The following is a 70,929-nucleotide window of genomic DNA, read 5'->3' as shown; positions in this document are numbered from 1 at the left end:
TGCTTGCTGTGGTTTCCAGAACTGGGTGAATCTACCCTTGTGCTGGCACAACTGCTTGCTGGGCTCTGCACTGGAAAGGTCTGTGCTTAAAGCAAAACAAAAACTGATCTTTACCTTTTTTTTTGGTTTTATTGCTTTTTAAGCTCTAGGTCTATTCTCCAGTTAGTGAAGCCCCATACAAATTTCTGTCACTGACAGCCAAAGAGGCAGCGTGGTGTTGAGTGAGACAGGAGCAGCCAGCCATGGCTGCTCAGGTGCGGTGAGCTGCACCTTGCTGCAGAATCAGGGGGTTTTCATTCTCTTGGCGACTGATCATCCCTAGATTAGGTGGAAATCACAGTGAGAGTTTACATGGTGGGCAGTTTGTGTTACTCATACATCTCATGCACTGAGAAATGAGCAACTTGTTGGAGAAGGAGGGATTTGAAAGTCACAAGCCAAGAGATAACTGTCTCCTAATGTTATGCAGTGCCTTCAGCCACCACCAGTCATGTGTCTATTGACACTTGGTGGGCTGGGATTCAGCCTGTTCTTCATCCATGGGCCTGTGTACATAGAGCGTGTGTGAACTGGAGTCTATGAGAATATTTCTCTCTAGTAAAATGTGACTTAAGGTAATTCAATGCCATGTTTTCTTTAGAAGCAAAACTTTCTGACAAAAAACAGAGTCATCTGACAAAACTATTTCTGTTCCGATGTCCTGGTCTTTCCCTCACACCACTTTACCGATAGATCTACCTGTGGGGCCGCAGCATAAATGGGATTATTAAAATAATCAGAGATTTTAAAAAAAAAATCCTCTTAAAAGGAGAAAGACTTGTTCTTGTACTGAACTCCTTCATCTGTGAACTCTATCATTCCTGGCATCTCTTAGTCTTGAAAAGCATTAGAGATTATCGCTGGCCTTGCAAGTGTGTTTGAGGAATCTGTCTCCACCCTGAAGCCAGGGAGAGGAGAGGACAGCGGGAGAGGCAGTGTGTGTTTGGCCAAAGTTCCATCACATATTTACATATTCTGCTAAGTCAAATTGCCTGCAATGGCCAAATCCAAGTGATACAGTTCCATTTTTCCCCCAGAGACTACAGAGTTGAAGCTCTGTAGTACTGAACAGGGAAACAGATGTGAGATTGTTAAAATATTGCTTTGTTTAGCAGCTGATCAAGATCCTTCCTGATCTTTCATCCTGCCAATGAAGCAATACTTAAATATCTGTCATGGAGCAAGTGTTTAACTTAACTGTTAGGGTTAATTTGTTGTTAATAGCTGAGGAGACCACCTCAGCATCCTCAGGTCAGTGGTGTCGATCCTACTGCTGTTGGGAATACTGCTGTGAAAGCCCAGCTCTGATAGCAGTCTGTTCTTGAGGCTGATGAATGGCAGGTAACAACCTTAGAAAAGCACCACAGAAGTTCATCAGGGCTGGAACTGAAGGTGAATGTTCTGGAGCCGTTGTTGAACTTTTTGTATTTGCATTGCAGTATTGTCTCACCACGCAGTGCTAGTTCTCCCTCTCTGAACACAGCAGCATGCATGGAGCTAGGGGAGCAATCACAGCAGCAGTTCTCATCCAGCTCTGCTGGCTTCTTCCACAGCCTTTATGTGTGGCTCAGTCAGTCCCAAAGGCTGCCCAAAATCAAATGCTTGGAACAAAGCATTTGATGCATGAAATGGAGAGGCACACTGTGCCAACAATTGATGTGCAGTGATGGGTTAAAATTGCATCTGTCCCTGGGGCTGTTTGAGGAAGGACAGTTCCAGGAAGAATTGTGCTAGAAACCTGGGCTGTGTTCCCACAAACCTCAGTGCTGTTCCAGGCAGATGTTCCAAGCAAGGTGGTGTGGATATCTGTTGGGAAACGGTGCCTGAGAAGACACCTGTTTGCAAGACTCAAGCTTACAGGACGAGGGGTGAAGCACATAGGTGCACATCATTGTAGACATCTGAAATCAGTGCTCATGATCCAGAAGGCATGTTGTTATCCCCAGTTGCAGTTCACTTCCAAGATCATAGAATCACAGAATCACCAAGGTTGGAAAAGACCTCCAAGATCAGCCAGTCCGGCCGTCCAAGATGTTACCCTGATCAGGATTTTATTTTTCTTTTTCAGTAGATGAACATCTCTCTCACATGAGAATGCACTCTATCTGTATTAGAGAGAAAGAAGTTACCTCTCTGGAATGATATGAATTTGGGCAGTGCCAGGCATTTCATTGTCACAGCAAATGGTCTTACATGGCATAAAAACAAGGTGAAATGTAATACATTCTCCACCATCAACTTCTGCAGCATCTAGCAAGGACCGTGAGTCCTGACATTCATTCTGCAGAAAGCAATGACACTAAAATGCCATACCGAATAGGTTAGGCACTGGTAATTTAACCCAGCAATAGCAAGGGGAAACTGGCTTGAAAATGAGAAGGTCAGGTTGAGTTGCTTCTCTGGTTTCCCAGGCTAAGGCCCGCTGTGTGTCCCTGAAAGACCTAGGTAAAGCTAAAATTAAGTCACTCCAATAACTTTTTTACAGTAGATATGTTTGGTAATTCTCAAGGGATCCACTTGCTTTCTCTGTGCACTGAAATGTACTACCGGGGGAAATAATAGCACTATAAATACAGCCTTGTTTAGCTAGGTCATTACCTTAGGGGTATTACTGATAGTTCTCTAGGGACTAGAGTTGCAGCAATGAAAAGTCTAGCGGGGAGGGGAAAAAGCAGTACAGGGTGATCCGTTTGGAAATGATACTTTGGTTATGAACCTTGAGTTATGCAGTGGCCCATCGTTACAGCAGCAGTCAGGTTTAAAGAGCTTGTATGTGCAGGCCATGGCAGTAATTAGCGCAGCATTCATGCAGGCTGATCAAATGCTTTGTTGCAGATTTCTTTTGACCAGCTTTTGCCATCAGTTCTTTGCTTGCTTCCCTGTATTTATTTTTCCCTGTGCTGGAAAACAGAACAGTGCACAAGACTTTGAGGATTCAGAAAAAAAAAACAGTTTTGTTATATTTCAACCAACAGATTTCCACGCCAATTTACTTAGACATCTTCCAAAGTATTTAATATATTTGATACTCTGTATTCAGACAAAAATGTCACTCCTTGTAGAAAATTAATCTCTTTGATTTGATTTCCTCTTACCCTTTGTAGGAGCAAAACTCAGTGAGCTGCTGACTCTGTTTCCCCTGGGAGAGGCTGCTCCAACTTCAGTAATAAAGTGGAGAGAGTTTGCAAGAATTGAGAACGGTTTATACAGAAAGTCCAGGGACCTAAGTATCACAAATCCAAGATCCCCAGTTTCTGTGGGAAAAACTTCAAGGTTCGTGTGCTGCTCCTTTGACCGAGAAGTTCTCGGTATGTGAAAGCCTTGACAAGGATTTTGAGCTTTGTGTTCGGTGTGATCACCTCTCCAGGAGGTCAGAAATGGAGATGCGTTCTGCCCTGGGCTGTGCGGGCCTTTCTGCTTGCGTGTTGGGAAGCTCTGTGTCCAAAGCAGTCAGGAGGGAGTCGTGCAAAAGGATGCGTGTTGTATTTTCCGAGGAGGAAGCCAGCTTACGCACAGGACTCTTTATCCATCCTCTTTCCTGTCTGGTAATTCGAGCCTGTGTTATCTCCTTCACGTCACTTCGTCTGTGCTGGTTAGACAGGAGCAACTTTGCCTCTCGAATTCCTCTTTCTTTGTAGTTAGCTCTGAAATGCGGTTTCTGCAGCAGAGCAGTCAGTGTGGCAGGGTTGAACAAGCACATATTGTTTATCCTCCACATACACCAGTGCTGACACAAACCTACCGAGCGGGTCCACGTGTAGTGTTTTACTCAGTGCAGACAGCACGTGGGGTGCATTTAGGGTCATTACCATCCTTAGCATGTGGTTCTGAAACATCTGACAGCCAGCAGGTCTGGACTGCGGCACCTTTGACTTCTGGTTATTTACAGCAATTGAAGCTGCGCTGCTGAAACTTCCTCCTGTGTAGTCAGTGTCTGGGCCCCATAAACAGCAAGGAATTGATTCTCTGTGAATTTGTCATCGTCCTGCTGTTGCTTCTCAGCTGTTACTGTGCTAGGACAATAGGGACTCAGGGAATGAAAATAGCTTTCCATTGCTGCAAGCAATGCAGTAATGCTGATGTGGAAGAAGTAAGTGGACAAAGCGTGCTGTGAGCAGTGTCTGAATATGCATAAGCTGTCAGCCACATAGAGAAGCACTCTAGCAGTGACAAATCTACCTGCTCTGACCCTCGAAAAGAGATCTTGTATCACGTTTTTCTGAGTATCCCTCATTTCTTTCCCAAGTGTCAGTACTTTTGACTTTCAGGCTGTTACCCAGCTGCTAGCAGTAGGTTGATTGGCCACAGTATGCAACTACAGACACCTGCAGGCTTTGTCCACAGCACGTGTCCTGCACAGGATTCAGGCCTCGACTTGCCAAGTTTGTTGTTGTCACCCTCGGCCTCTTGAGTGCTTCTTTCTAAGTTCTTCATTCGAGGAACTAACCAGGACAAAGAAGAGCAGAAATCGTTTCAGCACTGTACAAACACGAACCCAGCCTCTATGAGAAATGCGTTTAGAGGATGTTTACAATCCCAGCACACACAAAGTCATTTCTCTATGGTAAATCATATTTGGCACAAGCATTATCTAGCTTCATCGTTCACATCTGACCTCCTGCATTTTTTTCCTTTGGCCTCTGTCTCAGATCCCTTCTTGTGGCTGCCTGCTGTTGTTCCCAATGGGTGGCTGCACTCACTCCCAAACACCTGCTGAGCTCTGAATGTTTTATCACGGATCAGTCAGCATCATGTGGTGGGACTGGATTATACCCAAACAAAACCCACTTCGCTTCTCTATTTTTTCCAGGTGGATTGTTGAAAAAAGCCTTCCTCAAACAGGCCTCCCACAGCCATCTGTAAGAATCTAGCAGAGACCAGAGATTAAGTTCTTTATGCTTTGGTTTTAACTTAATAGTTTACATAAACCCCAACCACAACAACAGAAAAAACACTGCTCCTCTTCATTGAAGAGCTTTCAACTCTGTGCCTGAAGACTCCATTTATCTGATCATGTGCAATTAGGCTGACTTTCACGCGCTTTCCTTCTTGTGTCAAGCCATAAAACAGCTGAGTCTGATACCAGCAGACCTCACCCAGCAGTGTCTGCCAGCTGCAGCAAAATGCAGTTTCTTGCAAATAATTAAATCCCTGGGGAGAATCAATAGCCGTCTGCCTAATACTGCATTTAGATAAGAAGGAGGAACTGTAACATGATGCAGGAGAATTCCTTTGAAGAATCTGCTGTGGCTCTAAAGCATTTTCTACTGAGGGCAGATACTATCAAATCTGCCTCCTGCCAATTAAATTTAGGCTGAAGTTGCTGCTACTGTAGAGCTTCATGAGGTCCAGCCCTTCATAAGCACATCAGCTCATTGCCCCAGTCTTCCACTTGATTGTTCAGGTTGAGGCTGTGACCAGGTACATCCCAAAGTGACACAGACTTGGCATGCTCATCCCCCTGGCCAGACTTCTTACCTGTACAGGGACAACAGATGGAGGCAAAGCTTTCTTGGCAGGGTCCACCCATTGCCACCCTTGCTTGCAGAAGGTCCACTGGCACGGTGTGTAACCATCTCCTCTCAGCATATATTCACACTTTGCCCTCATATCAGAAGAAGATGCTTACTGGATGCACCCTGAGACTGGAGAAGAGCTGGGGGTGCTTAACCCCTCTCGGTACATCAAACTGCCCTATCTCAGGGGGGATGAACACTTGCAGCTTCTGGCACAGTTAATGGGAGCTGTGGTAAGAGCTTAGTAATCATGGAAATCAAGCCTTGATTTGTACTCTTGGGAAAGAAAGCAGATGTCTTACCCTGCTGCAAACCTTTAAAAGCCTCAGAGGAAGTGGTCTGTAATAGCAGGAATTTGTTAATAATTTTTCCCTTGCTTGTCCTGTCACTTAATTCAGCGTGATGCCAGTGCTGTAAGGTGGCCGGTGCTCAAGCTGGGGAAAAGCAGCTCAGTGTCTCAGGGAATTGGGTAGTATCACAGGTTCTTAAAAAAGCTTCCTAGCTCATTTCAGTAAAGATATGATAACAGATGTACCTGTTTATTAGCTTGACTAGCAGCTTGCTTCCTTTGGAGTATGTGCTATAAATAAAGAATAGCAGCTGAGATATTTTTAGGAGAGGAAGTTCAAAGAAAATATATAGGAAAGAGGGCTTAGCTATATAAAACAGCAGTAAGCAACAATTTTGCACTGGCAGGGAGAAGAAAAATGTTTTAATGGGTTTCCCAGGTTACCGAGGAAATGTAAAACTACGTCTTGCTATTCCATATATCCGGAAGGCAGAGGGCTCTGCTGTTCTTCAGCCTCACCTGGCTCCCAGTGGCAGCACTGGTAGCTCTGGTGCATGATGGCAGTGTCCAGTACATGTCCCTCTGCCTGCAGTGCCTGGCTTTCCTGCTGCAATTCTCAGTGCCTGATTGACCAGCCGTTGCTGGTCAATAATTAATCTGTAAGACAAGGCAGGCCACGTGTTGCAGGTGCAAGTGGCTGAGGCAAAAGGGTAAGAGACTCCAGTGTAACCATCACCTGCTCTGAAGCCCATTGCCAGAACACACGGTATGACTGCCGAGTACTTTGCACTTTTCATCTTCAAAGCACCTTGCAAGCATTAACTGCCTCATCAGTGTGACCTCCCACTGGGAGAGGTGAGATCAAGGAAAGAGTTTTAGAAGCAGAGTGAGTCCTTGAGGAGAGCTAAGCGGTAAGATGGGCGATGTTTTCTCACACTACCGTTTTAGCACAATGTCAGAGCCCAAATGAAGTGTGTGAGTTGGACACGTGCGTCCCTTGCACGTTACCTCACCAGGAGAGGTGGGAGGCCAGAGCACGGCAAGCTCGGCCAAGGCCTGGGCCCACCTGCAGCAGGGCCCTTTGGGGAGGAAATGTGCCAGTTATCTTGACAGCAGGAAAGTTTTGCAGAAGTCAGGTAATGAGGAGAGATGTACGAGCGAGAGAGCTTGGAGTTGCGCAGCACTCAGCTGGTTTTGGTGCTGCTAAGTTCCTGTTTCTGCACTAGTTTTACTGAGTATGCATCTTTAAACATGGAGGGGATGACTCCTACAGTCAGATCAGATTGATTTATGTGAAGGCCCTTACCATGCCCAACATTCTGCTGGCTCTTTGACCTAAGGCCTTTACGAAGAGAAATTACAGCAGCCACCCAAGTCCCCTGCGGTCACAGCTACGGTTTGAAGGAAATGCCAGTGTGATTTGTCCATGCTGTCATAGAAAGTTCAGAGCTCCTAATCCTGGAGCAGATCCAAAATCTCCCGTGCTTTGTGCACAAGCCCATCCTCGGAAGGGCTTGCTGTTTCCTGATGCTCCTGGAAAGTTGTCCCCTGCACTGATATAGCCAGCAGTCATTAGCCTTTGCTAGGTTTCATCCAGACTTCAATTTCCTATCAATACTCATGTGTGAGTTCTGGGAACAGATGATCTTGTAGATGTGCCATATTTTTCCATGGGTCTTCTCAAGCCAGAATTGGATCGGCATTCTCTGCTTAGCCAACATTATTCGAGGGAGGAGAGGAAGAATGGGAAGGCAGAATGCAGCAGTCTGTCTCATCTTCCTTTCCTTTGCATGTATTTTCTGGACAAATGTTCCTACTCTGACTCAGCATTAGTAAACTTCTGTCTCCGAGTGTGTGATTGTTCTCTGCTGATAGAGAAGGCTGTGGTAGGCAGTTGGTGAAATGGCCTCTGACATTTCTGTTAACTTGTTTAAACAAATACATCTTGAAACCAGTTCTGTTCAAGAGGGCAGTGTGCAGCAGTTAACTCTGTGAGTGCCAGTACGTAGCTGTGTGTTATGCTCTAGTTACTCGAGGAGGTGTAGGTACGTCTTCAAAGAGCTCAATCTCCAGGCAGCAGCTGATCTTTGCTTAGCAAGATGTAGCTCCACTGCAGTAAGTTAATGTGCAGGCATTGTGTGCTGCTCTTTAGATGAATATAATGCAAATATTCCATTCACCAATGCACATTTTCTGGTATTTTCATGAATGTGGTCTCCTTTGTGAAACTGGTAAGATTATTCCCCTGGTGTTCTTTTTTGTTTGAGAGGGCCATGATACAGAACTAATACGAGTAGGCAAAAATGACCAAGGAAACCTGTGACAGTGTTTAATAGTGATATCCTCATTTCCTTTATTACTGTAAGCACACTCTGCTTTCTCCCAGCAAATTCATGGCATCCTTTGGTTAATCCCTTGGACTATGCACATTCTAGTCTCATCTTCATGCATGTCTCAGAGGGTGAAAGAACTGTTGTTTGTGGAGAAGCAGCTGAAAGTCAGGAGGGATTTTATGAATTGTTTTCTGCTACTTCTGTTTCACTGACCTGTTCCAGCTTACCCGAGAGATCTGCTGCCGGTTCTCCATGACCACATACAGGTGGGACATGAGGAGCCGCGTCCTCCATTTGAAGTCCTCTGTTTTCCATGCTTCTGGAACAACGTGATGAGTTTCCAGATGACTGGCAGAAGATTTCAAAGTGAAGCAATGCCCAGGCTTGTTCTGTTCCTGACATCCAACCCACCAGCTCTCACTGGCATCTCAGACGTTCTGTGAAATTCAGAGGCCTGTGCTGTACCCTGTTTGCCGAGGGCTTTTGGAAAGTCCCTGACAAAAACCTTCCTTGGTGTACTGAGATACAGAAGTCTTTTAAGGATTGGAGTTAGCTAAGTTGTGATAAGCCACCGGAAAAGATTTTTGGGTTCTGTTGAGTTCAAGGGAAAAAACTTTAATCCACAAATCATATCCCACTGAAGGAGGTTTTTGTTCTGCTTAATTGGTGAAATGGCAGTTTGTCTGTGTTTTCATTTCTGTTCAGCGCTTAGGAAGAACACTGGCCTGTCTGAACCCTGGGAAGGGCTGCGGAGGGGCTGATTAAAGATCGGCCAAGATCCTGTTTGTGAATGCAGGATGGTAACTGCTATTCAGCGCACTGAGTAGGTCTTGGATGTGTTGTGGACAGCCTTTGGGCTTTCGAGAGCCCTAGCTTGCATTTTTGCAAACTCTTTGCAATGAGTAGCTCAGTTTGTGCCCACAGGATCAATTTACATGAGATACTCAACAGTTGGTATGCTTTGCTCCTGTAGGAATCTGTCTCTTTGATTCCTTTCCAATGCCCATCGGCATAACTGGAGAATGTCTCCGAGAATCTCTCCAAAAATCTCCTTGCTGCATTACCATTACTTTTAACACTAAATTGCACTTTCTTCTCTGCCAGTTCAGAAATCCTTCCCAGAATGCATCCTCATTCTTTTTGTTAAAATTTTTATTTCATGCAAACATGACCAGCAAGCTTTTTAGCTAACAGACGCAACTCCTGTGGCTTCAGATGACCTTGACATCAGAAAGAAGTTCTTGTGCTGCTGATGGTCTTGCATTACACAGTTTGTTATTCTGAAGTTTGAGATTAAAAGGAATCATGATAGAGCCTTCCTAAAGTCAATTTGGATTAGTTTTCTTTGGATGAATTGCCATGGAGGAGCGTTGGGTGCCTGGGTTACCGTTTGCAATCCAGGCAAATGCAGCTAAGCAGCCACCGCAGTGCCCCCCACTTTTAAGCTAACAGGAAACGCAGCTTTCTTAAAGTGCTTCCAACGTCCAGAGCTCAGCTGGTGTGAACTGGCCTCAGCCCCTCTCACATGGCTTTCCATTCCCAACGTGACCTCAGTGCTCAGATGGGAGAGCTGCCCTTGGAAAGCTGGCTGTCAGCTGACAGCCCACCCTGCACACTGCAGGCAAGGATCAGCCCCTCTCAGGCAATATAAGCCCCAGGGAGATCTAGGTGAGGAGCAGCTGGCCATCTGGAGCTGCTCCTCGCAAACGGCGTGAGGTGATGCGCTCCTGTCCAGGCTGTTCTGCGTCCATTGGGAACGGGAGCTGTGGCGGGCTACAGGAGCTCGAGAAGCCCTGGTTGCAGCTGGAAAGCTGTGGAAGTGTTCTGTGGCAACAAGTTTTGAAATTTGTGCTTGACTATCTCATTTCCTGTCACCGCACTGAGGTTTTGCACTCAGTGGAAACAATCGTGGCTTGTATTTGATCTGTGCTTCAAAGTGAGCATTGTGCTGCCACAAATAAAAGTCCTGTTTCTGCAGTAGGGCCCGTCCAGGCCTGGCACCCTGCGGGGACAAGCGCTGGCATTGACCTGGGTTGTTCTGCCTGGTGCAAGCAACATCTGCAGGGTAGGGGGGAGGCTTTGGGGCAAAACAGTATGGAGGGCAGGTGGCCTAGAACTGGTAGCGCTTGGCTGGTGAATGAGCTCACATCCCACCCACAATCCCTGAAAAGTTAGTAGCTAACACATTCTTCCCACCAAAGTGGCCACTGGTTTCAGTACGTGGCCTTGGGGAAGAGACCTCACGACTGCGCTGGTTTCCCTTTCAGTAAAGAAGCGCTAGCAATGCCTCCCTCACTGTCACACTGCATCTGCTCTGTAGATGATGACAAACAACGAGGTGGTAGTTTCTAAGTACAGAGACTGTCACTGTGGGATGAACTCACATGAGGCTCCTAAGAAAAGAGAAGAAAAGGAAATCAGTTAATCTCTGATTTCACCATTGTGAAGAGTCTTTCTGGATAATATGTCAAATCAGGAGGGTTGCACTGAGCCGAGAGCAGTCCTTACCAGACATTACGAAAGCTCTTTTTTTGCTGTTACAGCCCCATCTGAAGCTGCATGAAATACAGCAAGTCACTTCCAACGTGTCTGAGCAGGCAAAAGATGAAAAAGACCAGTGTTCTTGTAAGTCAGCAGCCGTCAACCTGGCAGCTATAAGTGCAGGCATAGCTCAGCTGCTCCGTGCTGCCTGTGCAGGTAGGATAGCACTCTAGTTCATGTGGACATCATGGTGTTCAGCACAGGTGATGGGAACTGGCCTCAGTAGCTGAGTAATTACACACACACCTGGTAAGATGTTAGGTTGCTGCAGTAAGTTTCTACTGTAACCCCAGCGGCTGTGCTTTAGTGAGAGGTGCCTGCAGTGTAAGTGAGCCCTAGTGCACCAGGCCCTGTAAAACAGTGCTATTTTGAGTTTACTGCTCTTGTAGTTGCCTTTGCATCCAGTTATGTTGGTGCTTGTGAATGTTCTTTAGCCCTCTGATCACTGCTATCTTCTGGTAGGTGTTTTGGCTCTTTGGAATTTTAACTCTTTTTAAGCAGAAAACTAAAATGAGTTGACATACAATTTGGAGGTAATTTTGAGACATAAAAGCACCAGATAAGGCAATTTATTCTTCCTGTCCTAACTAGCCAAGCATTATTCTACTCAGTCATCCTTCACAGCCGCCGCTGGATCTAGCCCAGCACTCCCACCCAGCCGCAGTTACTGTACAAACCCATTGTTCCCAGCTAATTGCTTCTGCCTGTAACAAAGTCGACTTTCACTGAACAGCAACACAACGTGACACCTAGCATCACGTTGCCTTCTGCCTCGTTCTTCCGTGGCATGTAGCAACCTGATACGGCTACGAGCAAGATAAATGCACGTGGCTGCTAAAGTCAGCACAACTTTCCATTAAACAGAAAAATGCTAACGTGATGTGGTATTGCCTGAGCCTTCGCTGCTGTTTGAATTAACAAGACCAAGCTCAGTGCACCTGGTCTTTTTCTCTGCCTTCAGACAAGCTGAGCAGTATTAATTGCTTTATAAAGAACTAGCACAGTGCAGTGGGGTAAGCTTTCTGTAGGGGCGGAAGCAGAGGAGAAAAAGCAGTTTAAATGGATATCTTGGGAAACCTTTGTCTTAGTTCAAATGGGACTGACCGAGCTCTGTTGCAGACAGCTTGTTTTGGCTTTCTACCTTACCTTGGTACTAGTAATTCCCAGGCTTTCTTGGTTTCTCCTCTGCTTCCCCATGACAACAACTGCTCAGCAGTGAGGCTCCCTTTGGACTTGAAAGTTTTAAAATCATCAAGTCATCCTTGAGCAGCTTTTCCCTCTGGTTGCTTTCACTGCCCTCCTAGGCTCTTGCTTGACGACTACAGCATGTCGGGATGTAAATTAATGTCCCATTGTCCAGTGCTTTCCTCAGGCTCTGGCAATGTATTTGCAATATGAGTGCGGCTGGAGCATTTAGAAAACCTCCCGGCACGCTCCTTCCCCCAGCACAGCACTGCCCTGGCTGTCCCAGCCTGCTCTGGCATGTGCAGGTGAAATTAAAGCATTTTCACTGGAATTCCCAGGTTGTCAGGTTTTGTGTGTTTTGTTCTGAAGGATTACAACACAGGATCAAGACGTGATTGCAACGTGATTTGTTCTCCACAGCAGAACAACCGCTGCTGTAAGTCACTTCCCTTGCAGGGAAAATAACTTGCAGATGGGCCCACAGTCTTTTGAGAGCCATTTGCATCTCACAGCTCATATGACATCCATCAGCAGTGGGTATTTGTTCAAGTGAAAGAGGGAGTGTACGTTTTGTGTGTCTGTATGCAAATCTCCAATAAAAGAAGTGCTGGGGAGTCCCTGGCACGTGACTCATTGTGACTCACAGCATATTTTTCATTTTGGTATTGTTTCCTTTTGGGCTGGGGCTGTAGATTTTTTTCCACTTCGTTTTTAAAAGCAGAAATTCATTTTCTCCATTTCTGTGAAATGACGGTGTGTGCAGTAGCAGTGGAAGTTTCTTACCCAAGAAACTTGTTCCTATTTCTTTGTAATTGAGTGAATTTGGATGCACAGAAGAATGATTCATCAAATGGGTAGGAAGCAATTGGACAAGGTTCCCAATATTCTCATATTGAATATGAGCAACAAATATCCTTAACCTTGCGAGCAAATTTGGAGGAAGAAACAAACCTGTGTGCCTGCCATGCTACCAGCTCCCCACAAACAGTCCTCGGCAGCATTTTTCTTTCCACTCTACAACACGACCTGAGTCCAAGGCTTCAGCTCTCAGCTGCACTGAGTCTGCTTGTACCCAAGTTTTTGGTCAGGCTGCTTGCTGTCTGCCCAGCTGGAAGTGTCTGATTTTAAGATGTGCTGAGCTGGGGTTTGGTGCTGCTGGTGCCTTCAAGTGAGGTTAATGTTGGCTTCCTCACTCTGTGTTCTACGCATATGCTACTACTCAGGATTTGGTCTGTAGTAGATTAATTTCATCTTGAATTATTCCCGAGTGCCTCAGAATTTCCCATGAATGTTGATTTCAAAAGTGAGTTCAGATTGTTAGCACAAGTAACTTGTTAAAGTATTTACCAAGGAACAAAGATAGGAGGGTGGTAATCCTGTTTGACGTCAGTTTGTTGTGTCATTTTATGTAAACTGAATTTACGAAATCTCTATTTCCTCCTGTTAAAACCGGAGCACTGCTACTGCTCTGCCTCAAGAGAAACATCATCATTGTCCATTGAGAAGGTTGTAGGGAACAGTTCAACTTTTGCATGACGCAGTAGTTGATCCCCTTATGCAACATGTGTCACCACATAAAAATCAGGACAGGTCGGTGGAAAGGATTTGCTGGGTGCTATGTGTGCATTCTGTATGCTTGAAAGAGAGAAATGAAGAAAAGTGGCAGAGAAAAAGAAGCAGAAAAGTAACCACACCTGTAGTAGGAGTTCAAAGGGTTATTCTGGAAGGACCATCCCACTGAAACTATTGCTGATTAACTTGTCTTATTGACATTTTCTAGGTTGAGTGGCTTTTGTTTCTGATTAGCCTCGAGCTTGTCCTCTAGGACAAGAGGGAATGGCTTTAATTTGTGCCAGGGGAGGTTCAGGTTGGATATTAGGAACAATTTCTTCTCAGAAAGAGTGGTGATGCATTGGCACAGGCTGCCCGGGGAGTGGTGGAGTCACCATCCCTGGAGGTGTTCAAGGAAAGGGTAAATGTGGCACTGAGGGACATGGTGGGCAGGGGTTGATGGCTGGACTAGATGATCTTAGTGGTCTTTCCAACCTTAATGATTCTATGTGTTTCCAGAGGTGTTTTCCCTTTAGAACAGCAGTCTCTTTACCATTAATCCAAAATAACAATTTCACTTTACAACTGTGGTATTCCTTAATTTCAGTCACCTTTCCCAAAGAAAGAGAAAGAATTTCTTGGGTTAATGGGTAACTTTCAGAAAGCGTATTGCAGCAAAGAATCTGGCTGCTGCTGCCAAGTTCCTTTTACATGCAAGGAAACACGACTTTGTATGTTTCTTAGAAATAAATTTTAGAAAGAAAAACGTTACAATTCTTTCTCTCTCTGTGCTGTGCTCTGCTTATTCTGGAAGTTGTAGTAGCTCCAGACTGGTTATGTTATGGCTGTTGACAGCTGCAGAGGATCCTTTTTCTGTGTCCCTACAGGGATGATCTTTAGACAGTGCTGAAAACAATCCACTGACAATGCTGATCTGTGTAACCTGAAACAAACAAAGGAGAACACAAATACAAAGCAGGCAGAAGTCCTGCTTCTTACAGAAATGCACTTGAGGTATGAACACCCTGTGCCTTTTCTCTCCACTGAAGAATGGCCAAATAGCCAATTAAGAAGATGTTTTCTAAAGGTGGATGTCTATGCTTTGGTGAGAAAACATCAATCCTATCCCATTAAGTTTGCTAGGTAGACCTGGTAGTGACCATATTTTTTTAATTCTGTTGGCCTGAGATTTTTTAAATAGCCCTTTGCAGAGCTGATCTACCTTGGCTAGAGCTATGTATCAAAGTGCCAGCTCAGCTTTGGTCCGTGATTGTGGATGGTCAGGGTTGAAGCTGGAATAAACTGGAGAGACTTTGTCTTCCCTCACTGCTGGTTCCCATGTGCTGCTGCGACTAACTCCTGTAAAGAGAGTTACCTTGGGGCAAATACTGCACTCAGTAGCTACAGTGGGCTTCATGTTCCCCTCAGCAAGGCCTTGGCCACAGGGCAACACAAGCTGCAGTGTGCAATATCACTGATTTGTGCATGCAAACTCCACAAATAGTCTGCACTATGATTTCCTGTTTCTTCCCTAATCTGGAAGCGTGATATATGAAATCGATGTGTTACTACTTCTGCTGCAGAGCTTTTGTGTTTAAGGGAGATGTGTCTCTTGCAGTGAGCTTCATGAGGCGTGCTTGGTGAAGAATAATGGAGCTGGAGCACAAGAGATGTAGCAATCAATGGCAAGTGCTGTAGTTGGACGAGGCCCTTGGATCTCCCTGCTGCTGCTTCTGGAGGTATGTAGGCTAAAATAGGAAAGAATGTGACTTCTGTGTGGTTTGTAGTGTAGCTGTTCTATCTGAGGCAAGGGAAGGCTATTTCGAGATGGACATTAATGATGGGTGGGGTCTGGGACAACGGCTGGCAGCAGAGGGGCTTCGTGTGCTTAGTGGGTGTGTGGGAGGACAGTGGAGTGGCATCAGATTTAAAGCCGCTTTTGATCTGTTATAATGAATTTCCATAATGTTAGATTAGTAGTGGTTTTCTTTTTTTAAACCCTTTTTTTTATTTTTACTTTGAAATGTCATAGTGTTTTTATATTCTGCTGTGTAACTCAGTAAATAAAACAGTGATTTGTTTGGGAGTTTCTTCAGATCTTTAGGGATGCCGCAGTTTTTTCCTTGACAACATAATAATACATAAGAGTCCATCTTGGATGCAGACTGCGGTAATTAGCTCGTTTGGGTATGAAGTTTTTCTAGAAGTTCTTTGAAGCTATGCCAGCTGACGGGGCCCTTCAACTCGGAGAGGGCAGTGCGAGATGTAGAGAACTGCAGGTTACTGTTGTGGATGTTTGTCTCTGAAATGATGTGTGGCAAATGTTGCAGGCAGCAGAGATCCAGCTGGATGCTGTGGGTTCAAAGACTATATCAAGAAGCCCTGTGTAAACACTGCAGTTTTGTCAAAATATTCCACTTCAATCCTCCTTCCTGAGGGCAATGCGGCGTGGATAAGCTGGGCAACCATGGTCTAAACAAAAGAAGTGATAAAACTTATTTTGTAGTGAATGTAAGGATGATTAATTTTCACCTAAATCAGAAACTGATGGGCTCTGTATTTTCTTTTGACTATATTGCTGCTCCTGCGGTGATCAGAAAAAGGGGATTATTTCCAAAAGCAAATTTTCCAAGAGCAAAAATTCCAAAAGAATCAGGTTCCTCAATTATCAGATGCAATTGTGAGCATGTTTCTAAGAATCTTTTAGAAAATGCTTCAAGATTTAGGTTTCTTTTCTTGTAGCAATGCAAGTCTTTTCTAACACTTCAGATATATTTCCTTTATTTATTATTACCAGCATATGGCTTTCCTTACTACGCATGCTTCCTCCCTGTAAGTAACACCTCATAAGCGTTCAAGATTATATCTTTAAATGAAAACATAATATGCCATGTTTGTCCTAAAGAACAAATGGCTACAGCACAACATATTATTTACTTCTCTGTTTGAGACAACAAAGCTGGGAAAGAGCTTTGATGTTCAGCAGTAACTACAACAGAATGAAAGTAGTTTTTAGAACTGCTTCTTTCTTGGCTTTTATAATCTGACTGTTTATCTTTATTTGCATTATGTTTCTTAAGACAATTCTGACTTTTATAGTCAGCATTCATCTCCTCAAAATGTTGCAGAACAACCTACCAGCTCCTTTTCACATTAGTGATTTTAAAAGCTGTGTTAGTTTTTAGCATCTCCACCAGCCACTAGCTGAGCTGGTATGGAGATCTTCACTCACATGCCAGTAAGATTACACTGGGAGGTTGCTGTAGCTATTCTTCATTATGTTTGACCACATCACAACCCCAGTGAGGCTACAACTTGGATGAAATCAGCTCATGGAGGAAGAAAAGCTGCAAAGGCAGACAAAGAGGACAGAAGAAAGTGTTCTGCAGACAAGGTGTGGTGTCTCTTGGTTGACAGTGCAAAGCCGTAATCGTCAAATTCTGTCTGTAATTTAGGAATACTGCCAGATCTCTGGGTGCTGCTAAATGTTCTCACAATAGTATCCACTCGTCACTCTTCCATGTATCTCAGGTTGCCTTGAAGTCTTGACCCATTTCACAGGATTCGTCCAAATGCTCCCACAAACACACCAAGGGCTATGACATCTTACTGTTCAATGTCTGCTGGGCATTTCCTGTCAGACCTAATAGCACCTACTGGAGACAGGCAGGGTGAAAATGGAGGATCTGACCAGCATCATGGATAGCGTACTTTGTGGACCTTCTTCTGTAGTCCAGTCTTTGTGAATGTTTCATCATTCTCCACGAGAATGATGAAACCCTTCACTGAGTTTCTCGTGCTTTCAGAAGGAGTATTAGTGTGCTCATCTTCCTCTCCTGCTCTTTCCTTGGCATCCTTGTACCAGCAAGTGTCAGAAAAGGGTTAGACTAGATTGATTGTCGGTCTGACTCAGCTGGACCCGCTGTGGCTGAGTGCTGTTATGGTCATACGCTTTCCTCTTGTGCTGGCAATCCTCACACACTAGCATTATCATACCTGAAACTGCGAAGGATTTGACTTTTTTCCTTAACATGAAGCTAACCCAGAAGATTAGGGGTGCACATGGCCACAGAGTAAGCAGAGCTTGTGAGGACTCCTGGGAGCAGAGAGCAGCAGGAACAAGTTTGCCTGATGTAGCAGCACCAGAGACAGCTTGGTTCTGGTATTCAGGTCTCAGAGCCTGCTGCTATAGGAAGAATTGTGCAGTACCCCAGGGCCTGCTCCTCTGCTCGGGTTCTGCACAGCTCTGCAGAGCGCCTTGCTGGCTCCTGACCCACCTCACAATGGAAAATTCTTCCATGAGCGTTAGTTACAGGAAGCGAATGAACATCTCCTTGAAATGGCACAGCCTCACGGGGAGGAAACAGCTCATTTTGTGAAGTATACTGTTTACCGGAAAGCGGGTGGATCATCTCCAAAATACACTTCACCGAAAGGAAGAAAAATACTTGAGGTGTTTCAGTTCTTATACCAACGTCCAAAAGTTATGTAGCTTGTAGCTAACAAAAATGCGCGTTTTACGTGGGCTAAAAGTGTCCTATCCTGCACCAGGAAACTGGTAAAGCTGAGTTTCAAATTTAAGTAAAAATATCCTGAGTGTGTGGGGCTTGCCAAGATTCATTTTACTGTGATACTCTATAGCCTCGCTATGGTCCCCTGCAAGCCCTGTGCTTTGTGGTGGGACTGTGAAACAAATGTGAGGTCTCCCAGTGGCGCTGATAAATTTTGTACTCCTTTTCCTCAATCATTATAATGCAGTGGGCGCTTACAGGCTGGAGATGGTCTGGTGCTTGCACAGGGCTGGTTTCGTGATGGCTTCGTCTCTAATTACACTCTCTGCTGGCGTCTCTTTGGTGTATCAGTCTTTTTGGTCAGACCTCAGGCTGAAGGGAAAGTGCCTCGTTCCTTAACTCGGGAGGTGTGAGTGGGAGTGTTTGCATGGATTCAGTGCAAGATTAGCACTGCTTTTGATTTAGATTATCTGCATCAGATGGTGTCCTGCAACATGAAACTGATTCGTTCAAACGCAAAGCATTGTGATTCGGCAAAAACAAAACACAGCCACACACGGCACTGAATGAGGAGCTTAGGCCAGTTCTTGCTGCAGCAAGGAAGCTACACAGCAAGGACAAGTGAACGTGTGCAAATGAGTGCATTGTGTGGCAGTGCACTGGGGAAGTTCTGTCTGGCCACGGCTGCAGCAAGCAGCACAGAAACACTTGTAACATTCATTACGTGGGTGCTCCTTGCTTTGTACTGTTTAACTATCTTCTTTTGATGTGTTAAATGTAATAGAAAACAGAAAAAAAAGGCAACAGAAACCTCTGGGTACTGAGTCCAAGCACCGTGAGAGCAAGCAGGAAAGTGTGTGCTTCTCTAAAGGTTGGTGAAGCACCCAAGGGACATCCAGTGCTTCATGGCCATCGTTTCACACTGTGCCAGAACACAGAGGATCCTGCGTGTGTCTGTGTCTGAATCAGCTCTTTAATCTCTATCAGATTTGGCAGTTATCCGACTCCAACATTTCCAACAAGTAGGTGTTCACACAGTGGATGAAAGCCTTCATTGTCAATCCAAAGACATCCATCTGTCTGCTCCAGAGGTCAAATCCTCAAACGGTGCGGTATTCTAGCACCATCATCTTCATGTGATTCCAGTGCAACGCGGTTAGCAGTTTCAGGTTATGACTTTCACTTGAAAGGGCATCCAGGGCTACAGCCAACTCCTCTGAGCTGTTTTGTTAAGCAAACTCTCATATCACTCGACTCTGCTTGACAATTGCAAAATGTTCAGCCAGTTAATATTTATCCCATTGTTACTAAAACTCACAATTCAGCGTGTCTTACTTCAGAGAACAGTATATATGTCAGTAGTAATTGCTGGCTATTTCTTGGAGCTAAATTAAAAGCAGCTGTGTCTTGATCTAAACAATTAACGGACATGTTTCCAAAGGCAGCCAATCACTTAAAGATGCAGCTAAATTCGGCTTATATCACCTATCTGTTTGGATGGTAATTCCAATCCTAATTTACTATGAGACTTTTGTGAGTCCCTGGGGACGTCCACCCACCTTATGTAAATGCATTATTTTGGGAAGCCCTGCTTGCAGTCTCCCAGCAGTGGTTTTCTAGAGAGAAACAGCTGTAGAGGTGTTCTACCAGCTGTAGGCTTTCCTAGGCTTTGAGAATGTTTTTGGTGCTCTGCGTTCAGGTGTCTCAAAGGGCAACGTTTGTGTCAAGCTGTCTGCAAGAGAGTGTGAGTAAGGACATGGTGCAAAGAAGGGAGAGATGGTTTTCATTTGTCTGCCCTGGCCCTGGAGCATAATGCAAGAGAAGACCTGCAGCCCGTGTCTGCCTCCTGAATGCTTCCAACCCCTCACTCCCCATCTCCTTGCTCAGACCTTCATCAGGTCAGGAGCCACAGACACACCCGTGCCTTGATGCCCATCTCCAGAGCTCACACGTGTTCCCATTGCAGATACCCCTCGGCACAGCCCCTGGGAGGAGGAGGCAGCACCCCTAGCACCCCCACCTGCCTCCAGCTAGGGGAGGTGTTGCAGCAAGGTCAGCTGTGTGCACGGCCATGCGATGCAGCTCCTGAGCTGAACAATTGGAAAAAAGGACTGCCATAATGGGATGCAGGCTTATGAGCTGAATCAACCTCAGCAGGCCTTTTGTTGTTTCAACTGTTTCTCGTATTGAAAACTCCATTCTGTGGCCATCTGTGAAGGCTGGCTGAGGACCAGCGGTGTGGAACCCGTGCTGACAGTCGGTGCTAACCGGGAGCGAGCCCTGCTGCCAGGCAGGGGGAGCGGGGCAGGCTGAGCCCTGCCCCTGCCCCGAGGTGCTGGGCACAGGTGAGGGGAGGTGGCAGCTTTGCCACTGCGCATCACCGCTGCCAGCCAGCTCTGCTCCAGCCATGCGTTACTGAGGGGAAAAGAGACGGCGAGAGGGTGGCAGCTGTCAGCCCACACTGCGTGCTTTGTCTGTTATGCTTTACGCCTATCAAATGCACGCAGGCTCTGCTGCCTCGGAGTATCACTTGCAGCCGCAGCCATCGCTGCCCTTTGTCTGGAGCGGCAACTGCGCTGGGCTGAGCTCTCCAGGAGCTTTTAGCAATGGGCAGCTCGCAAAGGGCTCATCCCCTCCCAACTGGGAAAACTGGCAGCGGGATCATGGAGCAGCCTGTGCACCTGCCTGTGGGAGTTCCCTGCTGCCTTCACCGCCATGCAGTGGAACTGGATATTCACCTGCTGCACGGAGCCCTGTGGTGCAACAGGGACAGCTGGTACAGGCTGACAGCAGCGGGGCCGGTCAGAATCAGACAAGTGATTCTGCCCTGTTCAGCCAAAGGAAATGAGTTATCCAGCCTCAACTATAAGGAATGACAGAGGGAGAGAACAGACTGAGTTTGCGGTTAGGGTCATACAGAAGGACTTGCTCTGCAAGTCTGTGGTGGGTGGCACGTGAAGCAGTGGGCAGAAGGGGCAGCAGGAGGGCTGACATGTGCAGGGAGGTTTTCTGCCTCCACTGCCACAGGAGTGGAGGTCTGTGCAAAGAGCTGGTTTCCTTCATGTGAGGAACGGGCACGGATGCTCCTCTCCGTGCGTGACTGTCTTTGCAGCACTCCGAGGCCCCGTGGGAAGGAGCGCTGCAAATGTCAGGTATTAAAGCTGCAGGAGGAGGCCCGCAGCAGAAGAAATAATGGCTGGTTGCTTTTATCCCAGCAATCTGCCTGTTTCTGAAACACTTGAGTGAAATAGAGGTGGAAGCTCAGCCAAGCATTGCACTCGAGCAGCAGCTTGTGTTTACGGTATAAGACTGTAGATGGGGAGTGTGTGCACATGAAGCGTGTGTGCGCGTGCGGAGCCGGCGGTGCTGGGTGCGCACACAGCAGATGCTCCCTGTGCGTGCAGCCGTGCTGCCTTGTGGCTGAGTGCTGGCGAGCAGCCGGTGCTTTGCCTTGGGACCGTATCGGCGTGGCTGCTGGCGTTGCCAGCAGGTTTTAAAGCATGGCAGGGGGGTAGTGATGTGCACAGGGAAGAATTTGATTTTGTTGTCTGCGGGTTCCTGTGCCGAGCTCCCTGGGGCCATGAGAATTTTTACAGCCGAGGTTGCGTCTTGTGCAGGTGTCACGGATGGTAGAAAGAAGGCACAGAGCAGGGAGGTGCCTTTGCCTTGAAGCAAATGGAGCCTCCGCAGCCACGTGCACAGGCAGTTTTAGCAGCTCTTGAGACTGCACTATGGGACTCAAGGTGCTTGGTGGCTTTGCAAAGAGACAGCTGCTCAATGAGCAGCTCAATGTCAGAGGAACTTCAGTACATTTCTTTAAAGTGAGAAGAGGCAGGAGGGATGTCCCAGGCCCTTGTGCTCGCTGAAAGAAACTTGAAAATGTGAAAGGATATAAGCAGAAAGCTGCGAGCCAAAGAAAAACTCACCATTGTTCTGTAGAACTGTCACCACTTCTGGGATGGGGTGGGTATGAGTAGAAAGACCCACAGCAAACCACAGAAAGGGTGACAATCCCTTTTTCATGTTGAGCACTAGTTTTGAGTTCTGATCGGCGCAAAGCTTTGTGCTGGTTCTGCTGCCTCTCAAAGAATCACCTGTTTCAGGGTATTCCACTCCCAGGCACTGTGCAGGGCTAAGGAACAGCATAGCATGGAGATGGCTGCTAAAGCAGCACCACCGTTGCCTTCTCCATTTAAGGCTGTCCATGATTTCTGGCCCTCAGAGCCTTGCCATGACCTGGCTGGAGTCAGGCTACTCCGATGGCTGCAGGGCACCTCAAAAGGTCGCTTCAGCACCACTCTGCTTCTGTGGAGGAGCTGAGAGCTCTGTGCAGCTTGCTCATTGAAATGCAAACCTCATCACAGCACAGCTCTGCCGGCATCCCCTTTGACAAACCGATAATCCATGATAATAGGGAATTTTATCTCCATCCATAACCATCGCCAGGCGCGATTATTAGTGTCCTCTTATTGCACATGGATACATGGAGCCCACAGCTTTTCTGAAAGCAGCAGGCATGCAGGTTACATCTGCACTGTGGGTGAGCCGTGCCTTCGCTGCTCCTGCAGTCAGCCAACAAACCCCTCCAGATTTCCGAGGCCAGAATGTTGCTGCTGGCAGCTTCTCTCTTTACTCAACACTGGAGCAGACTCTCGGGGTGAAAAGCTGGGCTTGCTGGAATCAGTGGACAAAGTCCTGCTCACTGCACTTCAGTCAGGATTTCGTGGTTGAGCTCTTCATTTCAGAGTGGGCAGATGAAAAGGTCCATTCTTCTCTGAGAGCCTTTTTTGGAGCACAGACCATATAGACATTCTGCTTTTGATTGCTCAAAGGGCAAGTGTGCTGCTGGCTGCTGCAGTCTCTTGGTAACTTTCTCTTGATGCCCTCATCTGATGAAGCAACCAGTGATGCAAGAACCAAACTGCTCATTCTCTGTGCCAAGCATGAACTTTCCTACAGACAGCCCTGGTTTGTTCGCAAGTGTGTGGGAAGAGGCTGCTCATGCATACAATAGCAATACAAAGGTATTGCATACCGTCAAAATACAGAGGTTTGTGTCCCCTTCCTGGTGGCTGCAGCAGGCTGTGACACGGCTGAGATCAACCATGACAGCCTCTTAAAACTACAGCAGTTGTAGCACGATGTGTATGGACAATTCTGAATCGGAAGAAGCCCTGGAACTAGCAACTCAAAGGAGATTTCTGACCAAGCGTAGATAGAACAGCTGCTATGCCTTATCTGATTTGGAAGAAAAACTTTTATCACTTTAAACACTGTTGCTCATCATGATGCAATCATGGCATGAGCATTGCAAGGCGCACTGAGGAGTACAGCTGTGCCTCCCGAGGATACGCTGCACTGCCCGTTGGCCTCTCCTGCTTCTGCGAACGGAGCAGAGTCGTCGGAGCCAACTGCTCCGGAGGGCAAAGACCCCGCACCTCGCCGGTGTCACTGCAGCGGGTTGGCTTTCCTTCCAGAGACCTGCCCTGATTTGCTCTCACTGTCTGAAGTGCAATTACACAACCCTTTATCTCATCTCTCTTTTCTGCTGAAGACCTCAGCTGTACCTGTCTGGGGGCGGGCTTGGGTTTCTTTGTTTGTTCTTGGGGTTTGGTGGTTTTTTGCTCTTAAGGATCCCTTTATTTCCTAGAGTCTGTGATGTGCCTGGCCGCTTGTTTGTACGAAAGACAACACCTTCATCACAGAGAACCCTACAGATAAGTCTGGTCGTGTTGTTTCAAGTGATTTCCTCTTTTTTCTTTTTGTGGTAAACATTGGTAGAGCCCCACTGAACCGCTGGCTGAACCTCAAGCCCAGTACGTGCTTTTGCCATTGGAGAAATCCTTCTAAAATGTCTTTCCTCGTGCTCCCAAAGTGCCAGCAATAAAACCCCAGGTGAGGAGGGGTGGCCGCAGCTCAGCTGTGTGCACTGGCAGTGCCGTGGGGTTGCTCGTTGGGACCTGAATGCCGCCCGGTGCTACATGCCCATGCTGCGCCTTGCGGGGCTGACGTGAGCTTGAGTCATTGCTCAGATCTGCTCCTGGCTCAGCCTGCGTCAGCCTCAATCAAACAGAGAGAAAATAGGAGCAGAGGACAGAGGCTGGCTTCTCTGCAGCCAAGGCGTCGTTACAGGCTCTAGACTGGAGTGGGGAACTTTCTAGCAGTGCCTGACGCAGGCAGAAGGCCGGTGCTGAGCCATGCTGGGGAGAGGCTCTGCCAGGGGCTGCGGTGGTCCGGAGGGGATGCTAGACTGGCAGTGCCCATGTCCCAGCAGGGCAGGCTGTGCCCCTCACTGCTCCTCTCCATTGGCATAGGGATGACCCCTGCCATCCTCTTTGTTTGGGGGCTGCTCTGCACAGCCCTATGGTGCTGTGCATGTCTTGTGCAAGCACTTCCCCCAAGTTTCCCGTTGCTGGATGGCTTCTGGATTGAACTCGGGCTCCATCAAAGGTTCTGTCACTGCTTCCCTGTTTTGGTAAACCAACCAGCATAGCCTGAGCCTTTCATTTTCTTCCCCAGTACGTTTCCCCTCTCTTCCTTTCTGCTGTTATATGGTGTTTGCAGGGCTCTGCTCAGCCACATGCTTCCATTTATTTTCCTGTGTACCTTCTGTTTTGATAGCAGTAATGCAAGGCCAGGAATTCCCATCCCTCTCTCTCCTGCCCTCATCCCACTCTGCAACCCTCTGTGCAAATGAAGGGCAATGCCCATGAGAAGTTCCCTGAACAGCCCTGCAAAGTGTGCCGGCCTGAACATCTGCTGGGAGCCACAGGAGGCCCACACCCTGCTCATCCCCACTGCCCTGGCCGTGTGCTGGTCAGCATGGCACTTGGCAGCATGGATGCAAGGCTCTGGCTCAAAGTTCCAATCTCACCATCACTTCTTCTGAATGGCATCAGCCCTGCTGTGAAAATGAGGTGAGGTGTGGTTTGAGAAGGTGGCAGGAGGGCTCCAGCCAGGCAAGGACTCTGGGTCCCCAGTCTTCATTGTCATAGGCTCATTGTCATGGGCTTTGTCTGTTCACCCCTCCTTAGCTACTGCTGGAGAAGCTAGGCTTGTGCTGGCAGAAGTCCAAATGAGCTCAGCTCATGAAACCTAGGGCTTTTTGTGCCTCCAATTGGGAATCTGCCCAGGTGCTGTCTTTGTGTTCAGGGACAGGCTCCCAATACAGACAAGACTTTGGCTACGAACCAGAGTGCAGGAAAGAGTGAATTCTATGCAAATGGTCAAGAGCTCCTCCATAGTACAGCTCATTCAGCAGGGGCTGGCAGGCTCTGATCCCATGGTGCTCTGGGTGGAAGGCACGCTGTGTTCCACTGTGATGGGCGGGCTGGGTGCTCCCCATGGCACAGCTGGCTGCTGGGGCGCAGGAAGCAGCTGCAGACCTCCATGGTCAGCAAGCAGGGGAAGTGAAGGCTCAGTGCTTGGGTTAGGGTTCAGGGCAGCAGCGCATGGGCAGGACAAGCATTTGCTGGAGCAGTGCTCAGCATGATGCCAGCTGCAGCAGGAGCTGCCTTTGCAGAGAAAAATGTGCATTCATGCATGCCTGTGTGCGCACTTGCATGACCAAGACATCAAATTGGATAATTTATATTTGGCTTGTGACCTGTTTTCTTGCATTTAAACATTGCCAGCTGTGTTAATTATGACTGCATCACACTGAATGCTTCTGTTTCTCCCTAACTTGTTATTTCTCCCACTGGTTGTTCTGTCTAGTTTACAAGAGTGTCAGAATGCAGTTTCTTTCACACAAGCAGTCTCAGGTAGGAAATTGTTCAGTAGAATATACATATTTTTAGCACTTTGTAATTTGGAATGGCAGTGTCCTGGGTTTGTTAGAGCAGAAAGAGACCTCCTGGCTGCCATCAGCTACTGGGGCTGAGATGGGCTGAAGAGCAGGAAAGTAAATAGATAAACAAATAAATGCATGTTATCATCTTTGGGAGCTTTAAAAAACATATGACTTCCCTTCAGTCCTCCAGACTATTGAGCTTTATCAGTTTTTACTGCACACTACAAATGCTTTTTGTGTAATGACAGCTCTTTAATTAGAACTTGGAAGCAATAGCATCTGCTGATGATAGCGTGGTCCAGCATGTTCGTATCCCTCAGTTTTATTTCCAGCTCTGCAACTAAATTGCTGCATGCCTCAAGGCAAGTGACTTCACTTCTCTGTGTCTTTACTTCCATGAATGGGTTTAAAACCTCCATCGGAGACTGAGGGACAGAATCTGCTACTATGGCACAGTCTTGGGTTACTTTTCCATCCTGGTACATGTTTGGGAACCCATATCTCAATGCAGCTGATGGGGGCCTGAGATTCATGTTGTCCATGCATACTCCTGTGAGGTAATCCAGGTTTGAACAATGGAAATTTTATAGGCTTTAATTAAATGTCTGGGCAAGAAACAACAGCTTCGCAGTCATGAGTCCTCACTTGCATGGAATGCCATTTAATGCACAATCTCTCCTTACCACAGAGATATTAAAATCTGTTGATCCAGAGTGCATTGCTGCAGTGACAAAGAAAGAAGCCTCCTCGTTCTGGAAGCGGTGCTGAGTTCTGTTGGTAGAAGGATTCATTTCCCCAGAGGGATATTATATACGAACGATTATGGAAAAAAACAAAGCCATACAGTTCAGAAAAAGACACCATGACTGATTCTGCAGTCTACATTCTCTGTCCTCACCTCAGTGGGGGTATATGGCTGTTGATGCAGGAAGATGACAGCGGTTGCTGTGATACCTTTCCTTAAACCCTTCATTTCAGAATTGCCAGCTTGAACAACAAGGGTATAGAGTATTTATCCCTACAGCCAAAGGTACCAGAGCACTGTGCGGTCTCTGACTAAGTCCCCGCAGTCCCTATCAGGAGGGATTTCAAATGAAGGCACAGGAAGGATTTTAAGCAGCTTCAGTCATTAGCTCCAACTGGAGCAGTGTCAGAAGTGAAGTGACCAAGAAAAGGAAGGTTGGATCAGTGCCAAAAAGTGGCAGAAAGAAGAGTAAATGGGTATTACGTATGCTTCCAGACAAGCGGTGGAGTAAATCATAACAAGCATGTTTCCATTTTTTTTATTCTTGCCTTAAAATGTTCTCAAAATCTGCGAGTACTGCGTAGCAGAATGCCTGATATTTTGTAATGCTGCAAAAGCTGACCTTAAACGACACCAGAAATCTCATTGGGAGTTTTATCCGTTTGCAGTGGAAACATAAGGTCTTTAATACTAAGAATGTTTCAACAACTTTCTGGGATTTTTTCCACTTTGGCACAGCTGCTCCCTGACAGATTGCAAAAGAGAGGAATGCAGTAGCAGCAGCGCGATGCTGCAGGACGTCAGAGCCTGTCCGTGCGCCCACCCCATGCTCGGGGTGCCAGCTCCTTGCAGGGTTCCTCAGCTGCCTGCAGCCTGCAGCCTCGCTTACCCCCTTGGCCTCACCGCTGCCTCTTCTATTTCTATTTCTGTGGAAGTGAGCCAAAACCCGTGCCATTCTCTGAGGGGGCTCCTTGTTGCTATATGGAAGCCAAAGAGAGATAACGCTACCAGAAAATTTATGCCTGGATTTTTCCCTCATAGAAAAGGAGCATCTAGGTGCCAGATTTAGTAACAGCAGCACTGTAACTAAATTGTTTATCACGGTGTATTAAGGTTATGTAGAGGAAATGTCAAGGGAGACGGCCTCTCCCCCTATCTGAAACTAAGAGTAGGCTCCAAAAGGGTATTTATTTAACAGAGCTTAACAGTTTGGGAAGGGATGATTTCTTAAATCAATTAAAGAGAAAGAAAAAAGTGCTATCTTGGCTGCAGCTGGCATGGCCAACATTGATGAATCTCCTTGTTCAGCCCTAAAACACCTCCTGTTGCACAAACAGTCCCCGGGTTTCCCCCTGGAGCAGGGTCACGGTGGCGTTCCAGCCAGCTGCAGTGGCCAGGAGAGAGCAAGCTGTTCCAGCCCTTCCTGGGACTTGGTACTCACTGTCTCGCAGAACAGCAGATTGCAGAATCAATCCCCTGTTATTCAAAAGGCAGAAAACATGTTTTTCCTCCTTTTACCCTTGCCTTTCCTTCATTCCCTGGTGATTCTTAACAAGTTTGTCAGTGACGGCTGCAAAGCCAGGTGGTAGAGCTGCTGTTCTGCAGGGTGCGATGCTGCTGCATCCCAAAAGGCAGCGTGCCTGCTGCCTGCTCTGCAGTGCAGGGATACAGATATTTACAGCATAAAGTGACTTGCAGCTTTGCTTCATAGAACCATGGAATGGTTTGGGTTGGAAGGGACCTACAAGATCACGTAGTTCCAACCCCCTGCTATAGGCAGGGACACCGCCCAGCTTGCTTAGAGCCCCATCCAGCCTGGCACTGAGAGCCTCCAGGGAGGGGGCATCCACAGCTGCTCTGGGCAACCTGTTCCAGCATCTCACCAGCCTCACAGTAAAGAATTTCTTCCTGGTATCTAGTCTAAATCTACCCTCTTCCAGTTTAAAGCCATTTCCCCACATCCTGTCACTACACACCCTTATAAGAAGTCCCTCCCCAGCTTTCCTGTAGGCTCCCTTCAGGTACTTTGTCCTTTACATCCCTAAGGCCTGGCCTACATTAAAAGCTCGTGACAATAAGGAAATGCTGGTTAAAGACAAGATTTCTTTTATGCCATTTCTGAATCACTCAAATCCCATTGTAGGTATATAATGAACTCAACACATTTTTATCCCTTTTAAGGTATTTTACTTCCTGAAACAGAAGATGCTCTCCAGGAAAAGTACCCTTACTAGGAGGTTTGTCATTTTTGCTGCACTGGGAAAACCTGGTGTTAGAGACAAGGCAGCTGCATCAAGGCTTTCTGTACCCTAAACCTTATCTTCAGGCTGGGGAAGCGAAAGTGTTTTGGAGAGTAGGTAGCTGCCAAACTGCCTGCAGTTGTTGGGAACTGAAGTCCCATCCTCTGCCAGTGTCACTTCTGACAGTGTGACCGCCTGCTCTTTGTCCCCCAGGCCAGCAGCCTCTGCCTTTCTGATAAAAATGAATTTGGTTGGAGACAGCATGCGCATTCTTTCCTACACAAATGGTAATGTGGGAAAAAAGATATCTTTCACTTACATGTACTGTTTAAGTGAATATCACAACCGAGGTATAAAAGCAAATTTTCAGTAGAGAATCTAAGTGCTTTTTTTATTCCAATTCAGCAAACTGTTCAAGTGTGTGCTTATCCATGCTATAGATCTGACTGGCTTAAAAATAAAAAAGTGAACTGAAGCATAGTAGCTCGTTCTCCAGTGATGATTTAAGGTTTTTCTTCCCTCTGTGATTTTCTTCTGTCCGTGGTTTGTAGGGAAAAAAAAAACAACAAAAACCAACAGATGAGTAGCTGCTGGCCTCTCTGGCAGCGCTGAGCTGCTCCTGGGTGGTGCCAAGCAGCCTTTCATCCAAGGAGCAGAGCAGCAGGCACAGAACACAGGAGGGGCTTGCAGTGGTGTTTGTTAAGCAAGGTTTTGACGTGGACCCTGCTGGCCACGTTTAGGCTACTGTGCTTTTGCAGTCAACATGTCCAGCCTGCAGACAGCTCTGAGAGGGGCTGTGAGAACTATTCTGACTCCCCACACTGGGTCCAAGTGCTGTTGTGTCCAACATTTCTGACATTGCTGAACTTGCAGCAGACAAGGAGAACAGGCTGCTAAAAAGAGTGAGCACAATAGGTGCCCAGCTTGGATTACAGCATTTCCAGGAAGGAAGGCACAAAGTGGTGGCGGAGAGCAGACAGATCACAGGGTGCTCAACCCAGAGCCCCCACCGAGGGCAGTGTATCAGAGAGCTGTACAAGCAATGGAAATGCTTATGGTTCTTACTCCTGTCAGGGAGCAAGCAGATGTGGTAATTAAGGCAAATAATGTCATCATCATGTATAAGGATTTACGTCTATCCCAAGCACAGACACAGGCTGGGTGGAGAATGGACTGAGAGGCCTTCAGAAAGCTGGGGAGGGATTTTTTCAAGGGAGTGTAGAGATAGGACAAGGAGTAATGGTTTTAAAATGAAAGAGATTGTATGTATATTAAATGTGAGGAAGAAGTTCTTCACTGTGAATGTGGTGAGGCCCGGGCACAGACTGCCCAGAGAGCCGTGGGTGCCCCATCCCTGGAGGTGCTCCAGGCCAGGCTGGATGGGGCCCTGGGCAGCTGAGCTGGTGGGAGGTGTCCCTGCCCCTGGTGGTGGGGTTGGAACCATGTACCTTTGAGGTCCCTTCCAACACAAAGCTCTCTATAATTCTACGGTTTTTCTACCGCTACCAGAAATTTTGACAGCTCAGAAATAGGTTGGGTTGTTAAAGCAATGGATGTCCAGCGTTTCTGTTCTGTGCTAAGTAGTTTCTGGTACTCTGAGAAGCAGGACGAGACTTGTGGCTTGCCCATTTTCTCCGTGTTTCAGCTTTTCCCACAGTGCTGACAGGCTCTGGGTTGGGAGAGGCACTGGGAGCCAGCAGCTGTTTTCCTCCCAGTCTGAACCTTGATGCCTTGCCCACAGAGATTTGAATTTTGAGCAAAACCTGGACTAAGGTAGTTATTTTGGGTGGAGATTCTGTAAAAGTCTGTGGTTTCAGCAGTTTTGCTTTGAGTTTTGGGTGAAAGCCTGCACTCCAAGCAAGGTTCATGTGCTGCCAAGGAACCTGCAAAGGCAGAAACATTCACATAAACTTCTGAAAATCATGCTTTCTTCTGCTCCTCACCATTTTTTCATCCAAGCACTGATGCTGATTCTCAGGTAGTTACAGGTCCTGCTGTGTGAGTGGAATCTGGTCTCTTATCAAGCCCAGATTTTGAGAGGGCCGTACATTACTGAGCTCCATCTTTATTTAAATGCTCATTTGTCATCAGTTCACAGATGTAGTTTTCTTTCCCTCCCCTCTCCCAGTACATGCCTTGCATGCTGTATTCCTGGCGGATTTTGCTGTGTCCTACGAGGGACAAGGCTGTTGGCTGAGCCTTCATTCCATGTTCAGAGTGTTTTGGAAGTGTCCAGGCTGAGGTTCATGCATAAGGAAAGGAGGGACCCAAATGTATGTGGTGCACTCCCTTCCCCAGAGGGAAACACAGCGTTGGTCTCAGTACTCTGTGCTCAATCATAGCTTTGTTCCATAATAGGTTAAATGAAGTACCAAATACCAGTACTACAAAGTACTGGGGGAGCCTGCTGATACAAGATCCAAATTTGAGGCATCTTATTATTGTCACTATCAGTATCCATCCCTAAAGCCTCCCCGCGTATACACCTAGAAGAAAAGAACTCTGTAACTGCCCAGGCTGAGGACAGAGACACTGCTCCATTTGTACTTTTCCAGCATGCTCTCCATGCTGGAGCTGGAAGTCATAAGCTGGCATGTGTCCATCTAGTTTGGACTCTGATCTAAGCTTATTACGGCAGTTTCCTCTGTAGCTCTGTACAGTGCTGATTTCACTCTGCCTTGATGAAAGAATAGCTGTTTGGCAGCTTAAACACTACCTCTTTGCTTCCAGTATGCCCTTGTGACCCGCTCAGAAGATACGGGCCAATAAGGCAGGACTATAGGTACTTGCTGTCCTCCACCTGTGCTGTGGGAAGGAAGCATGTGCTTGTTTCAATGGGAAGTCATCTGGGATGCAGGAAGCCTGCTCCGGAACAGGCATAGCTGGAAGGCCCTGGGAGCATATATGAGCCATATGTAACTCAGAGCACTACTGAGCGTGTTTCTTGACCCAAGAGAGAAAATGAGGAAATGAGCCCCATTCATCTTTGCAATCAGTGAGATTTTGTCTGGGTAAGTCAGGTAGGACTCATTGTGTTGACAAACCTCTTGGCAAAAGCAGGGATTAAAATGAAGCTTAATGCCATACTAACTCTGCTTATAGTGAACTCAGTAGACAAAGCGTTTTAAGAGTAGTATATCAAAAGCAAGTCTGTGACTAGGTGGTCCTGGAGAGATTTAACTGAGGGATATCTAAACTGTTTATTCTTTCCCTGGGGTAAGGAGAGTCATGAATGAACCAATGTGTGTTTTGATTGATAGTTAATGGCTTCATTCAGTTCTGTCCCTTATCTCTCCATGAGAAATCATTACTGAACAAAGCCCTGTCCAGACTGGGTGTATAAATGTATTAAACAGTTTCTGTTTGAACATGATATGCTGATCTGAAGTATTCTGTGAGCACACAGGTACATTCCAGTAATGATAGCATCTGGTTCAAAATGAAAGGAATACCATGCCATTTTGGCTGTTTGTAATAATCACTAAGGGTAGCCACAGTTTCCCCGAGAACAGCTGCTGTTTCATTTTACTGCGAGAGCATTTATACAAAGGAGTTGATAGCACTTTAAGCAGCCTGATCCTCAGATACAATACAATCTCTGTTGAATATTTTCCCTTCCCTCTTTCCTCTACTCCCCCTCCCACTAACAGTTGTTGAAGAGCTTGAGCTCCTGAGAGAGGTCTTGCTGCCTTCACCAGTCTTTGGCACATTTCATGCACAGAGTCAAGACAGAGCCAGCCAAGGTGAGGATGTCACAGGAGTATTTATGTGTTTGGGGAGGCATATATGTTGTGGCCATTATACTTCTAGACTCTGATCTAAACCTCTTGAATTAGACTGATAACCAAAAATCAAGACAATTGGCAGCAGGGTGTATTGCTCCTTATGGAATTGCGTCTGATGGTTGGGCATGTGCAGCAGGCACTTATCTTCACAAAACCTGTAGGTCTCTGTCAGGGTGGTTGCATCTGTGCTGCCAGGTGTCAGCTGCCTCGCAGCTGTGACCTTAAGGCCTCAATGTTTTACTGCCCGAGCTGCTGAGATGACTTTTGCTGAGCCAAGGAAGGGCTATAAGGGAGGCTGAGCAGGTAGAGCAGGTAAAGCAGGGAGGTGAGTTTCTCAAGCAGTATCTAAGCCTACTTTAGCATCTCTGTTGAAAGTATCAGAGCTGCCAGTACTGAAGAGAAAACAAGAGCCAGCCACGAGCTCTGGAGGGAGATGCCAGCCAAGAGAACATCCCACAGAGAACTTCTCTCACAGCTCCTGCGTGCTGAACTGGCAGAAGGCTGCAGGCTGCTGGGGGCCTGTGCCTGCAGGCAGGGCAGTCCTCGCATGTGGCAGCACCGAGGCCAGGTGCCAAGCTTCAGCATTATCAGCCAGGGCATTGGGTGCTGCAGGCTGAGGTGCCTGGCCTGCCTGCAGCTGCTCTTATAAGTAGAGGTGCTGTTTGTATACCAAGACTGCCGAGGGCCATGTGGCTTTTTAATTAATTTCTTCTGCTGAGTCTTGCAGACTGACCATGGGCACTTCTCGCTGACCATGCAAATGGACAGCCCAAAACCTGTGTCTCAAGTCCAGAAGCACAGGGCAGCTTAGGGCCCTTTGTTACCCCATGCCCAACAGAGCTTGGGCAGGACACGGTGTACTTTGTTCCCCAAGTCCCTCAGGAGCTGCCCTGGGAGCACAAGTACCCAAGAGAAGCTGGGCCACAAAGAGGAGAAAGGGACCGGGCTGTTCTGGCTTGGCTGGCCCTGGTGACAGCTTGGGGCCTCGCGGGAGCTGTGGGCTCTGCTGCGAGAGCTCGTTCCCGTAAACTGACCTAATCTCTCCTTGGCTGTTCTGGCTGCGCAGTGACTAATGTGTGCAGGTTGCAGTTAGAGGGCTGATGTCTGAGTAAGAGTGGGTTTTTTTTGTTTGTTTGGTTTGGCTTTTTTTTTTCTCCTAATGAGGCACTGTCAAGTCTGGGCCAGCTACTTGGGATGTGGCAGCCTTTCTTCAGGAGGCCATGCAGTCTACTTGCACTGAAGGCAAAAGGGTCTTTTTGTCATTGTTTCGCTTGTTTTTTTTTGTTTTGGTTTTTTTTTGTTTGTTTGTTTTTTAATGGAAACCTACACCTTTTGTCGTTGTTTTTTTTTTTCTGTATTAGTAGTCTTTGTTAGAACATTAAACTGGTTTATTTTTTCCATACCCAGCCCTTTCCACAAAATATTATACTTGTCTTTCTTAACAACTCCTCTTGGTTGGGTGAAGCATCCCTATTACAAAGCAGCTCTGGGCTGTGGGTAGAGGCTTGGCAACGTCACAAAGCCCCCTGGCATGGGCAACTGTGCAGGACAGTTCCACTGTGTGTAAACCTCCTCCAGAGAAGAGGCAGGAAGGGGGATCTGGTGCTCAGCTTGGTTTGTACCCCAAGAGCAGGCTCCTGAACAAGGCTGCCTTTTCTGGTCCTGCTGACAAGGGTGAGTAGTGTGGCGTGGGCTTGCCAGCACAGCCAGGCTGCATGTCATGACAGATGGAGGGAGAGAGAATCATAGGCGTGGAGAATTGTGGGTGTAGAGAAACTGTTCTTAGAGGGGTGAGGCTGGAAGGAGTGGATAGGGAAGAGCCAGAGGCATAGGTGTTGATTAGGATACTGGAGAGGCCACTCCTGCTGCCATGGCAAACCATATGACCTTCTGAGCAAACCCTCTCTGTTGGGACTTTTGAACTGAGGAAGGGTCTCCCGGAGCATCTCATCCTCTGAATCCCTCAGAAACTTACCACAGGGTCCTACAGCTCTGTGGAATGACAGCCCTGGTGTCTCTACTGTCACAGGTCCCAGCCAGTAGCAATAGGCAGGTATTTGTGCTAGCTGTAGCCACTAGCACAACCAAATGCAGAATGGCATTGTGCTATGTGCTGTCCATGTCACTCACTGATTCCCACAAAAAAAAAAAGATTTCAGACATTAAACTAGACTCCCCTGCTAATGGCAGCAGAGGGCATACGTGATTTATGCTTCCAGAGTGGAAATAATTGTAGAAGACCTCGGAGAGTAAGCATCCTTGGATGAGGAATGGTATTGTCTGTCCCCTTTCTCTGCAAATAAGTCTGGCAGAGAAGAGGAAGAAATGAAAGTTGCCTTTTCCTATCTGCTTCTTTAAGTGTAGATGCAGGGTAACTCGATATCGAACCTCAAGGAGTTGTGCTGAAAATGAGCTGGTCCGTAGCAAGGTCGCTCACAGGTCAGGAAGCAGCAAAACAGAGTCCATGCCTCCCTGGGCAAGGAAGGAAGTTATTGTTTCACGGTACAGTCAGCTGAGTGGAGTAGCTCTGTTAATGTTTCACTTGGTAGAAATTCTGTATTGACAAGGAGGATTTCCAGACCTTCCTAAGGAAAATTCCTTGGGATTCTGTTGGGGTTTCTTCCAGGTTAAGAAGAGCTGTTTGGATCATGAACTGAAAACTGACCCAGGGATGCACACTCCAGTTGATCACTTACATGTAGGAAAGAAAAGATTAAAAAACCCAGAGGCAGAGCCAAACACTTAAAAGTCAGAGCTCTTTGCATTGATTCCAGTGGTAAAAAATGCCAAGCCTTGTGCTTTAATGGACTAATTGCAGAGAAATGGTGAATATGAAAAGGCCAAATACTGAGATCTTCATTACAGAAAAGAGCCACCTGAGAGTGCCTGAGGTCTGGCCTTTCATCAGGAGGATACAATTATTGAGGAAGCTCTCATGGCAGTCCCTAGCCATAGCTTTGTGCTCAGCATCCTCAGCAGCCTTCTTTTTCCTCATATGTCATCTTTCTTTTTGTTTCAGTGCCAAAAAAAAGGGAAAAAAAGGAAAAAAAAAGAGAGACGAAACTACCTGCTCTATTTTTAATCCTATTTGTCTGTAGATAAACAGCAGGTTAGATGATTCATAGATTTTTATCACTTCATAAAGTTTAGACTATAAAAAGCCTTCCCCTCTTCTTTGACTGGTAAACAACTATGTAAGCCTTGCTGCTGTTACTCAAAGTCTGAGCTACACACAGCACTGCTCAGATCATTTGTTAAATCCCTGTTTCCCATTGTGAACTCTGTGGCTGTTGCAGAGCCAGCTTCATGTATGTCCTCTTGCGTGGCCTTCAGGAAGAACAGCTGCCTGGTTTCATCCAAAACCCAAGCCATGGAGCCCATCTAGTTTGGGAAATGTTGGGCATGGGCATACTGTGTTCAACTCTGTCAGTGGCTGGGCCCACTGTCTTCATCTGATCGTTCTAACTGTAAATCCTAGTGCTGCTAATTAATGAACAACTTGCATGTGACGAGGGCTAGGTGGTCTTGTGCCAGTAGGGCTCTTCACACCGATCTCTCTGTTCTTAGGACAAGTGTGGTGGCCAGCCTTGCAGTGAACACTTTTATTCCTGTCATTTGCTCAGCGACTGTGGCAGAGACTTGATGTTTGGCTGTGAGAGGAATGAAGGAGTAATACGATGTCTCTTGAGTGAGGAGTTAAACTACTTCTTTTGAGATGAGACTCACCAGTGGAGCTAATTGCCACTGACCAGTGTTTCAATTTCTCTCTTTATTTGGCGTATCTTCTCCAAGGTGAATGGAGACTACCCCAAATCCCCAGGAGAGAAGTTTCGGTGCAAAAGTACACACAACAGCATTTGAGAAATTAGTGGTATCCTCCTTGGGCAGGATTTCCCTTATCAATATTGGGTTTTAGAAACAAAAGAATTGGGTGAATTTGTTTGTCTGTTTCCCTTCTATTTAACTAAGAGCATGAGCAGGAATGGGGTGGAATTTGAGTATACCTTGGACAAAGCCTGAAAAAGTTTTGCCCTCAAGAGTACTTCTCAACAGAGGCTCTTCTGAATTTATATTAAACTAGCAACTTCTTTTGTGGGTGGAAGAAGAGCAAATCTGAGCGTGGCCTTCTGGACCTCCTCAAACTTTGTACACAAATCTAGTTGCCACATAGCCCAGTTGGAAGCTGGTGGTTGCCCTTACAGACAGTATAATGTTGCAATGCAGTATTTTATGGAACCTATTAAATCCATCAGCTGACCCAATCTGTACCTGAAGGTGTTTATCTTCTATCACACTTTCACCTTCAATTAGCAATTCAGCAGTTGCAGTCTGCTTAACCTTTGTCTGCAATTTTTCTTCTGTCTTAAAATCATACATTAGTCTTCTCTCCTTGTTAATGTGTATTAATATGTTTTGTGCACTTGGTTTTTAAAATGCAGACTAAAAGGGAGGAGTAGCAGCGAGCCTTCTCTGCCTTGCTAACCTTTTCAGCCTACTGAATATCAATGGAAAAACTGGAGGCTGCTCTGTAGATTATTTTAACAATTGTATGTGAATGCTTTGAAATCTGGGCAACAGCTTGCACAAGGAAGATTTTGGTTCCGAAATAGTATGTGTATGTATATAGCATGGAGGAGGCTGAAGAAGGAGGAGCAAATTTGACTTCTCCTATAACATGTTTGGTACTACTAACAGAAAGCAGAAAATATTTTACATTCTTGTTTAACCCCAGGAGACTAGGCCCAATCTCATCACAGAGAAAGAGAGGTTTGATGCTTCTTTTCTTCTTCCAGCATTTTCCCCCAACTCTTTTGTGACCAGTGACACAACATCCAAGCTGGCTGAAGACTGAACCCTCCAGTGGCTGAGATACTAGTGAGGGTGCATCAGTGGGAGCGCAAATGGTTTTCAACCTCACAGATGCCAGATGATGCCTGTTAGGGCTGGAGCTGTCACCAGAGGGTGACACAGAAGCTAAAGGAACTGGAGGATGGCTTCTGCCTCTCGATGTGGTTGGGAACGTGTGGGCCACAACTGAGAGCACTAATGGGGTAGGTGGCTAATTCTAGCCTTGCACATTGGCATCCACACTGCTTGGAGCTCCTGTTCATGAGGCAGCAGTGTTGGTGGAGCTGGAAAGAGGACTCTGTTAGTAATTAAGGCTAGGCTGGGCAGGAGGAGCCCAACTTCTCCAGCCTTAGTGTAGTTACTAACAGAGAGAAGGTTATCCTCTTGGAGACCCCCACTGTCTACTCTTGTTAGCAGTTCAGGTACTCTCTGTTCCTCCAGCATGACCAGGGACTTGATCCTCCTTTAAGCACAAATCCTTGTGGCAATTTATGGAGACCAGTTATATATGGTCACTCAATGGGGATACTAACAATGGATATGGAGAAGCTCTGAAGAACCGTTTCCTGTGATGTGTTAATAACACAAATCCTGTTGTGCAGGATGAAGCAAATAAAATCTCTGTATTGATCAGCTAAAATTAATATCAGCACTAACTCAGATGGTTTGCAAAGTTGATCTCACAGGATCACGCTAATGAAAAGAAAGGGAGAAATGTCTCTGCTTGGACAGAAGAAAATAGAAAACTTCTGATGAAGAACTTATCTCAGAGTGCTGGGAACTGACATTACTGCATTAGTTTGGAATCTCTTAGTGATTTTACTTTGCGTATCTTGTATTTTCTCAGTGAGCAGAGCTGAATCTCTCTCTGTGGATTTATTCTAAGCTATTTGTTACTTAGCACCACAGTAATTTTTGGAGTTTGTGTCTGTATTCCTGGTTAAATGGTTGCTTATTACCTTTATACATTTGTATAGCCAACAATGCAGTGCTCAGCCAGGGGTGTCATAGTAACACATTTTCTGCTGACAAGGAGGAGTTACTCGGAATTTAAAAAGAAACCCAACACCTCAAAGACTAGCATGTGAGAGGTGGTGTTTATACTGAAGTTGTGCAACCCTATACCCAACCAAGCGTGGCCAGGTTGCCTCTCCTGCCAGGGATGCCACCCACATCTGTCTGGGTTGTGCCTGCATCAGCTGTTTCCTGCAGCCCCGTGCTGTTGCTGGGTGTTGCTCTGCCGCCCGCAGCTTGCTGCAGCTCTCAGCACCCTCTCCTGCAGGCAGGAGCTCCTGCTCAGCCCCAGGTGCCAACGGTTTCCTGAGCCTGCTTGTGTGAGAGACCCTGCTGGGCTGGTGGTAGAAGCCTGGAGGTAAGTGAGCGCTGATTGGAGAAAGGGTTTTTATCACCGTGTCTGTAGAAAAACGGCAAAGCACAGCATCGGTTCTGCAGTTCCCTGTGTCAGGCAAGGCTCCTATGGGCAGCAATTTGCAGGAAGCGAAGCTCTCTGGAAATAGACTGAAATCCCAGAAACAACGTGTGCAGACCTAGAGCACTAACTCCCTGATCTATTTGGTCCTTAGGCAGGACCAAATTTCATTCTTCTGACAGCAGAAACAGAATTTAGCTTTCGGTAGTAAAAGCAGTGTAGTTTGCAGACTGATTGAGGGACCAGTTTGCCCGCTTTCATTCAAGAGGAAATAAAAACAAACCTTCCCACTCCGTAGCTCCTAATGCTCTGTCCGTATTGGTGGCCTATTTTTCTGCTTAAGGACAGGGAGGGACTGTTGAGTCACACACAATCTCGTGCCCTCCTCCTCCTCTCATTTAAATATTAATATGATGAATTATTACTAGAGTAACAGCTGTGCACTGCTCGTATCACAGAAACATAACCTTCTCCTCCTCATCAGATCGCAGCTATTCCTGACTAGCCTTTTCTGGTCGACCTTCTCACTTGTTCTGTATGACTTTTTAAAAATCATTTTGTTAGTTCTGGTGTGGTGTCATTAGGATAATTGTTTTGCTCTGTTCTTTCTGCTTAAATATTAATGATACTGTGGAAGTCAAAAGATAGCTTCAATAATGGTAAGTTAAATGTCTGTGTGTGTTCTCCTATGAGATCTGTGTGTTTAGAGAGAATAGTATAAAGGATTAAGATTGAGCTTGCTACCTAACACTTAAAAACCTCTCTCTTGAGAATTACCAAAATAACAATAGATGGTCTTTTATACAAATGAAAGCATTTTACTTTAGTCAACTAGTGCCTCTAGATAATTAAAAGGAATAACTAACATTGTACCAAGAAATACTAACACATTGCATTCTCTGTAGATAACGTGTTCTAAGACAGACTGCTAATTAACAGGGAGACGATCTGTAAAGACTGCTGAAAATAAATAGTTAGCATCAAAGAAGGGGAGGGGATATGAAAGAAATACAACACTACAAGTTATCTCAGCAGGATCAGAAACACCAAGGTAAAGTATTCACAGGGAGATCGGAAAATACTCAGTTCTGTGAGGAAAGGTCCTCCTCTGCTAAACACCTTTAGAACGTTTCTTGTGTTTGTGTGTGTGTGTATGAGTGGTTTAACAAACCCACGCGCTCTTTCTCATTTCAAGTGTCACTTGTAGTGCCTTCATGCTGCAGAAAGGGTGGCTGGTTTTGTTGGTGCCTGGACTGCTGCTGGGGAGGGCTTAGTGCCAACAGGAGTGTGTAGAAAGCGCGTTTCCTGGATTTTCCCAAGTGCTGATACTTAGAATTGTATGAAAACTTTCCCAAACTTCCTTGAATTTTAACTCACTGCTTTTGTCACTTAGGGAGAAAAATCTGAAATACTCTTATAAAGATTTTTAAATGAAATGTCCCTATTCTGATCTGAAAATCCTCGCTTTAAATTTTTCCCTTAAGTAATCAGTGTTCAAAAATCAAACAAAAAGCTTTCAATTTGAATAAAACATTGTTTAATTTTTTTGTTGTTTTTATTTTTAAAGCTGCTCCAAAATTGAATGGGGAACCTAAAAAAAAATGGGAGTGTGACCCAATTTATAAATCATGCCCTTCTTTTCCCACTCCTGAAGAAATTGTTAGAAACTCAGTGCCCTGGTCAGCCTGAACAGTGGCTGGAGGAAGGAAGGAGGGAGACTGAACTGCCTGTGACCCTTTCCCATTCCAAATTTTCTGATTAGGAGAGGTGCTGAGAAGGAAGAGTAGGAACAGAGTACTGAAAAATATCTTTCTTCAGTCACAGAGCCTTCTAATGCAGTGCTAAAAGTAGTGCTTTTACTTCTTGAATAACTTTTCTACTCTGTGCTTTTTTTCTGAGCAAGTACTTAACTAGATGCAAAGCGCCCAATCCTCACCGCTCTCAATTCCCACTGTAGCCAGCAAGGGTAAGCTCAGGGGCTGGGACACACTTGGTGCCGGGTAGCACTCACTGGCAGGGAGCTGTGAGCTCTCTCTCTGCTTATATAGGTAAACAGATATCTTTTCCCATCTGTGTTCTGTTCCTCCTAAAGTTTATGAGAGTCAGAAATGATTTTTTTTTCTTAACTTACCATTCACATCAGTAGTGTTTGGTTTTTTTTTTAATTTGTGTGAAGGTTACTGTATTGCAAATTATTTGTCAAATATGCTGCTTTTTTAGAAGCTTTTATACGCTATTAAACTTATCGTGTATCCCTAGGTAAGATCCCATTCCAAACAGTGCCTTCAGATGATTATTCGCTGTGATTGCAAATGAACCTTGTAGCAATCTCCTAACAGCCATTCGTCCTTGTGGACGGAAGAGAAACCTGCTGTCAGAACTACAAATAATTTACGTAACCCAATTTAAAGCTCTAACAAAATGTTCCCTTGTTAAGAGGATTGCTATACTTAATGTGTGAGATGGAAATACTTTCTGAAGGTCAGGAATGCACAGAAGATAGATTAGATCTCTGGAAAAGACAAAAAAATGATTTTTAACAGAAGATTTTCCTCTGTCAGACAGTCAGCTTGGCATTGTCTGAAGCTTTATGCAAACACAGCTCCGTTCCTGTAAATGTAAACGCTGTGTTCTCTCTGCAGAGGGAGAGAAGTGTCAAAGCTTCATCTCGGCACATGGGAAAACATAAGTGAGTGCGGGTAGACTGGGGGCTGCCACCACCCGCAGCACAAATAAACATTGGTTTTAAAGAACAGAAGGGCGAATTCGGGGATGTATTTCCTAGGTGTCTGCTTGCCGTAACTGTGAGCATTTTGCTGAAGGATCACAAGCAGCTTGTGTGCCTTCTTCAGATGATGCTGGCAGCACCAAGCAAGGCCCTGTGGGGTGCCAGTGGGTGGCTCACATGAGCAGGGGCAGCAGGAGGGAGGGGTGTCATTTTAGGACCTTCTGGTCATGTCCCTCACTCAGTAAAGATCTCAGGGGGAGACCTACCACTGAATGACAGACAGGTGGAACAGCCTCCATGACAGCCAGAGGGCAGGGCTCTGGGAAGGGCCGGTAGGCCAGGCCAGGCCCTGGCTTGTGCTCCTGGGCTGTGACCTGTCTTGGTGAAAATGTCAGGGGAAGCCACAAAACCTGGGTATGACATGTTGGAAAACAGCTTTGTGAAATCTAGCTTTTCATAATAGGATTGGTGTGGGGGTGTCTTGGAGTGCTTGTCATGTGGAGATAATAACAAGTTACAGCCTCTGTCACCACCTGAAATCCAAGCTAACACTTCCTTGTTGCTATCGCTTCCTATCCCCTGAGCACAGTCCCTCCAACCAGCCAAAAGATGAGGTTATGGAGAAGCTGCTGATGATTATTTCATAGAATCATGGAGTATTTTTATGGAACAGGGAATCATAGCATGTATTGAACAGAGCCCCCCACACCTCCAGCAGCAGCATGCAGCCTCCCCGTGCCCCCACACCTCTCTCCAGCCCTGAGCACACTGCCAGTGCTCCTTTGGTCTCAGAAACACCGATCCTCTCATTTTCAGCTCGAATGTGTTCTCATTTAGGAAGGCCCTCATACACACCACCTTCCTCACACGCCTTGTGGCTTTCCAGCTCCCAGGGCATGACAGGAGAAGGCTGCCTAGAAGTACAGTGCACCCTGATAGGAATCTGGGTATGGAGAAGCAGCTGTCCCCCTGTTCCTTTGCCCACGAGGAGAAGTGATGCAGAGCAGCTTTAGGACAGTGGTAAGGCAAAGCACAGCGTGGCTTTGGTGAGGCCGGGGAGCTCCTGCATTGCCACAGTCTGGGGGAGTGCTTGCCTCTTTCTGGGTAGATGCAACTTGCCTGACTGCTAACTAAGTCTTTGGATAGAAAGGTTTTTTTGCCAGGTACACTTCCAAATCTGAACTTTGCTGGAAAATTTAGCTCAACTGCTTTGTCATTTTACAAGAACTGGGCTGGAGGAAAGCATTGATTTTGCCCTACTTTTAAAACAGGTGAACAAAGAGAGTCTTTAGAAGTCCCTTGCCTGTTCCAGAACAGGAGGACATTCTTGAAATCTGGAATCAAAGCTGTGTTTTATCCTTGTGGAAAATCTTTTAATGTATATGAACTGGAGACCTCAGGTTTTGTAGGCTGGATAGATGTGGCAGCAGACAAATTCCCCAAGCAGTCTGTCAGTACTGGGTGTGTTCCAGCCGTGAAAACTTCTGAACAGGAATTCTCCCGTGACTGTATCTGTGGGCTGCTGCAGGCTTTGTTGGGTTCGGGCACCTTAATAGGATGTAAGTGGACCGTTCCTCCCATGTGTTGCTTTCAATGGCTCCTGCAGGTAAGAAGCTGGAAGGAGCTGCTTGGCTAAAATGCAGAAGTGAGGACTGAATGAGTTGGGAATCTTTAAGGAATAGGTTGGGGGGGAAACTTTGTAAAAAATGCTGTTTGAATTTGAAAGGAGAAAAGCAAATAGCAACTGGGAATTGAATGGGAAATGGTAGGGGAGTTGGAGAAATCGGTGGAGCAGCTGAAAGGGAGTGGAGAGGCTGGTGTGGGGGCTGTGCAAACACAGCTACATGGGGATGTTCTGGTGCTGGGGGAAATCCAACCTGGACAAAGCCTAGAATAATTGCGAAACTCTAGATTCATAACTTTGAGGATCTGCAGATGGTGAAAGAATTACCAATCACTTTGAAAACGATGAATGGTAGAATGAAGTACCAATCACTTCGAAAGTTCTGGGAATTTCAAATTGGCTGCTATTAACGGTTACTGTGACCTTGATCTTTGTGACTCAGTTCAGGAAAGTGGAAATGATAATATCCTGGTAGCTTTGCAGATTGTAGAAATAAAATTAATGGATATTTGCAGAACCCTTAAGCCCTGTAAAGTAAAAAATTCCCCTGTGATTCTGTCCTCAAACCAGGGCAGGACATGATGAATAAGACATAGGGCAGTACATGGATTTTATTTTTCCTGGTATCCAATTACTGCTAATCAGGTGAGCACTGTCTGTCTTGTACAATGAATGAAGCAAAGCGCTGAGCACTTGTGGAGAGAAAAAGAGGTATCTGCTCATGCAGCCAACCTATGTCAGATCAGATAGAGCTTGTTCTGATTACTGTGATCGTCATGGCAGATATAGCTCCCTTGAAAGGTCACAGAAGTTTACTCGCTGACATTAAGGCCATATTCCCACGTTATCCTGCTATCTGAAACATTAGAGCAATCAGGAAGATAAATTTTCTTGCTCCTCTGTGTAAAAAGGTTCAAAAGTTTCAATTACTGCTTTGCTTTTTCATTTGATTTCAGCAGTTACTGCAGGTTCTTGGCTGAAGTTTTCCAACTTGACAATGGCCTGTTTGAGCCTTGCCACTGATTTACTATTACTCCTAGCAATGATTACATCTGTCTTGTTTACTAACAAGTATCATTGGACCAAGGATGATAAACACTGGGTGCAGGGTAGTACTTTGAACGCAAATTGTACATATAGTCCTTGAATCATTTTTTCTACAGGTAAATGAATTGCCTTAATTATTTAAACAGGGATATTGTCACCAACCATAATAATCTCATTTTTCTCAAGTATTTAGACAGTCCATGCAGCGGTGGAAATACCAGCCTGGGTAGTCTGTCAGGAAAAAATAAATACCTGACATCTTGAAACCTTTGCTGGGTTGGGGAAGAAAACAGCAGTTTCATTTCAGTGAACACTGCACTGCATTTTGAAGACTGTGTGTGTGTAGCAGGCCAACCTGAGGGTCAAGTCTTCCTTGGAGTTGCCCTTGAAGAAGGATGTTGTAGCAGCACAAAGGGAACTCTTTGTCCAGCCCTGTCAGGATGGTTGGACTCTGATGGCAAGGGGTGAGACTTGCACCAATCTTTGGCTTAAAGGGTATGTCTTCTCCAAGACAATTTGTAGCTTAGAGAGGCTATCTGTTTTGGAGAATTTAATAACAAGGAAAATACGAGAGGTTTGTAGGCTGCAGTCTGTCCCTCTGGGCTGCTCTTTCGAGACAGACTGCCAGTAAGAGTCTTCCCACTGTTTAGTGTCTGAAGCCTAATACTTCATTGCTTTGGGTGACCAAGTGCAATCTCACATTGAGTAGCCTGGCCTTGTCACAAATATTCTCCCACTGCTGAACAGGAAGGAATGGACTTGTGCACCTATCTTCTGTGATAATGGGTGCAAGAGAACAGAGACTGGGCTTTCACCTGGCTTGTGGCACTGTGAGCTGCCAGGGAGATTAGACATAGTGTCCGTATGTGCTCAGTTACATTGCCCTGGATGACAGCAAGAGCAACCATGTAATTTCTATTATGACATCAAGGTCTGTTAAATTGCAGCAATCATGAGAATGAAGCATTGCAATTAGAGCTGATCCAAAGGTTGAAACTCTCCTTCCTCGATTGATCTCAGATGCCTTTGTTTTGGGAGTGTCCAGATTAAACAATAAGAAGAAATTTGAGATAAGGATTAGCAACATTTCTGTTTATTAAAATAGCCTTATCAGTAATTGATTTTGGCTGAGGCTTAAATGCTTCTCTAATGTTTCATAAAACAGAAAGAATGAGGGCAGAATATCTTCCCCCTGCCACAAAACACAGCTTTACATGCATGTGGTATCTCATAATTTTTGGTTCTAACAGCTTTGTACCAAACGTGATTGTATGTGATGTAATTGGGCTGCTTCTCAGTGATTTCTCAACACTGGAATGTCCTGTGGAGATATTTCTGTGAAGCAGCCTGCCTTAGCTCTGGACAAGAAGAGCATGTCTTTGTGCAGCAGGCTGTTCAATGAATAGGCCTGTAGGTACCTTTTCTTGTAGGTCAAGGAGCAAATAACTTACACAGGTTTTCTTTCCAAGTGCAGAAAAGAATGAAGTCCAGGTTTAGAGTTCTAGGTTTTTTTTATGCTGGTGATCATTAAGGACAGTTGGATCTCAGGCCCTGGCATTCTCATTGAGCACCACAGAGGCTGACAGCCTTGCCCACCCTCTCCTGTACCCTCTCAGTGTTTTTTTCTCTCTTGCACGCATACCATGTGTGAATACCACTAACAAGTGGATTTGCTTTAATTCCTGGAATTTATACGTAGGCAAATGGATTGTGTTTCTGTTTGCACAGCCTTTAATGGAGAAGGTTTGGGATGGTTCCGTTTCAACACTGCCTGATAGAGGTAATAACTTTATATCTCTGAAATAACAAAAATTCAGTCAGATTTAATGCTTTCAGTGCAAAAAAATCAAGTTCTATAGAGTTTTATAAATTCAGAGTATTGGTAAAGTCAGTTACTCGGTAGAGAAGCTTAAGAAATGTGTTGTGTATTATGTATTCCGGTCATAGGTAGGAAGTGCTTCTAGGCTGTTTTGTCTGTCATGGGAACGGATAAGTAACAAAGGATGAGCAGAAACTATCCACTTCTGAAAGCAGGGCCACCAGAAGGATCAAATGTTAACTCTTTGTTAAACACCAGCAGAAGCTTCATGCTAGCGTGCCTGGGGCTGACTCTGCGTGAGATGGCACTGCAGGTGGTTGCAGGGATGCCGCTGCGCAGAGCTGTGTGCAAACACACCTGAGCTCATGGTGCCCCTCCAAAGAAGCTCTTCTGCACGCCACAGCCATGCTGCTCTCTGTGCTGAGTGACTCAGCAGGCATGTCTGCTGGGTAGGTCACTGTGCCTCACTAACACTTGTAGCCTGCTGTATGTAGAACAGTCGGTCAGCGGTGGTGTGAAAGCATGGTGAGGAATGGGCTGAGCGGAGCTTGCTGGTGTTTGGAAGAGCTGCGCCTTGGAAGGGAGCACTGGGGGAGGGCTGCAGTTCATGTTCTGAAGTTCAGCCCACTGAGAATTCTACCGTAGACTTTCCCCTTGTTCCAATTAAAGCATTTATTTCGGGATAAGTGGTTGAGTTTTACCTTCGTGGAGGCTGATAGAAACAAAATGAGACAGCGGATTGCTTCTCCATTCTGTAGTAATATTGCAAAGAGGAACAGATAGTTATTGGGATCAAATGAATAGATAAAGATTAACTTCTAAGCAGCTATTACTGGAGCCCGTTTAAAGCAGTTTGAGTTGGAAGCGACTTTGCTGAAGCTGATGGTAAATGCCAGGGTAAGAAGATGATCCCAGTGTTTGGCACCGGTCACAGTCTGGAGAATCTCCAATGCCTGCTGGCATTTAGAGCATGTCAGGAGCAGAAAGTTCCTCCTCGTTGGTAAAAGACAAAGCGAGTTTAGACAATTCTGCTCATTTTTTCCTCTTCAAAGGAAAATTTAATCGTCCTGGTTTTCACTGTAGTGTAGTTTCGAGCAAATACTTTTTTTTTTTTTGGCTTGAGCTGTAGTATGGAGGCTAGAGATCTTGTGCTTCATAAGGCTGAAACCCCCCTCAGTAAGTGATGTTTCTCTGCAGTTGTTTTTTTTTTCTGTGTAGTAGTCAGTGGTGCAAGTCCCTCTTTCCTGGGCACTACAGACAGGTGCCCTCTGTGGAGTGGACTGATATCTTGCATCATTTCCTGTCATCTCTCCAAACCTATTTATAAACCGTCTGCTAATCCTGGCATCCAGGCAAAACTCAGTTTTCATGAGAAAACAAATAGTTTGGAAATGCATTCCCTCCCAGCAAGTGTCTCAAAACTGTTGACAAAGACTTGAAGTATCTTTCAAAATCATAACGAAAGCTGAGATTTTATGGGGTTGGTGAATGTAGGGAAATGAATAATCTCATATAGTTATACTGAAAACGTTTAGAAATAGATAGTGGAATGTGTACTGAGAAAAAGTTATGGATTAAAAGGGAGAGGAGCTCGTTCCAGAGCTCTCTTTTATTAAAGTAAAATCTTTCAGTTTTGATGTCTGAAGGTACATTAAAAGCAACTTAGGCTAGCTTTTACAGTGCTGAATACTTGCCGTACAATTGGATGGTAGAAATTCTATAAAAAGTTTCTATTTCTCTGATATCTGCTGAAGGAAAAAAAAAAAAAAAAAAAAAAAAAAGGAAGAAGAAAAAGACAAGAGAATGTAATTTGCACCATTAATGACACTTGAGCTCTCTCCAGCTTCAGGAGGCTGGTGGGGGTAGGAGGCTGACGGCGGCCGTAGGAGGCACTTGGAGAAGCAGTGTGCTTCCAAGCAGGCCTGCTCTGCTATTTCGGGAATCCTGAATAAGAGTGTTGGCTGTGGCTGACACACACCCCGAGCAGTGGCACTCCCACCTGCTGCCCTCCTGCCCCGGCCCTGCCGCACGGTGCTTCTCACCTGCTGGCCTTTCACCATCCTGTGTTGCATCCCTGAGCCCTGGGCGCAGGCACCACGGTATGCAGGGCAAAGTGAACAGAGAATGCTCCTTGTCTGATGGGCTGTGAATTAGTTCCAAAGGTACTCAGTGTGTCTCGAAGTCCAACTGGTTTCACCCTATTGCACTGCTCTGTAAGGCACCCCAGTGACACAGGTGACCTAGGCTGGATCCAGGCCTATGGCCCATCCACGCAGGGCTCTGCAGGGGCTGTATCTGAGCAGCAGCAGTGGTCTGAGACTCCTTCAGCACAATCGGTTAGCATTGCTTTTCCGGTCCCAAATGTCTCGTGGCAGCACCACATCTCCTCCTGATTGCTCACAAAGATTTCCTCCTGGCTGTGCGCCAGCCCATGTGCAGTTTATTGCAAAGTAATCTCTGAAAGTGTTTGAAATGCCTCAGCTTGCTCACTGCTCCTCCCGTTATGAGCCTGTAGATAACATTTGTTGCTATTTGATATGTAAAAGTTGCATAGCCTCAGGCTGAAAGAAGTGTATCAGCTGCTGCACGTGTATTTGCATTGAGCTTTGCCCCCTGTAAATGTATTTCAAGAGGATTCTGGTGCTGGGGAACATGTTAGCAAATGTTAGAGATTTTTTTCTCTGTCAATGACAAGCACTGCAGCACCAGCTGTATTTACAATCATACAGCAGACGCTTCATCTCTGTAATGCAACAGCAATTAAAATGCTGCAAAAAGCTGCAAGTAGGAAGGATTACTGTTCTATAGGAATGAACAGGAGTAGTGCTGCATGAAAACATGTATAGTTCTCCAGTGAAATGCAGTAGCTCTGCAATGAAATATAACTGTTCTACAAAAATCCATCACCGGGTCCTTATAGCTTCTGCTGAAGAGCTGACATGTTTTCAGGTAACTATACAAAAACAAAGGCAGTTTTTGCTGATACTACCCCACCTTATTTCCAGGGCATCTCTCCACTTTGGAGTGATCAAGGTATTGTAGATATTTAAATAACATCTGTACAGTGATATGCTTCCTTACCACACTAGCAGCACTGCGGCTGCTGCAAGAACCAGTACAGAGTTGTGCTAGGATAATAGTACAGAGATGCCCTTGACAATTGCCTTGGTGCCACTTCTGCAGGCTGATGTTCTCTAAACTGCTTCGCTTGAGGCTTTGGATGTGGGGACCAGAGCAGCACCATAGTGCAGTCAGAAGTAGCAGGATTGAATGGGGGAGGACTATCACACACAGAATTCCCTTGTTCCTAAGTGCTGAAAATAGACCCCAACATTTGGTGCTTCTTGTTTCCACTTCATCCTATGCCTTGCATTGCCACAGCAGTCCCGTTCTTCTTTCTGAGAGTATTTTTCAGCTGTAGATTCATCCACTGACAGGATCTACACATCGCATCGCTACTGCACACCTCCTGTGTCCTGCGCTGGGAAGTTAGAAGAAACTCAGGTCACTTGGAGCATCCAGGCATGAACACGTTGGTACTAGTAGAATGTGCTTAAACCTAACACGTGCCTGTGTCTCCTGCCTTCATCGCCTACCTTGGTAAATTTTTCTATGTGTTTCCTATTCTGTGCATGAAATAGTAATATCTAACCTCTAGGCAAGATTAGATAACAAGGAATTAAAAAAAAAGGTTCCAAAATCTGGAAGAGCTCCTGCCTTGCAGTGAATCTCACCCACTGAGGCTGCTTTCAGTGATGACCCAGCTACAAGGCAAATGTTCTATCTATGATTTCCTCTTCTCCCAGTATTGCCATGGCTTTGCCAGCTTCTGCTTTAGGCAGCTGCTGTGTCCATGTGCTAAGTGTTGGTGAAGACACAGAAAAAGTAGGCAATGGAACTGTCTGTCTTAAAATAAATGCGAGCTATTAAGAGGGGAGTTTGCATGCAGTTAAGCTGTACTGTAGTGTCCTAGATTGCTGATCATCTACCAAGGGGGAAGAATGACTCGTTCAGTTTTAAGTTTTTAATGACTTTTTTTTCCTGTAGAATCACAGAATTTCCAAAGTATGTCACAGGACCATTTATTTCTAACCTCAAAGTTAAACATTTTCTGCAAGTGACTTTCTTTTTCCACCTTCATTTGCCCTTTGTTCAGTGCAGCCTTCAGTGTGAATTGGTCTCTTCATCAATAGTCTGTTCTTTTCCATTTTTCCGTTGTTTCACACAGGGATGAAGATCTTAGGGTTTGCCTTTTTCCTTTCTTCTCACTCCTCTAATGTTCTCGTATCTTTTTTCTGGATCATACTGTAGATGCGTACAAAGTTTGCTCCAGCAAACTCAGTTCTACCCAGCAAGTGCACGAGGTGATGGTGTGCTGTCTGTGCCACAGCAGCTTTGGCTGTTGTCTAGCAGAGTGGATTCAGAAAGGATTCTGACACCAAATTTTGGTAAAAAAAAAAAAAAAAAAGTAAGATGGTGACTTGTGTGTGATTACCTGCTAATAATGTTGGTGTGAAAAGAATGGTGTCAATGAAGCCAGTGAGTTTTCATTAGAAAATTGTGTTTGTGTAAAATAAAAAAGAAAGGAAAAGGAAAAAAAAAGAAAAAAAAAACACCTACATCCAGTATGGAAAGGTGCAGTCTAACTTTTCAGGGAAACTCAAGTGTACCTGGACTTCTGTGCTGAATGCTAGCACCATAAGCTGTACGCTGGGGTACAGCTGTACAATGGGATTTGCAACCCCATTGGGCTGCAGGACCCATGACATGCCATTGTCACCAAGACGCCTTCGTCTTCACTGGGGACAGAGGCTGCTTGGTGTGAGGGAGCTGAGATCATGAGAGGGAGCTGTACAGGCCCAGGAAGCAGTGATTTCCCACAGAAAAACTGAGACAAAAGCTTGGAGCTGCCAAGTCACCTTGGGCAACCTTTTCATGCCTTCTCATAATCTTTCTTCCATTGCCAGTCGTAATGGGTGTGGCTGCTCAAAAAAAATGCTTTATTCTCTTTTATGCCACAAGTCGTGATTCACACTTGGACTGAAATAGTACACCGGAATTTACTGTTCAATCTTTTTGAACTTGGATCTAATAAAAGACTCATTGTTTCAGTTCTAATTATTTTTTAATTGCTGGGCTTTATGGCCTTCTAAGACCAATTCTTTTCTTACTCCGCAGTTAATATCTGCAAATGTTTTTGAATTGAATGGTATCATATAGCATATCATCTACAAGCAATGTAATTGTGTTCTTAGGGGAGTGGGGAAACAATTCAAAGCAGGAATTTATAGCTAATTAACAGGCTATCAAAAATCCAGGTATGGATTAGCAATTTGGCTGATTAGATAGCTAAAAATTGCAGAGTGACATTTCCCCTAGATGGAAGGATTCATTCACTACATTTACGCACAGACTGTGCTCTTAGAATGGCAGAGAATAATTGTGGGGGGCGGGGGGAAGATCTTGATTTATTAATTAGGAACCCGGAAAAATAGCGGTACATCTGGGCTACGCGAGATCTGTGAGTGAGCCTGTAGCTCACTGTTTGCTACAGTGCTTCTCAAGTGTCCTGGGCTGCTGTGCAGCAAACTCCACAGATGTGTGACTTTTCCACCTGAATGTCACGACAGCGTGGGTGTTGGCAAGCAGTGCAGGGGACGTAGTACAATACAGGGTCTCCAGCTGCTGTTGCAGGGCTGTAGTATACTTCTATTCCTGCTGCAGTGCCCTGGGATCAGCTTGACTTTTTTGTCTCCCATAATGAGAATACTTTGTATGGGTGGAAGAATTCTTTAATTAAGTAAATAGCTCTGGCTTTCAGACACTTAAGCCACTGCTGCTCCTGCTTTTTTTGTGTCCCAAATCTCTCCTTTCAATGCAAATAAATTTTCCTTTGTGGCTTGGCTGTGAGTGCTGTCCTAACATCACCTCTTCCAAGTATGCACTCTTGCAGTTTTTTATAGACTGTATTTAAATACAGGCCTCTGTAGCAGCCAGTGCTGCAGTCCTCCAGCACTGTTCTGCTGGGTGGCTAGATGCCACTGTGTTTCTGACTTTTGTCCACCATTGGCAGCGTAGCCGGGTGCCTATAAATTACCAAATATCGTAATGAACAGCGACAGTTTGGCTGCTGACTTCTGTGTGTATGTTATTTGTACCGCACCAAGTTAGCAAATACCCCAATCACTTCTTCTTGGCTCCCAGTAAGAGGGGAGCAGCTGGCTGGGGAGCAGGCATGCTCGTGCACGTGAGCAGCACTGGGCAGTGCCAGTGGGGCTGTGCCAGTTCCCCTCCTGCGGTCCCAGTGCCATGGAACTGGCCTTTTCCTCTCTTCCCTTTCTCACTTACTCCTTAGAGCAATGCTGGTTCTTCCTGCACCCGTTACTGCCAGGACCTTTATTTTATGAGTTGGTGGGATATGGTGGCACGTTTAACAAAAAATCAAGTTCCATGATTTAACAGCTGCCAGGGTCAATAGGACGCTGCTGTCTGGGTGGCAGCGGAGGGAGACACAGAGCCCTATGCACTGTGAGTAACTTCTGCACTATCTCTAGCCAGAAATAATCAGTTGAATCAGTAAAAATGAGCGTTAATTGTTCTATCTTCTTTTGAGTCATCGTGCACTGACAGGGCTGTGTGGGACCCGGGGAACGCCCCGGAGACATGCTGAAACTCCTTCAGCGGAACCTCAGCTTTCTTTCTGCTGCATGCAGCACTGCGATTTTCCTGCATCCTTCTAAATCCGAGAACATCTCACCTCACGCTGAGATGTCCACATAGAAGTCTCATGGGGAAAACATTTAAGGTTTGAATCATTTCGCTTTATTTTGTTGTATTCGTTGTGATTTACAGGAAAAAAAAAAAAAGAGTTTTACTGTCTCTGCCTATGTCCGTTAATGGGGATATAATTGCAGGCGAGGAGAGTAGAGAGCAAGAGCCTGCGGGAGTGAGAGCCGTGGGAAGCAGCATGCAGGTATTTGTGGGGAAAACATTCATGGCCACAGTAACACAGGGACCGCAGAAAATGTGAGTGCAAACGTTCTCTTCAGGGCAGGAGTGCCCGCTCTGCCCTCCTTCCTGCGCGGTCTCCTCCACCACGCAGACCCTGAGCACAAGGACGACGGTGCGGGGCCTGTGGCCACCTGCCCAGGTAACCGCCGCTGGCTGGAGCTGGGCCTGCTGGCTCTGCTCCCTGCGCCGGCTGCACGGAGCCCGTGCTGGAGGCCGGCATCCTCTGCAGAGAGCCGCGTGCCTGCGCGGATCCGTGCTCGGGCTTCGGGTCTGTGGCGTCTCTGCACCGATCCCTAGGCCCTGCCCGGCGACGTGCTCCCGGGTCAAACGCACGAAACCGGCGGTGTGAGGGCAGGGCAGCGTTAGGATGGAGCAGAGACCGCACTGGAGGAGGAAGGGGCAATTGTTAACTGGAGCTCAGAGCATTAACAGTATCATCAGGACGCCGACGACGTCCGCGAGCCTCTCTGATGGGAGCGGAGCGGCACCGCTCGGCCCTGTGCCGGCGCTTCTGCGCGACCATCCCTGAGGGACCGGCCGCCGACTCCCGGACCGCGGGGAAGAGCCACTCGAGGGGCTCTGGGGGCCGGGCACGCCCCGCTCCGGGACCCCGCAGGCCTGGCCCCGCCCGGCCGAGGCGGAGCCGCCGCCGTCCCCGCCCCCGCCTGCCCTCCGCGCCGGGTTACATGGCGGCGGCTGCGGCGGCGGCGACTGCGGCGAGGCGGGCGGGCGCCGGGCGGGAGCCGGTGGTGGGGCCGCGGGGCCCGGCCGTGTGAGCAGCGCAGCGCCCGATGAGCCTGGGGAGGCCCGTGAGTGCCGCGGGGGGCTCAGGGGAAGGCGGGGCAGGGCGCGGGGCTCACGGCGGCCCGGCCCTCCGCACAAAGGCGCTTTGTTCCCTCCCGCCGCGGCGCCCCCTGCCCGGCTCGGCCCGGCCCGCTCCGCTCGCCCGGCGCGGCCCTGCGCACTGCGGCGGCGGAGCGGGGGCGGCGCGGCGGCGGGCTGCGCTCGCCCCGGGAACGGCCGCCGCGGCGCCTCCCGGAGAGGTGCGGGGCTCCCCTCTGCCGGGCCGGGCAGGGGGCAGCGCGGCGCGGCCTGAAGGGCGTTTGAAGGTAGGGCCGGGCCGGGCCTCGCGCGGAACTCCCCTCGGTTCGTTGGGGGGTGCGCGGCGTGCGCTCGGCCCCGGGGAAGGATGTGCCGGGCGGGAGGCGGCCGGACGTCCGAGCGGGGCGGCCGGGCGGGCCCGGCCTCGTGGAGTCGGCGGAAGTTTGGCAGCGCTGCCCGGGGCGCCGCGTCGGCGGCCGCTGCGGTACGGCCGGGCGGCTCCGCGGCCGGAGCTGAGGGCGGCACAACGCCCCGGGGCAGCGCCGCGCTGAGCGGAGCGGAGCGGAACGGAACGCGCGTCTGCTGCGTGCTCGTTCTGTAGGGAACTCGGTGCCGTTTGGGCCGGCGTGACGCTGAGGTCATTGTGTCCCGGAGGAAGGAGCGGTCATTGTCTGTCTGTCGTCATGTGCCCGGTACGCGTTGTTGTAAGCACCATTGTCACCGAGTTTGTATCTATGCGTGCCTATCAAAACATCGTGACAGCGCGGGGTGTTTATAAACCACTCGTGCGTTCCAGAAAGCAGCGGCTTAAAGTTGAGGCAAGTTCTGTCTTGGTAGGGGATCAGTGAGCGTGTTACACGGCCGGCACGGGGACTGGCAGCTCTGCATCTCGCCCAACCCCGCGCTGAGGCTGTAGCCCGGCGTTACGTTTCTTCAGTAGCGGTAAGGAGCCGTGGCAGCTTCCACCCAGAGGGAGGGCCGAGCTGCTATCCCAGCATAGCACGCCCAGCCCCGTGTGCTCCTACATCTCCGGCAGACTTGCGACCCAGCAGCAATCGCTGGCGCTCTGGGAGCGGTGGGAGGCAGCGAGCAGCGGTTCTGAGCTGGCGATGACTCACTGCCTACTGACTGCAACGTGGCTGCTCCGAAACAACGCTGCTGCCCTGTATTTTTGTAGTCAGAGGATAGCACTTAGCAGGTTGTATAATGCGCCGTTAGTCATTCCTCGGCTTTCTGTTGTGAGTAATGATTTGATCGTTACGCGGTCTGTGTGATTAAATTAACTCGTATCTTTCCATCCTGTTTGGATTTCAGAAAAAGTAAATGTCTCGTACTTGCCCGTGTTGTAGTGCACATCCTGTTTCCTGAAAGCGGCAGGAGAGCCCCGCGCAGAAGTTGAGCACGGAGTTGGGCGGCCGCTTGCGTAGCGCGTGGGGCTGCTGCGTGCAGGGCGAGGGCACCCTCTGCCAGGAGCAGTCTGTTGGGAGGGCACAGCCAGACCGCTCACAGAGCTGTGTCCGTGTGTCCAAAACTTTTGGAAGAAAGAACAAAAACACCATTTAAAAGTAGAAATAATAATAATAGAAGTACTCTTGGAAAGGTGACAGATGATCTAAGCAGAGCCATTGGTGCCCAAGTGAACAGCCTGTTCGGCACAAATCAGGGTTAATCACCCCTGTCTGTAATACGCTGCCATGTGTGACAGACCTTTTGGATTTAGATTTGTTACACGACTGAGGAAGGGGTGATCAGGTTCTTTATTCACTGCTTATTTTCCAGACAGGTGCTTGGGCTGGTGGTGATGGCTGACAGCAAAACTGAAAATGCATCAAGTGTGCTGGTGTTGTTCTTAAGTATGAGTGTCTGGAAAAACAAACCATAATTTTTCTGAAGTTAAAATCGGCTCTGGAATGCAAAGAAGAAAAGTTGTTACTTTGACCTTATTTTGGTTAAAAAGTCATGATTTATTCTTGATTATCCTTTACGTAATTATTATTTTGGTTTGAGTGGAAGAAAGTTTAGGGTTAACTTTTTACTTTCTGTCCCTCCTACCCACATCTGGTCACAGAACTGCTGGTGAGGTGTCTGTTTGCCATTAACTAGATGGGGAACCGTGAGCAGCATTTCAACCCCAGGCGGAGCCCCAGGGCTGTGTGGGGCAGCAGGAAGGGCAGAGTACGGCTGTAGTGCTGTTTTTGAGAGGAGGTGGGCTGAAGTAGTGGGCGTAGTGCAGAAACATGTTTTTTGGTTCAGACACAGGCCTGCATGAACCTGCTGCACACCTGTTATTTGTGAAGTTATGATAAAAGATCACTCTCAAATTACTGAATCTTAATTTGAGTTGCTTTAAAACAGGCTGCTTCCGCAAGGATGGCCTCTGCTTGTCCTCATCCTTGCCCATGAGGAGCTGTCTCTGGTTGGGGGTCCAATTCCCAGCACTTTCTCCTGGTCCGGGTGCTGGCTGGGGCTTTGGGAGCAGGCTGCTTGCTCAGAGCAACGCAGGGAGCCGGTAGCAGGATGGGGTCAGGCTGAAGGCTGCAGCAGGTTGCTTGCGTTATCAGCAGTTGTTTCCTTGGCTGAGTCACTCTGATTCTGAAAGTGATGATAATCCTTCTGAAAATGTCTTAATTAGTGGTTATCTAGTGGAAGGGTACAGTAGAAGCTGATGACTAAAAGTGCCTCATTTGGGAGTTTCAGAGTGAAAGCATTAGGACCCCCTGCTGAGTGAGCGAGTGGGTTGTCGCTCTGCTCTCCTGGAGGTAAGCAGCAATGTCATCGTCTTCTGGCTTTCGTGGCATTTGGGGGTAGCAGCTGGTAGCCTGTGGTGGTACTCCCTGCTGCTGGTGGGTCAGCTGGACCTTGTTTCAATCTGTTCCTGTGTTCTTGAATGGAACTGGCTAAAGGAGAGGTTCCGGATACATTGCACAACTGCTGCAAACCAACAGGGTGTTGCTGAATGTTGAAGCCATCAGCAGTGTGAAACAGTAGGCTTAATTAGAGGGGGAGAGTAAAACTGTATGAGATGGCCCTAAGGGTGTAAAATACAATGTAGTTGAGGGTGTTGGGACAAGGGCTTGGAGCTGGGGTAAGCGTGAGATGTGACGAGTGGGAGCTCCAGCAAGGGATTTCTGTGATGGTTTGGGGGATATGAGGATTGGAAGGGAAAATGATTGGAGTGAAGTGAACTAGTTTACCAGCAGGCAGCAGCTCAACGTGAGTGAGCCTGAAAGTGGTGCATGTGAAGGAGAAAATATTTTTAGGCTTTTATTGAAAAAAAAAACAAGAGTCAAGAGGCTGGGCAGCAAAGCAAAACTTAACGCTTTCAGTGTAGAAGTACTACAGTCGGCTGTCTCGATTTAAATAAAAAACCAGCAGAGGGTGACGTGTTTCCTTCCCTTCCTGCTTGCTGCGTGCTGCCCTGGGTGTGCGCACCTGGGAGCGGGGACGGGGCTTGGTGTCCTGCTGCGGGGCAGCCCTGTGCTGCAGGAGTGAGTGGTGGTCCGCGGTGCGTTGCAGCACTCCTTTCTGTTTGCCTGTCTGCCTTTCTGTATTATTTCTGCGTGCAATTCTGCCTGCGAATTAAGAGGCTGTTGTTTAGAATACATGAATAATTTGTCAGCTGCTGTGCTGCTAGGAGTATGGAAACTTGTTCTGGTTGTTTCACTGAAATGTTAACTGTAGGAATGCTCTCCCTTAAAACTGCTAATTCTAAATGGCTGGGGTAGTTTGGAGAACCTCTACATTTGTGTAGAGGGCCGGCTGAAGAGCTCAAATGCATTCAGTGATTAAATACGTTTAAGATTGAAGCTAGGACATCCTGTGGCTTGCTGCCACTCCAGTTGTTGGGGAAGAGCATCCAAGTGGAACTGGCCAGAGCTTTGCTCGCTGTGCAGGGTGCTCCTTCTCGCTCTTCCATTTGTGGCATCTTTGAGCTCTCAAAAGAAATGGTGAGGATATTCTGCAAAAATATACTGCGGTCTTCCTGACAGCGTTCCGCTGCTGCAGACTGGGAGACCTACTGAGAAAATTGCTACTTTTGTTTTCATAACTAGTAATTGCATTTATTAGGCTATTAGAAAAATTAATGATGTCTGAAAGTGCCTGTGCATTAGAGGAAACAGAGACATATTGGTTGTTATGTGAAATGTTGTCCTTGTGATTTATTTCTTTCTATAATCTAGCTTGACTAAATGTGGAGGTAGTTGGTGAATCGTAATTTATGTAATGTCTAGGAGGTGTCCTTGTGATTCTTGTGGCAGTCAATCTGTAGAGGTCAAAAGGTGCTTTGAGTAAGCTTCGTGCAAAGTCACAAGGATTTAAGGCGATGGATGTGTGCGACATATTCTGGAAATTCAGCCAGTCTTGGAAGCGCGCTCCACTTATCCTCTTCTGTGAACTGTTCTTGGTTACGTCTTATGGCAAAATAGCAAAAACAGAGTGGAAAGAATGACTCCAAAGCTCGGTGACTGAGGTGCAGGATATTATTGTTGCTGACTTGTGCCTAGCAGCTGTCACAGAGAATTCCAAGTTCTCTATGGTGTTTCCTTTCTTAAAACCCTGTAAGATTTTTATTTAATGTGCCTTACATTCTGAGTAGGTTATATATAAAACTTTCCCAATGCATGTTTAGAAAGGGGCGGTCTGGTGATTATTGTCAATTTCTTTCTGCGAGAAGTATGAAAAGAATACGTCACTTCTCTAGTTTGGCTTTTGTGGTGACCTGCTGTTTTGCAAGTGAACACCTAAGTTGTGTATTAGGACAACTTTAGGAGCTGGGAGAGGAGAAGGACTTCTGTACGTGCAGAATTCTGATCTCTTTTGTCTTCTTTTCAGGTTGCCACGGAGTAAGATGGATGGTAGCTTTGATTGTGATTGTGGTGAGCTGGAGCCACCTGATCATTAACAGAAGGCATCTTTTGTAAATCAAGAGCTGCCAGTTTCCTGTTTAACCAGACTGTAAACAAAGGAGAGGAAAAAGGAGGAAGAAGAAAAAAAATAGTGCTTACCAGCACCATAGAATGACGCTGCTCAGGACCAGTCCAACACTGAATGTATCTGCACTGTGAGGAGGAGGATGTTAATAGAAGCCTATTATGTGCATATTTATTCACATTTTTGTTAAATGTTAACCAGTTTAGCACAGTAGAGCTGAGTGCATAGTATGTCATTTCATTCCGTTTGAGTTTCTTGTGAGTATTTTCTTTAATGTCTGCAGAAATGCTGCACCTTTCTTGAACTATGAATGCTGCAATCTTTCTATCTTATGCTCGGTTTGAGTTCTAGAGCTGACAGGCTCTAAATTCAAGGGGACACAACAGGCCTGGCTGGCTCATAATGAAATGAGAGTGTCAAGAAACCATCTTGCAGTCGAAGCCAAGTGTTTCTTCTCCCTTTCCGTAAGACCTTTCCTTCAGATACCAGTGGAAGCGTCTCCGTGTGTTTACAGAAGCTTAGTAGTTTGAGGAAAAAGAAAACGTAAAGAATTTTAAAATGGCAGAAAAATTTGAAAGTCTCATGAACATTCATGGTTTTGATCTGGGCTCTCGGTATATGGACTTAAAACCACTGGGCTGTGGTGGAAATGGCTTAGTTTTTTCTGCTGTCGACAATGACTGTGACAAGAGAGTGGCTGTCAAGAAAATTGTCCTTACGGATCCCCAGAGTGTTAAACATGCTCTACGTGAGATCAAAATTATTAGAAGACTTGACCACGATAACATTGTCAAAGTATTTGAAATTCTTGGTCCTAGTGGAAGCCAGTTAACAGATGATGTGGGCTCCCTGACAGAGCTGAACTGTGTTTACATTGTCCAGGAATACATGGAGACGGATCTGGCTAATCTGCTGGAGCAAGGCCCTTTACTGGAAGATCACGCCAGACTTTTCATGTACCAGCTGCTACGTGGGCTCAAGTATATCCACTCTGCAAATGTTCTGCATAGAGATCTCAAACCAGCTAACCTTTTCATTAATACCGAAGACTTGGTGCTGAAGATTGGTGACTTCGGTCTTGCACGAATCATGGATCCTCATTATTCCCACAAGGTGCGTGAAGAGTGGAAATGTTTAGGTGATACGCTGCCAACCGTGCCTCCTTAAAATAGTATCTTGCTTCCTTCTTGCAGAATCAAATGAAATTGCTGGTTCTTGTCAAGGTACTTAGAGTAAAATCTAGCCTGTAGAAGGCTCTTTAGCAGTGGGATATCAGATTAGGGGTCGTACACACAGTGGAAATGAAATACTTGCAAACCAAATGGAACGGGTCTGTAGGTGACATCTTCTATCTCAAATAGGGGCAATTAACAATTACTGCAGCATAAAATAAAACATAATTAGATATATTCAGAAAAAGCAGGTTATTTTTAACTGTGAATTCAGGACTTGAGATTTCTTAAGAGCAGCATGTAGAGGCATAACTGAATAAGCCTTAGGTAAGATTATGAATGGTACATGCGTAACGAATGAGTGCGGCCATTTCCTGGGATTCAGAGATGCTGTGTTTGTGGTTCAGGTGATGTCTCCTCAGAGAGTTAATTATTTTGTCTACATTTATTTGGCACCTGGGAATTACAGAGTTTTATTGTAGTATCTGACTAATAAATAGAGTCCCGCTTGTCTGTTGTTACTGTTTATTCATAGAGATAGTGCTGTTCCATTGTAAAAGGTAGCGTATGGCTTAGCACTATTCCTGAGACCACAAGACCAAAATCTTCAAGTATTGCATTAAAACCTAAAGAAAAAGAGTACTTAAAAACACACCTCTTAAAAACGTAAGTAAGCATTTTCTTTGTTTTTATTTATTTGTTAGGGCCATCTTTCTGAAGGATTGGTTACTAAATGGTACAGATCACCCCGGCTTTTACTTTCTCCTAACAACTACACTAAAGCCATTGACATGTGGGCTGCAGGTTGCATCTTTGCTGAAATGCTGACTGGGAAAACCCTCTTTGCAGGTGAGTAGAAGGAAAAACACTGTCTCTATTCCTAAAAGGAACGGTATTGCCTAATGTTCCTAAGGAAGGGTTGGTTCTCCTGGTTAGTATCAATTCCCTCTGACTGTCAGGATACTGCTGTATTATTACGCAGTTGTGTAAGTGTGCTATAAATTGGTGTATTTGTATGTCTTAGTTGTGAATTTAGATAAATAGCAGAATTTAACTTCCTGAGCACGCACGTGGTAAATCTTCCTGTGATTTGGTTAAGCTCTATTTATTGGGTGCGTAAGAAGTGTTCTGAATGCATCTTCAAGGGAATTGATATATTCAGGGAGTCTTCAAGGGTTATGAATGGTCTGAGTATTTCTTAATTTGGTCAAAATAATCACATCCTGCTTCTTTATATTTTACATGGTGAAGAAATAGACAGTTTCCCTCTCCTCCTCTTTTTTTTGTTTCGATGTACACCATTTTGACCTGAGAAAATTGCTAGCTTCGATAATCTTCAGATTTCCTCATGTTTCAGTGGTATAAGCAGGACTCAAGGATTTTTAAATGCAGTGTAGCATCCCAAGGAGACATATAAGCCCCAAACGTTTCTGGTAAAATAAGAAGCGCCGCTCTAGTCTCGTGGGGTGCTTTACTTAGGATCAGGAGCGCTTTTTTTAGGCAAATCTCTGGATAGCCTTCCTGACCACATCCTTGGTTTAGCTCAGTGCACAAACTGGACTCTTCTCAGATGAGCCCAAACTGCTGTTTGCACTGTGGAGATGACTCGCTGTGCTCCCCCTGCTGATGGGCATTCGCTCCGTGGGGCAGATGAGCCAGTCTTGAGCAGTCTCCTGAAGTGCTGATTTTTGTGTGGCTTCTGGGCCTCCAGCAGCAGCTGTTCCACTGCACTTGGCTTTGTTGGCCCAACTTAGTGGAGTGATGTAGATAAAACCCTCGAAGATCTCAGCTCGTGGTTCAAAGGTCGCATTCCTCCTAGATACGCGTGGACTAAAACCTCTGCAGTAATTCTTCCCTTTATACACCAAGATAAAGAATGTGAGAACGTTTTCTCATTAAGTACTATTAAAGGAATACTGTCACCCTGAAATCATAATTTTATAGAACTCAGTGATTATTATGCAGAGAGGATTTTCTTAGATTGCACTGAGTTGCTAACTCTGAGCTGATAATTATTGGAATAATGCCCCCAGTGTAATAAATGGTCAACTGATAGGAGATGTATTAGGTTCCTTTGCTTCAAGTACTCCTACTGAAAAATGGCGAAACGTGGGAGAAAGTCTGGGCTTTGCCATTGGCGTAGATTGCAGTTGCTGTGTAATGACACTAATAGCACTTTGACTGTTTGGTGTTTTTTTCCTTGAACTGAATTAGTATTTGCCAAAGCGTACAGTGTTTTAGATTTCTTTTAACTCTGTCTTAATAACCAAAATCTTATATTTCCAGACTCACTTATGTGCCCCAGATACACTGCATAGACACGGAAAATAAAGTTATTTAGATATGGATGTGCCTTTCTAATTAATTTAGCACTGCCTGTGTTGTCTGGTTTGAAGACGAGTGGAGTCATGCATTTGGAAAGGGAAAATGTTTGGAGACATGCCACTTAACCTGTCCTGAGACTCTGAATCAAGTTATTTTGTGGAGTTGTTTGGAGGGCTTGTTTTGGTCAGCCTGTAACTTCCTGCCTGCGCCTGAATCATCCCCTAGGCATCTTGCTTTCTGGGAGGCTAAAGGGAACAGGAAGAAGAATGGGGTTTAAAATCCCAGAATACCTGGGGTGAGGGGGGAGATGCAATGTCATGGCAGAGGAATCCAACAGCTGTTTCAAATAACTTTTGGGTTTTATTTTTTTTCTTAATAAATATTTTAAAATGTTAATTTCACCTAGAGTTGAATGAATAAAGCTGATTAATTTTAGTGTGGATCGGATATGAGGTAATAGTGGAGTAGAATTCTATTTGCAGCAAGTTATGGGCAGTCTGATTGTTTTAGTCACTCGTAGTACGTTGATGTGAGGCAGTACCGACTCAGCTAGGGTATGTAGGGCTCAGTCACTTTCTCTTCAGTGATTTGGCTTCAGCATTTGTTTGGTCACCCAGTAAATGCATGGCAGGGTGTCCAGGGCTGTCATGCAGACTGCTGAAGTGAACCGATAGCGTGTAGGTCTTGAGATGGGGCAGCCTGATTCTGATTCTGGCCCCATTTATTTTTGTATCTATTGTGATGCGTCAGTATCTCTGATTGCCCTGAGTTCTTTATTAAAGGAGGGAAGCACTGGCATGCAAATAACCCTGTATGCAGGGATCAAAGTGCTTGCAGTTGAAATGACAGCTTGTGTCTTCTCTTGGTTTTTAGGTGCGCATGAACTTGAACAGATGCAGTTGATTCTAGAGTCAATTCCTGTTGTACATGAGGAGGACCGTCAGGAGCTTCTCAATGTAATTCCAGTTTACATTAGAAATGATATGACTGAGCCACACAAACCTTTAACTCAGTTGCTTCCAGGCATCAGTCCTGAAGGTAAGTAATTCCAAAAAAATATTTCTCACACTTTAAAAAAAAAAACAAAAAAAAAAAACATAAAATAGTGGTGATCAACATAACAGTGCATGTCTGTAACTGTTACCTGGAAATTTTAGATGGAACAATCTGTGTTCTTTGAAGAATTGTCTTCTACTGTAATAAAACTTAAAACCAACACAATTTGATTACATGATAGCTACTTGGTCATCTGTGGAGTTGAATTATGCATCTGTGCTGGACCTGCTCATGCTGGGAGGCTGACAGAACTGCTCTATTTTGAGACACTAGCATTCTAAATATAAAGGAATGTTGGAATTGAGTCAGTTTAAAACAACTCTTGCAAATGTTGTTGTGTTTTTTTTTTTTAAAGTCCCCAAACCAATCTGTTTTGGATCTTAGTTACTGACAGCAATGCTTCATGACAGTTGGTGGGTACTGATTCCATTTGAAGCATTCTGTCTTGTAGTATTTTTTTTTTCCTGTTTCAGGCTAAATTATTGTAGATCCTAGGTTTGACCTCTACTCTTCTGTTTACTGTGGTTGCCAAATGTTGGTTTGGGTTTTTTGGCGGCAAAGTGCTAGTAGTAGATACCTCACAGGTGGCAGACTACACCGTGTAAGCAGATGCACACTTCCAGAGCTGAGCACTATGCTGTAATCTTCAATTCTGGATGTCTGAAATGTCACTTTTCTCCTTTTAAATACCTTTTGCTCTGCAGCGCTGGACTTTCTGGAGCAAATTTTGACCTTTAGTCCCATGGATCGATTGACAGCAGAAGAAGCTTTGTCCCATCCTTACATGAGCATTTATTCCTTTCCAACGGATGAGCCTATTTCAAGTCATCCTTTTCACATTGAAGACGAGGTTGATGATATTCTGCTGATGGATGAAAGTCACAGCCATATTTATAATTGGGAAAGGTAAATTTGTTGCTTACTGTGGCGTGTAGCATGACTGAATTGTTTCCTATTTGAAGTCATGTTGCTTCTTGGGCATTGTTTCCTTTTCTGTTTCTTTCTTAAGAGGGAATCACTGGGCTTATGACTGATAAGACTGACTTGGATATGCTGACATATTCCTGAGATATGTTTGGGAATCTAAAATCTAAAGTTTAATCTCTCTGTTACTGTTTAGTTTTTTTCCCTCCTCCTCCACTTCTTTATTTTTTGTTTTGTGTGCATTGCTCTTGTCCCATGCTTGGTACGTACAGTAATAAAGAGAATTACAGTAGCGGTATTTGAAGTGCGTTAAACTTTACGGAAAGGCTGCGTAGATGGAGTGAGCATTGTACATAATTCTGGATTTGAATCTTTCAGATGTGCGTGTGAGGATTGCTTTATGCCAGATTAAATTAAAAACAAAAAAAACAAAACAGCAAACAACCTGGAAGAGGTACCCGATTTGATGGCTGAAAAACTTCTGTCATCTGTGTTGAATTGTCGTTATTCTGTGAGGGAATTTCTAAGTGTAACTGTCTCTGTCTTGGGAGCTAGAAGACTGCTTTTAGCCGCTAACGCTAAGGAAATTGTTTTGCAGATACCATGAGAGTCAGTTTTCAGACCATGACTGGCCTATTCATAATAACTATGAAGCTGATGAAGTTCAGCGTGATCCAAGGGCTCTTTCTGATGTTACTGATGAGGAAGAAGTGCAAGTAGATCCTCGCAAATATTTGGATGGAGATCGGGAAAAGTATCTGGAGGATCCTGCTTTTGACACCCACTTCTCTACTGAGCCTTGCTGGCAGTATTCAGATCACCACGAAAACAAATATTGTGATCTGGAATGTAGTCACACTTGTAATTACAAAATGAGGTCATCTTCATACCTAGATAATTTAGTTTGGCGAGACAGTGAAGTTAACCATTACTATGAGCCCAAGCTTATTATAGATCTTTCAAACTGGAAGGAACAGAGCAAAGAGAAGTCTGATAAGAAAGGCAAGTCTAAATGTGAAAAGAATGGATTGGTGAAAGCCCAGATAGCGCTTGAGGAAGCATCACAGCAGCTTGTTGAAAAAGAAAGGGAGAAGAATCAAGGATTTGACTTTGATTCGTTTATAGCGGAAACCATTCAGCTTAGTTTACAACACGAGCCTACTGATGTTGATAAATTAAATGACTTGAATAGCTCGGTGTCTCAAATGGAGTTGAAAGGATTAATATCAAAGTCGGTAAGCAGAGAGAAGCAGGAGAAGGGAATGGCTAACTTGGCACAGTTAGGAGCTCTGTACCAAACTTCTTGGGACAGTCAGTTTGTAAGCAACGGGGAGGAGTGCTTCCTCATAGACCAGTTCTGCTGTGAGGTGAGGAAAGATGAACAAGTTGAAAAAGAAAATACTTACACCAGTTATTTGGACAAATTTTTTAGTAAGAAAGAAGATGCTGAAATGCTAGAACCTGAGCCAGTAGAAGAGGGGAAGCTTGGGGAGAAGGAGAGAGGAGAGAGCTTTCTCAGTAACAGTGGAGAACTCCTCTTCAACAAGCAGCTTGAGGCCATAGGCATTCCTCAGTTTCATAGCCCTGTCGGTTCGCCACTGAAATCCATACAGGCCACGCTAACGCCTTCTGCTATGAAATCATCTCCCCAGATTCCCCACAAAACGTACAGCAGCATTCTGAAACATCTAAATTAAAACACTCAGCAGACATTTCTTTTATATTCATGAGATGTGTTTGTCTTTTTTTATTCCTAGTGTAAGTAATTTTTTTACTTGAATCAGACGGTGTAATTTTGGTATGGATTTCATTAGCTTTCTGTTTACCATTGTTTTTACAATCCAGAATTACTTTCTATACATAAGTTAGTTTTGTTTTTAAACTGGCATGTCGTTTGCACACAGAATTAAAGAATAGAGCAAAATAATGCAAAATGCAGGAGGTAACAAAAAATGCACTAAACCAAGTAAAAAAAAAACCATTCTCTCAGTAAAACAGTGTCCATGTTTTGCAGAAAAAAAAAAGAATCTTGCCTTGAAATTTACACAGTGAGACTGTACATAATTGCATGAAAATATCTATTTTTCCCAACACGTTTTTTTCATTCATGCGTCTCCTCGAGTTTTTCATACTGTACACATTTCTTAGACACATGATACCAGCAGCAACTGAAACGAATGCAGAATTTGGTACGCATGTGTTATCTACCTCAAGGTAACAGCAGTATGTGGCAAAACATTAACCACCCATAGTGCTTCTCATTATGCACTTCTATTTAGCCAGCATTATTGTAGTAGCTATTCTTACTGAAAATCATTCAATATTTATAAATGTTCTGGTATGCATTCTTTAGAGTGAAGTGTTAATATGCAGCACTTTTATTTATTTTAGCAAATAAGTATATTTCTGTAATTATAGAAAGTCAACTTAATTTTTGAGTTACGTTTCAGATAAAAGTTTTTGTTTAGCACTATGGTTTTACTGCCTACATAGCTGGATATATATTAACATCGGCTTATTCTGAGGCTATCCAATACATTTTTTTTTCTAGTTTTCATTTCAAGTAAAGCACTCACTGTGTATAGGAATTTGTAATTGGAGGTGCTTGATCTCTACAAAAGAAATTAGGAATCGCTTTATTATAAAATGCTCCTAGAAGTCTTAATTGTGTTCATTTCTAAAAAATTTTGTAATGTTAGTTGTGTGCATGGAAATAATTAAGGTACAACATTACTGTAGGTTAAAGTTCTATATGGTGAGACATTTTGTTTTTACTGTATGTTTTTACTGAATGATTCCTGCCCCCTTCCCTCCCCCCCAAAGCAAGCATGAATTAAAATTAGGTTAAATATAGCATGTAGCATCTCGGTCTTCTGAAAATTTGTTTTACCTTCTGATTTCTTTTTTCTTGAAATACTGGATGTATCATTGGCTCCCCTGTTTAAAAACGAAAGACAAATAAAAACATGGCCAGCAAAAAATGACTGTTGTTTCCTGGTGCTTTGTGCAATGAGAAGCAAACAGGTGCCGCTGTAAGAAGCCCTGGCTGTGCTCTGAGGGCAGGCCCTGCTGCAAGGAGCTCGGGCCGGGTGGGAGCCTGCCTCGTGTCCTGCCTTGTGTCCTGCCCGGGGACGCTCTGGAGGTAACACTTGTGCTGCTGTGTGCGGCCTGAACGCGGGAGGATCTTGAGGGGTTCATCTGTGGTTGGAGCCCAGCTGTATAACCGAGGCTGGCTATGCTGATAACCGTACCTGCCGGCGGTGCGATTGGATTTCAGAGTGTAAGTAAGCGAGCACCAATGTTCTGTTCAATTTTTAGACTTGCTATCGAAGTGGAAAGAACAGTGCACCTGCATGCAAGTGCCTTCGTGTCACTGGCGAGCTGGAGTAAAGGTAAGCAGCCAAGAAACCCTCAGGTGTTCTCTCATAAAGAGGTTTCAGGAGTGGGACCGGGTAACTGCTATGGGGTATTTGGAAATGTAGACCAAGCCTCTGTTGCAGCATGCTTTAAGAGCAGCAGTATTTACTTCTTTTCTAGTTCTTCCCATCAGAGCCATTCCTGTGGTAGCTAATTAGCTGTACAATAAAACTGCATCTTCTGGCAAACTCTTGTAACTTTTTCCATAATGTTTCCATCTCTGCTTCTCTGGCAGCTGCAGCCTTGTCAGAACAAGGACGCAGTTTCATTGAGCTTTGGCATAGCCCCTTCCCTTTGTACGGATGGGGCTGGGGCAGGAGGAAGGATGTTGGCCCTTTCCCACAAGGGAGGGACTGGTCTGGAATGCAGTGGCATCCCCACAGGAGTAGGGGGAAGCGCTTAGAAACTGCAGTTGAAATTCGGGCTAAAAGCATGTATTATGCAAAATATTAAAAAAAAAAATAAAAACTCAGCTTGTGGGGGTAGAGTGGAAGCATTTTACACAAGCAAGCAGCAGTCAGGTGCTGAGGTTCTGTGGTGCTTCTCCCCTTTGCCTTGCAGCTGTGCTCCAGGAGCTGTGCTGGCTGCTGTGGTGCCGGCCCTGCCTGAAGAGGTTGCACGCGCCGGTAAGTGGAGGGTACAGCCGGGCCATCGTGCTTATTAAGGAGGAGTAATCCCCTATGCAGAGAAGATTAAAGAAAGTGGAAGTGCTCTGTAGGGATCACGCAGGGTTAAATCTACTGCTAGAAAATGATGATAACCTGAGCGTGGAGTTGGGTTCTTCCTGGGCGAGTGGCAGAAGCCCCACAGAGAACGGGCTTCGGGGAGCGCCTTGGGGTGGGACTGTGCTGTGCTTGTGGACCTGCCCGCCCCGGAGGGAAAGCAGGACAGCTCCACACACAGCCCTTGGGCTGTGACCTAGCAACTGAATTCTCTTTTGAAACAAATCACAGAAAAGGCTTAAATTGTAAGCCAGGTAAAGGGATCGCTGTTCAGTGCCAAGGTGCTTGCCAAGTAAAATGGAACACGCTTGCTGTACAAAAAAGCAAGAAATGAGGCTGCTAACCATCTTTTAAAAGTACCTGTTCTTCTCCACGCGGTCTTTAATTAAAAGGCATCATTTAAAGTGTATCTAACAATGACTTCAGCTAGAAGAGATGTTTACCCTTATGTAACAACCAGGGCAGAGCATGTTGAATGTGCTGTCATCACATGGGATCTAATAGATGGAGACCGGCACAACGCTGAACAGTTTGTTCTGATCAAGAGCTCTCAGTCACGGTCAGCTAATTCTCACAATTATATTTAATTTGAACTCAGTAAGACTTGCTATATGTAATCTCATATGTGTCTGTAAGAGGGCCCACGCTGCAGTTAGCGGTGCTCTGCAGCACGAGCAGCACAGCTCAGTGGGCTCAGTGGGCTCAGCGAGCTCTGCGGGGCCGGCAGCTCCTCGCCCTCTGTTCTGCAGGTGTTCCTGCTGCTGGGTGCAGTCACGGCTGGGCTCTTGGGGAAGCTGGTGACACGCTGTTGTTCAGGTTCCCTCTGATTATTGGTGCAGGGGAAATAAGTCCCTAAACTAAATCTGCTCGCAGAAATCCTCAAGAAGTGGCTTTTCAGTCGGTGAGATCTGGAAGTGTTTGTCAAGCACTTACGTACTAAACAATCAAACGTCCTTGTTTTTCAAAAGATGCAGTCCTGAGCAGCAGCCGCCCCGAACCGACTCGCTCCCTGTTCCTTGAGTGCCTTCTGTGCTTACGTAAGCTTGGGAACACTGGTTTGCTGTTCTGCTGTGATTTGTGCCAGGCCAGAGCTGCTCTGGGAGGTAACGCTGCAGTGTGCTCAGTACCGTGCAGCCGGGATTGCCGCTGGTGCCCAGCGTTCCTGCGCTTCCGTTCACGTGTCTCCATATTTGCAGTGGCTATCTGCTCACACTGGGTGCTATGTGAGACCTCCTTCAGGTACTGACTGGCAAAAAGTTCAGTGACTGAGATCTGGGGTTACCGGTAGCGTGGCACCGAGCACACTGGGGCTGCCCCCATAGCTCCTGTGTGCAGTGACAGCCGGCACGGCACCGCTCTGCAAGCACGTCTGTCAGCTGCTGCACAAGCGATTGTCTTTTCGCTGGCATCTGTCTATTGCATCCTGACTGCGAAGCACTCCTTCTATAGGGAGCTCTGATAAGAACATTCCTCTCCTAATCTATGTGCTGTTCCACTGCAGCCAAATTTACTTGTAACCTTTATGTCACCCAACCAGAATGTTACGTATGGTGAGAAGGGGTGCTGGGTGCGGGACAGGACCTTGTGACTCGCCTGCGCTCAGCGCCGAGCGATGCAATCAGTTCTACAGCCACTTACCTCCCATTGTTCCCCTTGGCCAAACGAAGGCCCCAGCGGCTGTGTGCTCGAGGACCTCTCAGGAAGCACTTCCATGCTGCCTCCAGGAGTCAGTTGCTTCTACCTATGGGTCACGCTTCTTGTCCAGTGGAGGCACCAGCCAAGGCCCTTCCGTACCCTGGCACGCAGTGATGCGCCTGTGCTGCCTCACCATCAGTCGTGTCCTTTGCTCCAGCAGGGACACGAGTGGCCTCGGTTGGTGCCAGCTGGAGGCAAGGACTGATGATGAGAGCGTGGCCTTGTGGAGGAGACAGGGGGAAGGGCTTTTCCCTTCTCTGTTTTTGCACTGGGTTACTCCATCCTTACTGTTCATGTGCTCTAGTGATGTGTCTGGAGGACGTCACTAAACTGGTGGTTGGTATGGGGTTTGTTTTCCTGGTTTTGGGATTTGTTTCCTAATCAGCAGAAGACTGATTGTTCTGGTTGTTTTGTCCCGCTCTGATATACTTCCACATGACTTACACCTTCAATTAAGCCTTTGTTCTGGTTGTTTTGTCCCGCTCTGATATACATCCACATGACTTACACCTTCAATTAAGCCTTTGATTTTTCCCATATTTTCATGACTTCTGGTTCAGGCTTAGTGCAGTCTTCCAGCAGTCGCTTGCAGCTGGCTACAGTGCAGGACGTGAGGGTGATCTCCTGCTTGCTGAGCCCACTGCCCGCTCAGAGATGAGGTCTGGTGAGATTCAGGCTTCCCTCAGTGCATGCATTCCTCCATGCTCCTCAAGCTGTGCCTCGGGTGCTGCACAGAGTGGAGGACTCACGGCCTCCCTGATCCCACCACGGTAAGGAGAAATCCCCCCAGCATCTTTCCAAAAAGGTGCCTGCACTACGTATACTGCCAGG

At 46.1% G+C, this 70,929-nt stretch overlaps 1 protein-coding gene across 4 annotated transcripts; it reads left to right on the top strand.

The window, feature by feature from the left end:
* MAPK6 (mitogen-activated protein kinase 6) lies at positions 39,305–66,411 on the top strand. 4 transcript variants are annotated; one of them, XM_021407018.1, is made up of 6 exons: positions 39,305–39,463; positions 58,689–59,900; positions 60,664–60,808; positions 63,158–63,322; positions 64,045–64,246; positions 64,863–66,411. In XM_021407018.1, the coding sequence occupies exons 2-6, from the start codon at positions 59,346–59,348 to the stop codon at positions 65,959–65,961; spliced, it is 2,166 nt and encodes a 721-aa protein (XP_021262693.1). In that variant the 5' UTR covers positions 39,305–39,463; positions 58,689–59,345; the 3' UTR covers positions 65,962–66,411. The 4 variants fall into 4 exon arrangements, with proteins under 4 accessions (XP_021262693.1, XP_021262690.1, XP_021262691.1 ...); XM_021407015.1 differs by lacking the exon at positions 39,305–39,463 and adding an exon at positions 53,689–53,842; XM_021407016.1 differs by lacking the exon at positions 39,305–39,463 and adding an exon at positions 54,661–54,797.

This window comes from Numida meleagris, chromosome 9, assembly GCF_002078875.1.
Source record: "Numida meleagris isolate 19003 breed g44 Domestic line chromosome 9, NumMel1.0, whole genome shotgun sequence".
In the NCBI taxonomy this organism is placed as follows: Eukaryota; Metazoa; Chordata; class Aves; order Galliformes; family Numididae; genus Numida; species Numida meleagris.
Note: the sequence above shows the minus strand (reverse complement) of the source record. Positions and strands in the feature narration are given on the sequence as shown.

Bases quoted from the DNA above. Each gene is read 5' to 3' on its own strand.
- MAPK6 (XM_021407018.1), top strand. From the start codon at position 59,346: ATGGCAGAAAAATTTGAAAGTCTCATGAACATTCATGGTTTTGATCTG. The intron at 60,809-63,157 runs GTGAGTAGAAGG...CTTGGTTTTTAG, and splicing joins TGGGAAAACCCTCTTTGCAG to GTGCGCATGAACTTGAACAG. The intron at 64,247-64,862 runs GTAAATTTGTTG...ATTGTTTTGCAG, and splicing joins CATATTTATAATTGGGAAAG to ATACCATGAGAGTCAGTTTT.